The 71441-nt window shown below is 43.3% G+C and overlaps 4 long non-coding RNA genes and 1 pseudogene across 8 annotated transcripts; 4 read left to right on the top strand and 1 right to left on the bottom strand.

Moving 5' to 3' along the window:
• Nucleotides 1-10799: 10799 nt before the first annotated feature.
• Nucleotides 10800-25956, top strand: LOC309865907. 3 transcript variants are annotated; one of them, XR_014312315.1, is made up of 6 exons: nt 10800-10931; nt 12574-12689; nt 19346-19561; nt 21415-21560; nt 22193-22239; nt 25920-25956. It is a non-coding gene; the product is annotated as an uncharacterized lncRNA (long non-coding RNA). The 3 variants fall into 3 exon arrangements; XR_014312316.1 differs by lacking the exons at nt 22193-22239; nt 25920-25956 and adding an exon at nt 21695-21884 and having other exon boundaries at nt 10801-10931; XR_014312317.1 differs by lacking the exons at nt 21415-21560; nt 22193-22239; nt 25920-25956 and having other exon boundaries at nt 10804-10931; nt 19346-19907.
• Nucleotides 25957-26898: 942 nt separating this feature from the next.
• LOC309864163 (large ribosomal subunit protein eL6 pseudogene) lies at nt 26899-27696 on the top strand (annotated as a pseudogene). Its single transcript has one exon. The product of its transcript is annotated as a large ribosomal subunit protein eL6 pseudogene (transcript).
• Nucleotides 27697-36179: 8483 nt separating this feature from the next.
• Nucleotides 36180-38369, bottom strand: LOC309865912. Its single transcript, XR_014312327.1, has 2 exons — nt 38332-38369; nt 36180-36528 (listed from the first exon to the last, which is right to left on the bottom strand). It is a non-coding gene; the product is annotated as an uncharacterized lncRNA (long non-coding RNA).
• LOC309865910 lies at nt 37556-56013 on the top strand. 2 transcript variants are annotated; one of them, XR_014312324.1, is made up of 4 exons: nt 37581-37812; nt 45511-45605; nt 52495-52561; nt 55863-56013. It is a non-coding gene; the product is annotated as an uncharacterized lncRNA (long non-coding RNA). The 2 variants fall into 2 exon arrangements; XR_014312325.1 differs by lacking the exons at nt 52495-52561; nt 55863-56013 and having other exon boundaries at nt 37556-37812; nt 45511-45639.
• LOC309865911 lies at nt 48762-51750 on the top strand. Its single transcript, XR_014312326.1, has 2 exons — nt 48762-49214; nt 51339-51750. It is a non-coding gene; the product is annotated as an uncharacterized lncRNA (long non-coding RNA).
• Nucleotides 56014-71441: the final 15428 nt, after the last annotated feature.

Genomic DNA, 71441 nt, shown 5'->3' with positions numbered 1-71441 from the left:
TCCCTCTGCCACTCCCCCTGCTTATGCTTGCTCTCTCCCCATCTCTCTCTTTGTCAAATAAACAAGCAAAAATCTTAAGAAAAAAAAAAAGGAAAGAGGGACGCCTGGGTGGCTCAGTGGGTTGAGCAGCTGCCTTTGGCTCAGGTCGTGATCCCAGCGTCCTGGGATCGAGTCCCGCATCGGGCTCCTTGCTCAGCAGGGAGCCTGCTTCTCCCTCTGCCTCTGCCTGCCATTCTGTCTGCCTGTGCTCGCTCTCTCTCCCTCTCTCTCTCTGATAAATAAATAAAATCTTTAAAAAAGAAAAAAAAGGAAAGAAAGTGGTCCAGTTTGATTCTTTTGTATGTATGTATCCAGTTTTCCCAACACTATTTGTTGAAGAGACTTTTCCCCCAATGGATAGTCTTTCCTCCTTTGTTGAAGATTTATTGACCATATAATTGTGGGTTTATTTCTGGGGCTTCTCTTCTATTCCATTGATCTATATATTTTTTTAAAGATTTTATTTATTTATTTGACAGACAGAGATCACAAGTAGGCAGAGAGGCAGGCAGAGAGAGAGGAAGGGAAGCAGGCTCCCTGCTGAACAGAGAGCCCAACGCGGGGCTCGATCCCAGGACCCTGGGACCATGACCCGAGCCAAAGGCAGAGGTGTCAACCCACTGAGCCACCCAGGTGCCCCTCCATTGATCTATTTTTATGCCAATACCATACTGTTTTAATTACTACCACTTTGTAATATAACTTGACATCTGAAATTGTGATACCTCCAGTTTTGTTTTTCTTTCTCAAAATTGCTTTGGCTGTTTAGGGTCTTTTGTGCTTCCAAACAGATTTTGGGATTGCTTCTTCTAGACCTGTGAAAAATACTGTTGGTATTTCGATAAGGATTGCATTAAATCTGTAGGTTACTTTGGGTAGTATAGACAGTTTAAAATATATTGTATTTCATTTATTTGAGAGAGAGAGAAAGAAAGAGAGCAAGAGAGCTGGGAAAGGGACAGAGGAAGAGGGAGGAGAGGGAGAGAAACAGGCTCCCCACTGAGCAGGGAGACCAACTTGGGACTCAACACTGGGCTCAATCTCAAACCCTGAGATCATGACCTGAGCTGAAATCACAAATCGGATGCTTAACATACTGAGCCACCCAGGCACCCCTGGGTACTATTGATATTTTAACATTATTTGTTCTTCCAACACATGAGTCTTTCCATTTCTTTGCATTGTCTTGAATTTCTCTCATCAGTGTTTTATAATTTCAGAGTATAGGTCTTTCACCTATTTGGTTAAATTTATTCCTAGATATTTTATTGTTTTGTTGCAATTGTAAACCAGACTGTTTTGTTAATTTCACTTTCTGTTGCTTCATTCTTAATGTATAGGAATGCAACAGATTTCTGTACATTAATTATGTATCCTGCGACTTTACTGAATTCATCTATCAGTTCTAGTAGTTTTGTGGTGGAGTATTTAGGGTTTTCTATGTATAGTATCATGTCATCTGCAAATAGGGAGAATTTTACTTCTTCTTTACTATTTGGATGCCTTTTATTTATGTTGTATGATTGCTGACACTAAGACTTCTAGTACTATGTCAAATAACAGTAGTAAGAGTGGACATCCCTGTCTTGTTTCTGACTGCAAGGGAAAAGCTCTCAGTTTTCACCATTGAGTATGATTTCAGTTGTAGGTTTTTCATATAAGCCTTTACTTATTATGTTGAGGTATGTTCCCTCTAGATCTACTTTTCAGAGAAAATTTTTTTTATCATGAATGGATGTTGTATTTTGTTTAATGCTTTTCTTTTTTTGCATCTATTGAAATGGCCATATGGTTTTTGTCCTTTCTCTTATTGATATAATTTAATATGTTTGCAAATATTGAACCACCCTTACATCCTGGGAATAAATCCCACCTGATGGTGTATGATTTTTTAAAATGCATCGTTGGATTTAATTTGCTATTTTTTCCTTCATTTTTACATCTATATTCATGAGAGACATTGACCTGTAGTTCTCTTTTTCTGTGTGGTGTGTTTATCTGGTTTTGATATCAGGGTGATGCTGGTCTCATAGAATGAATTTGGAAGTTCTCCTTCCTCCTCTATTTCTTGGAATAGTTTGAGAAGAATAGAACTCTCTTTAAGACCTTGGTAGAATTCACCTGCGAAGCCATCTGGTCTTGGACATTGTTTTGGGGAAGTTTTTTGATTATTTATTCAATTTCATCGCTGGTAATTGGTCTGTTCAAAATTTTTATTTCTTCCTGCTTTAGTTTGGTAGATTATATGCTTCTAGGAATTTATACATTTCTGCTAAGTTGTCAAATTTGTTGGCATGTAGATTTTCATAATATTCTGTTACCATTGTTTATATTTCTGTCTTAGTTATTATTTGTTACTTATTATTATTTGTTAGTTAACTATTTGTCAATTATAATTTGTTAGTTATTAATATTATTTGTTAGTTGTTATTTCTCCTATTTCATCAGTGGTTTTCTTTATTTAGGTCCTCTCCCCCTACTCCCTCTTTTTTTCTTTTCTTTTCCTTTCTGTTTTGAATGAGTCTGGCTAGAAATTTACCAATGTTGTTCATCCCTTCAAAGAACCAGCTCCTGGTTTCATTGATCTGACCTATTATTTCTGTTTTTAAGTTTCTATATCATTTATTTCTGCTCTAATCTTTATTATTTCCTTCCTTTTGCTGGGTTTAGGTTTTGTTTGTTCTTCTTTTTCTAGCTCCTTTAGGTATAAGGATTTTTGTGTATTTTAGAAGGAAAGGAGAGAATCAGTCTGAGTGGGATTCTAAAGGAAATCCATCCCAAAGTAGGCTTTAGTTTTGCAAGGTACTGGATGTCTGGTCCGAGAGGGGAGGGTGTGGAGACAGTAGCCTACCCTTTGGTTGACTCTTAGACCTCTAGGAACTCAGAGAGAAGATAGGGGATGCAGCTTCTCTAGGACATGTGGAGGTAGGTCTAGGCTTCTTCTAAAGCAGCCCCTGTGATGGAACTGGCTGCCAAGGTCCATGAGAGCTGGGCTGGGGTGCTTCGGATAGGACATTTTCAGAGCCTCAGCAAATGTCCCCAGCCCCCAGGAAAGGCTGCAAGGAAGCACTAAATTTTTACAGTGCTCCCCCACATATAATTAAAAATAAGAGAGCTATATGAAACCAAAAATAACTTAAGGATGTACTGTAGATTTATGTGACTGCTTTCATGTTCTCCTTCTCTCTCCCCATCTGCTTCCCCTGCTTTTCTTCCTCCTTCTTCTCAAATATAAAATTATTTCCAAAGTTTTTATTTTTGTTTTTTCCCCCGTTCCTGGTTTGTGGGTGTCATGTATGGGTGATTAGGATCTGCCCAGGCTTAACTGAGAGACTGGATTTCTAATGGCCCCCACAGACCTGGACAAGGAGCAAGGCAGTGCTGACCACCATGGTCAGAGTAGGAGACTCGACTCTGTTTACTCAGGACAGCCAAGGGGGAAGTCTAAAAACTATTAGACTCTAGAATTCTAGTCTCTGTCAGTCAGGGCTAACGCCATACTTGATATAAGTGAGTCTATAAAGACATAAGATGTGGGCGCCTGGGTGGCTCAGTGGGTTAAGCCGCTGCCTTCGGCTCAGGTCATGATCTCAGGGTCCTGGGATCGAGTCCCACATCGGGCTCTCTGCTCAGCAGGGAGCCTGCTTCCTTCTCTCACTCTCTATCTGCCTGCCTCTCTGCCTACTTGTGATCTCTGTCTGTCAAATAAATAAATAAAATCTTAAAAAAAAAAAAAAGACGTAAGATGTTACCTGTGCCCCAAGAGCTGTGGTCAATTCATTCTTACCTGTTATGTGTATATAGACATACATACAAATGTTTCTAGATAGAGAAGGAACCAGTAACAGTGGTGACTTCTCAGAAGTAGGACTGAGTCTGCTTATTTGTTGTTTTTCTACTGAGTTTTTTAAAAAAAATTGAACAGATGTTACTTTTATAATAAAAATGTACTTCAAAAATTAAAATGACAACAACAATAAACTCTTCAGATTCCTAGTATCTTCAGATTTCAAACTACTGGGCAGATGGAGATTCCGCTTTCCAAGAAGGGTGCTTATGACCCAGGCCTGGGCGATGAGAGGGGGACCAGTGATGCCTTCCAGCTGTGGTGTATCCAGTGCAGCTGGAAAAGAGGCTAAATATAGACTAGGCTATGTGGTATACCAAGATGAATCAGAGCTAGTGCTAGAACATTCCTTCATTCTACCCACCTTATACCCAAGCTCTGGGGACGAGGATGTAGAAGTAAACTAAGCGAGGGTACCTGGAGGGCTCAGTTGGTAGAGCATATGACCCCTGATCTCAGGGTGGTAAGTTCAAGCCCCTCACTGGGTGTGGAGGCTATTTAAAAAAAAAAAAAGAAGAAGAAGAAGATAAAAGAAAAAAAGTAAGCAAAGCCAACTCAGTTCTTGACCCCTAGATTTGGAGTCTAAAGGAGGTGATGTGTGGATCACACTGTTATAGCAGGACAACAGGGAGGACGAATGTGAAGCATAGGCGGGATCCTGACCTGAGCCGAAGGCAGAGGCTTAACTGACTGAGCTACCCAGGCATCCCTCTATGAATCTTTTTTCTTTATTTAAGATTTTATTTATTTATTTATTTGACACAGAGAGAGAGAGAGAGATCATAAGTGGGCAGAGCAGCAGGTAGAAAGAGAGGGGGAAGCAGAGAGCCCCATGCAGGGCTTGATCCCAGGACCCTGAGATCACTACCTGAGGCAAAGGCAGAGACTTAACCCACAGAGCCACCCAGGTACCCCATCTTTGAATCTTTTTTTTTTTTTTAAGGTTTTATTTATTTATTTGACAGAGAGAGATCACAAGTAGGCAGAGAGGCAGGCAGAGAGAGAAAGAGGAAGAGACAGGCTCTCTGCTCAGCAGGGAGCTGAGATCAAGGTGGGGCTTGATCTCAGGACCATGGGATCATGACCTGAGCTGAAGGCAGAAGTTTTAACCGACTGAGCCACCCAGGTGCCCCTCTATGAATCTTTTTAAGAAAAGATTTTATTTGTTTATTTTTTAAAAGATTATTTATTTATTTATTTATCTGAGAGAGAGTGAGGGAAAGCATGAGCAGGAGGTGGGGCAGAGGGAAAGGGAGAAGCAGACACCTTGCTGAGCAGAGAGCCGGATGTTGGACTTGATCCCTGGAGTCTGGGATCATGACCTGAACCTAAGGCAGCTGTTTGAGGGACTGAGTCACCCAGGTGCCCCTTAAAAGATTTCATTTATTTATTTGAGAGAGTGAAAGAACAAGCTGGCAGAAGGGAGAAACAGAGGGAGAGGAAGAGAAATCCGAAGCCGACTCCACAATCAGCACGGAGCCTAGCATGGGTTAGTTCTAAAATGTGAGATCACGGGACGCCTGGGTGGCTCAGTTGGTTAAGCAGCTTCCTTCGGCTCAGGTCATGATCCCAGCGTCCTGGGATCGAGTCCCACATCGGGATCCTTGCTCCGCGGGGAGCCTGCTTCTCCCTCTGACTCTGCCTTCCACTCTGTCTGCCTGTGCTCGCTCTCGCTCGCTCTCTCTGACAAATAAATAAAATCTTTAAAAAAAAAAAATAAATAAAATGTGAGATCACAACCTAAGCCAAAACCAAGAGTCAGAGGCTTAACTGAGTTAATGCTGAAAGGCTTAACCAAGTTAAGAAAGCATCTAGGAACCTCATTTCTGTGAATCTTAATACATGTGAAAATTCATGTAATCAACACCACAATCAAGATATAGAACAGTTTTACTGCCCCTCAAAAATCCCTTATGTTATTGCATTGTAGTCACATCCTTCCTCCCATCTCCCACAAATCTCTTGCTAGTTTTAGTTATTCTCCATAACTATTGTTTGTCTTTTCAAAAATGTCACATAAATGGAACAATGTAGCATATAAACTTTTAAAAAAGATATTATTTATTTGAGAGAGAAAGCGCTCTAGAGAGGGCATCGATTGTAGGGGAGAAGAACAGAGGGAGAGGGAGAAGCAGGCTCCCCGCTGAGCAGGAAGTCTGTCATCATGGGGCTCTATCCCAGGACCCTGGGATCATGACTTGAGCTGAAGGAAGATGCTTAACTGACTGAGCTACCCAGGTGCCCCTAAAAGATTTTATTTTTAAGTAATCTCTACACTTTTCACAGGTGGGTAGCCTTGAGATCAAGAGTCCTATGCCCCAGTAACTGAACCAACCTGGTGTCGCAGCATATAACCTTTTGAGTTCAGATTGGACCCAGCATAATAATTTTGAGAGTCATTCAAGTTGCTGCATTTATCAATAATTTTGTTTCTGGGTAGTATTCTTTTTTTTTTTTTTAAGATTTTATTTATTTATTTGACAGAGAGAGAAGGAACAAAAGCAAGGGGAGTGGGAGAGGGAGAAGCAGGCTTCCCGCCAAGCAAGGAGCCCAACAAGGGCCTCAAACCCAGGACCCTGGGATCGTGACCTGAGCCAAAGCCAGATGCTTAATGACTGAGCCACCCAGGCACCCTGGATAGTATTCCATGGTGTGGACATGCCAAGTCATGCATTTACCCATTTTAACCCAGGTTTGGGTAATTATAAATAAAGCTGCTATGAACATCTCCTATACACGTTTTTGTATGAACATGTTTTTATTCTCTCAGGTAAATACATAGGGGATTGTTGAGTTATATGGTAAGTGTATCGACTTTGTAAGAAATTACCAATCCATGTTCTAGAGTAGACTTTGCATTCCATTGGTAATGAAGCAGAATTGCTCTGCAATATTTTTTGCTGTAGCTGCTCTAATAGATCTGTACTGGTGGTTTCAAATGTCGAGCTTATTTGCCTTCTTTATATTCTCTTAGTGAAGTGTCTATTTAAGACTTTTGCCTATTTTTAAATAGGGTTGTCTGAGTTTTGAGAGTTCTTTATATATTCTGGATAATGTCCTTTGTTGGATATGTGATTTGGAAATATTTTCTTCTACTTGATTTCTTGTCTTTCCATTTTCTTTTTTTAAAAGTTATTTTGATTATTTATATATTTTTTATTATTTTATTTTTTATATTGTCTTTTCATTTTATTTTCTTTTTTTTTTAAAATTTTTAAAAAGATTTTATTTATTTATTTGACAGAGAGAGATCACAAGTAGGCAGAGAGGCAGGCAGAGAGAGAGAGAGGAGGAAACGGGCTCCCTGCTGAGCAGAGAGCCCGATGCGGGACTCGATACCAGTACCCTGAGATCATGACCTGAGCCGAAGGCAGCGGCTTAACCCACTGAGCCACCCAGGTGCCCTCTTTTCATTTTCTTAATAGAATCTTTGGCACAATAAAATTTTTTAAATTTGATGAAAAGTACTCTTTTAAAAAAATATTTAATTTATTTATTTGAGAGAAAGAATGTGAGGGCAAGAGAGATTGAGAGAACGAATGGGAGGAGAGACAGAGGGAGAAGCAGACTCCCCATGGAGCAGGGATCCCGACTTGGGACTCAATTCGAGGAACCTGGGATCCTGACCTGGGCCGGAGGCAGATGCTAATCCACTGGGCCACCCAGGCACCAAAAAGTATTCTTTATCATTTACTTTTGTTGAGATGTGGCTGTTCAGCAACATGTACTAGTTTTAAGTGTACAGCTTGATTACTTTTTACATTTATACTCACTCATTTAGCCACAGTCTCCACATAACATCACCCCTATTATCCCAGAAGATTTCCTTAAGCCCCTGTCTAGTCAAAATGTAGCATTCCCCCTCATACCCTTCTTTGAAATAACTGCTATTCTGACTTCTGTAACCATAGATTAGTTTTGCCTTGAAGGTTTCAAATGACTGTGCTACAAGGTTTGTGACCTACTTGGTTTTGTCTTAGAAAATGGAAGTCTCTAAAAACCTCACTTTGGAGAGAGATACTGATGCTCTTAGCAGATGTGATGCAGAGATTGGCGAGCAAAGTGGGGTTTCTTATCATCCTGGTTCTGGCCTGCCAGCAAGCCACACTTCACAGCAGCATCCAAAATTTTGGTAGAAAGTGGCAGAAAAGTCTAAGCATGCTAAAAATCCAATGAAGTGAGGAGAGCAGAGTCTCAGGGTTCAGCCTCCCTCTCTGACATTTTCTGAATCTCCTTGAAGAGACCACATAAACTTCTGGAGCCTCAGCCACTTCCTGTGTAAAATGGGAACAGTAATATCCACTGTGTTTATCAGGCCTGTTCACAGACAGATGAATCTCTTTCTCCTTCCAGGTTCCTAGGAAGACTGTATTTTGCTGCCCCATAATCTTACTGATTAACCCGGGCATGGCTATGTAACTGACTGACCAATTAAGATGTGTCTCATCTATGTGGAAGTTTTTAAAAGATTTAATTTTTAAGTAATCTTTACATCTAATGTAGGGCTCAAATTTACAGCCCAGAGATGGAGATGCTCTTCCACCTGAGCCAGCCAGGCGACCCTTTTCTCTTTGGAAGTTTTAAAAGCTAGTGGGTGCTTTTTCACATTCTCTCCTCCTACTTATGGTAACTGGCAATGTTCTAGATAGTGGTTGCCCTGTCAGCCTGGGTCCTGGAGTTAGGACTATGATGACTCAAGAGTAGAGCCTTTGCTAACTCATACTCTAGGAGCAATAAATAAATTTTTGTTGCATAAAAGCCATTGAGATTTTGGGGGATGTTTATTTCAGAAGCATAACCTAGCTTCTTTGGGTGATATACCATATTATAGATGTTACAAAAAATAAATGAAATAAAGGGTATGAAACTTCTGGGGACACAAAAAGGTTTGGCTTCTTTCTTTCAAAATCTCTTTTCTTTCTTTCTGAAGAGTCATGGGAGTACTCTTACCAGCCCAGAACCCTTGATGAGCTGTAAGAGAACAGACATCCATTCAGCCACAAAGGAAAGAAGAGGAAAGGATACAAAGCAACAAAGGGTAAGAAACACGTCCATTCAAGGAAGAGAAACAGTGAAAAAAGTGAAACAAAGTATTTATATATTTGAGAGAAAGAGAGCATGAGGGCAAGAGAGATTGAAATAACAAATTATAAGAGTATAAGAACAGGGAGAAGAGGTACAGAGGATGCCCAAGACACAGACAGAGGTGATTCCAAGACAAAGGACGGATGAGGAGGATGGAAACTCTGAGACGTTCAGCCCAACCCTAGGCAAGCAATGCCATCTGTGATGGTAGCTGAACAAACAAGCTTTATTGGTTCATGGGCATCCATTCATCAGTCTTGGCACCCAGTGTTTACTGAGCACCTACTGTGTGCCTGGCACTGTGCTTGTGCTGAGTTTAGGGAGATAAATACAACCCAGTGCTAGCCGTAGATTTCAAGAATCCCCCAGGCAGTTGTGAAACAGTCACATGAAGAGTTGGGATAAAATCTGCCCTGTGCCATGATGGAAGTGCCTTCAAGGAATGAAGGGAGAAGGGGAACCAAGCCCTGTACAGGAAAATGAAGAAGGACTTTCTGGAAGACATGACATTAAGGGTCTTGAATAATAATTAGGAGTTAGCAAAGGCAGGGTGGGTGAGGGTGTGCTGCGCAGAGGGCAATGAGAGCCAGGGGGTGGAAGTGAGAAGCTGCAGGTAGTTTATGATTGTTAGAACCTTGATGAGAGGCCGTGAGTGTCAGGAGATGAGGCTGGAGAGGAACTCAAGGGCCTATCTCAAGGGCTTGATAACTTTCGCTGGGTTGGCTCTGGCAGATTTGGGTGGTTCAACAGAGAAGTGACACTGTCAGATTTTAGCTGCATTGCTCTGTGTATTGTGTGGACAGTGGATTGGGGGCAGAACCTCTTTTCATGAGATCTCTTGGAATTAGACTGAATGCCCAGCCCAGGTCCGGGAAGTGTACAAGATGGCATCCGGAGTAATCAGCCCTGCCAGGGCTTGATGAGGGCTGCTATGAGCTGGGCCATGTTCTGCGTGCCCATGTGCTCTATGTGGAGTGACTACTTCCCCCTCCTGAGAACCTTGTGATAAGGGTATTCTTACCATCCCCATTAAAAAAAATATTTTGTGTATTCATTTGAGAGAGAGTGAGCACGATCTGGGGGAGGGAGAGTCAGAGGGAGAAGCAGACTCCTCATTGAGCAGAGATCCTGATGCAGGGCTCAATCCTGGGACTCTGGTATCATGACCTGAACCAAAGGCAGATGCTTAACCAGAAGAGCCACCCAGGTGCCCTCTTATCATCCCATTCTGACCACCATGAAACTGGGTGCAGAGAAACTGTCCCAGAGCTGGTAAGCAGCACACTGGCATTCCAGTGCAGGCTGCCTGGCTCTGATCAGCCTGTACCCACTCTCCCTCCAGCCTCCTTGGGGTTTGCTGCTGTCAGGAAGGGTCTCATAAAAGTATACTTTGGTTTTGGCATCCTACTTCAAGTTTATGAAATCTTCCAGAGATGACTTCACATAAGCCTTGCAACAGTAACTTCTGTGAGGTAGGTAGTGTTATTCATAGCAAAGAAAATTGACCAAAGAAATTGAATGATTTGTCAAAGGTCAGAAGTTAGGTGGCAAAGTGCCGACTCAGACTTGCATCTTCTAGCCAAGTCCAGGGTCAGGTCTCATGCTCGTTTGTCAGTCAAGGCTTTGGCCAACCTCATGTTGTGTGGTTGTGTGGTTCAAAGGTCAGAACACTTTCCACTACTACTGCCTTCTGTCCAGGAAAATGCTTTTCTGAATGGAAGGAGGGAATCACAGAAATATGTGTTGTTGGCATCTACTTCCTATGGTTGGGCAATGGCTTCCGCCTTCCGGACCAGGTGACGTCAGTGGTCTGGATTTCTGCCAGTGTTCTCTTGCCCAGGAAACGGACTTCTGGCCAGGGCTCCCAGCTGTCTCTGTCTTCTTGGAACAGCAGACCTCTCAAGTTTCAGTGAGAGACTGAAAATCAGATCTCGGGGAAAGTTTCACCATGGAGAAGGAGGTAAAAATGGGAAGAGGAGTTAAGACACTGTCTAGGGATGAGCATAGTGCCCCCTCCCCACCCACTGCCTGATGTCTCGGGTTTCTCTTCCAGCATGAGGGCAGGAGCCAATGGTCAGACTGGGAGGTTTAAGAGTATGACTAAGAGGGGCGCCTGGGTGGCTCAGTCAGTTAAACGTCTGCCTGCAGCTTGGTCATGATCCCTAGGTCCTGGGATCAAGTTCAGCATCGGGATCCCTGCTCAGTGGGGAGCTTGCTTCTCCAACTCTGCTGGCTGTTCCCCCTGCTTGTGGTCTCTGACAAATAAATAAATAAAATCTTTTTTTTTTCTTTTTTTTTTAATATTTTATTTATTTATTTGACAGAGAGAAATCACAAGTAGATGTGGGGCAGGCAGAGAGAGAGAGAGAGAGGGAAGCAGGCCCCCCGCTGAGCAGAGAGCCCGACGCGGGACCGGATCCCAGGACCCTGAGATCATGACCCGAGCCGAAGGCAGCGGCCCAAACCACTGAGCCACCCAGGCGCCCAATAAATAAAATCTTAAAAAAAAAAAAAAAAGACTGTGACTAAGAGACTTAAGTAAGTTGGGGGTGGAGGGGAAGAAAGGCAAGCAAAGCTAAGGAAATCTGGAAAAAATTACACATAGAGATACAAATACAGAAGGTCAAACATAGGCCAAGCATGTTGATCCTAAATCTCATGCAATTTTCTGTGGATACTAAGTCTTGAACAAATCAGTAATGCAGTAATAAGCAGCCCTCATTCTTCTTCTTCTTTTTTAATTCTGAAAGTATACTAGTTACAAAAACTAGTTATAAACTAGTTATAAAAAAATCTGAAAAATAAACACATGAATTAAAGTAGAAAGTTGAAGTGTCCCCTCCACCATCCTGATCCTCATTCTCCAAACCTGGCTTGTAAATGATGTTAGGCACTTTAGCCATTCCTTCAGCCAATACTGATCTCGTTTAATCCTCAAAACAACACTGTGAGGAAAGAACTACTACTATACTTTTATTATTATTATTATTATTATTTTGAGAGAAAGAGAAAGAATTCATGCATGCAGTTGGGATGGGAAGGTCAGGTGGTGGGGGGGGGGGGGAGAGAATCCCAAACAGACTCCCTGCCCAGTGCAGAGCAGTATGTGGGGCTCCATCTCAACATCGAGATCAAGACCTGAGCTGAAATAGAGAGTCAGATGCTTAACTGACTGAACCACTTGGACACCCTGCCTTTGTTATTATCTTTAATTGTAGTAAAATATACATAACACACATTCGACCTATTTAGGGAGTCCTGGTAGCCACTGGAGGTGAGGGGCCACCATGGCTTTTTGCCTATCTGACCCACTGGTGCCATGAGTCGTGAGGCATTCACAGGGACAAATACCGGTCCTTTGCTTGTTTGAAAAGAAGCCAGCCTGGAGAGTGTAAGAATGGAAAGGATTTGGGAAAGGCTGCCCAGCTGCTGTGGCGGGGGGAGGAAGAATCCTGGTGCAGCCGGCCTCCACCACCCTGTGTCCTCCCTAAGCCTCCCATGGGCACCTCCTCTGAGAGATAGGAGGGCTGCAGGGCTCCTCATGGCACACAGGTGACTGGCATCCTTCTGAGAAAGCAACCTATTGTGATTTCTTTGCCAAGAGGGAGCAGCGGAAGACACTATGGAGAGAAAGCTGGGCACAAGGGCAAAGTAGCTGTGGGAGGACGACTGTCTGGTGGTCATAAGTCTGAAGCTTGGCCCCTTGTCTGAAAAGAAGGTATGTGTCTTTTCTAATTGTATATTCTCACCTCTCTTATTGTAGATTAATTGACTATATTTTTTCTTTTCTGGTTTATTTCTGAAGGCTCTATTCCATTCCATGAACTGAGTCTATTTTTCTGCCACTAATGTATGATTCTGACTACAGCTTTGTAGCGTATCTCGAAATGCAAGACTGGGATGCCTTCAGCTTTGCTCTCCTTTCCATAATTGCTTTCATTTGTGCTTTGTTTCTTTTCTTTTCTTTTTTTTTTTGCCAAATACTATTCCATGGTGGGGGTGTATGTACCACAGTTCATATAACCATTCGTCAATTGAGGAACTTTTGTGTTGTTTCTACATTTTGGCTATCATGAATAATACTGGCATGAACATTCATGTACCAGAGTGTCTGTGGATAGACATTTTCATTTCTCATGTGTACATACCCAGGAGTGGAATTCCTAGGTCATGCGGTACCTCTGTTTAATCTTTTGAGGAAATTTCAGATTATTTCTAAATTGACTGCACTGTTGGACATTCCCACTAGCAGTGTATGAAAGCTCCCATTTCTCCAATCTGTCTTTTTGATTCTAGCCATTTTAGTGGGTATAAAGTGGTGTCTCATTATGGTTTATTTTTGCATTTACCTGATGACTGACGATGTTGAGTGTCTTTTTATGTGCTTTTTGGCCATTTGTGTATCTTTGGAGAAATGTTTATTCAAATCATTTGCCCATTTTTTGAGTTGTAAGAGTTCTTTTTTAGTTAAGGTTTTATTTTATTAAAAAAATTTTTTTCCAAGATTTTATTTATTTGACAGAGATAGGGAGATCACAAGTAGGCAGAGAGGCAGACAGAGAGAGGAAGGGAAGCAGGCTCCCCACTGAGCAGAGAGCCCAATGTCCTGGGACCCTGGGATCATGACCTGAGCTGAAGGCAGACACTAACGGACTGAGCCACCCAGGTGTCCAGAGTTGTAAGAGTTCTTTATGTAGTCTAGATCTAAGCCACTTATCAGATATATGATTTATAAGCATTTGATATCATTCTGTGGGTCATTTTTTCATTTTATTGATTAGTGTCCTATGGTTAGTATCCCATTTTCTTGATAAGTGTTCTTGATTAGCATCCTATGTCCTATTAGTGTCCTATAGTTTCCTACACTTGATTAGTGTCCATTTTTTTGATTAGTGTCCTATTAAAGCTTAAATTTTGATGAAGTCCAATTTATCTTTTTTTTTTTCCTTTTGTTACTTGAGTACTTGGTGTCATATCCATGAAGCCATTACCTAATGCATGGTCACAAAGATTTATGGCTATGTTATATTCTAAGAATTTAATAGTTTTAGCTCTTACATTTAGGTCTTTGATCCATTTTGACTTAATTTTCATATATGACATGAGGTGGGGATCCAACTTTACTTTTTGCCTGTGGATATCTCGTTGTCCCAGCATTAGTATGACTTTTAGCAGATGAATACTTTGTAAATGCCATGAAAAAAAGGATAGTGCCTAGTTTTGCTCACCTTTGTCTCCTTGGGATTCATTTAGCCCCTGACGTATAAGATGTTCAATAAGTATGGGTGGCATGAGTGAATATAGGAGTGACTGAGATTTAGTGAGCTTAAATAACTTTAGTGAGCTTAAATAACTGGCCAGCCATTTGGAAAGTGACCATATGGGAATTAAATGCAAGGTTTCCCATTCATTTCTTTCTTTCTTTTTTTTTTTTTTAAGATTTTATTTATTTATTAGACAGAGATCACAAGTAGGCAGAGAGGCAGGCAGAGAGAGGGGGGGAAGCAGGATCCCTCCTCAGCAGAGAGCAGGTTGCGGGGCTCGATCCCAGGACCCTGGGGAACATGACCTGAGCCGAAGGCAGAGGCTTTAACCCACTGAGCCACCCAGGTGCTCTTACCATTCATTTCTAGTAAAGAATTTTTGTGCTTCCAGGTTTCCAAAACTGTCTCAGGTTACCAAAAGCTCTTTATCACAAGAAACCAGATTTCCTCAGAGTTTCGTTTGATGCCCCTTTCTGTATCATTCCGATAATTCCATTGTTTGTGAACAACTACACTTCTCTAAACTAGTGAGCCTCCTGTTCCTTCCACTTCTGACTCCCCTCCTCTCTCCACCCTTCCAGGCCACAGAGGCAAAGACTCCACTTCCTTCTTTGGTGGTTTTACAGTTGGAAAGCTCTTCTAGATATCTGGCCACAGCTTTCTGCTGCACAATTTTACCATAATCCCCAGGACTGTTAGGTGAAACTGTTTATTATGGCTGGTTTGGTGTGGGAGGTATTTAGGCTGTGCAGAAAGCTTTATGAGCTTTGTGCTGTGTGAAGTACTGTTTTGGTGAAGCTTGCTCTGGTCCTGATGTGGTATTCCCTTCATGGACCATGGTGTCTGACTGGGTTATAGTTTGCCATCTCAGAGGAGAATGAAGCCTGATGGCATGAACCCCAGTTCTAAAACATTTTGATGGACTCAGCTTTTTTGGGATGAGGACAAGGGAGAGCCTGGAAAAGAAAAATCTTTGCTCCTCAAAGCTTCCCCAGTTAAAGCAAAGACTGGTGAGAGAGTTTGGCTGAATGACCAGCCCCCACCCTGACAGTGTTGAGTTTGGGCTCCCCCTGTTGGACCCTTTGGAAAATAATTATGTGAACTACGGGAAAAATTAAGACAAGTGTGGGCACAAAAGAAAGAATATTTATGGAGAGCTTGCTCTATATTAGACATTTTATTTAGGCATCTCTTTCATTCTTAAAGTAATCCCACAGGTAGGTCTTATCAATCCTCTTCTGCAGAGTTGGAAGATGAAGCTTGCATAAGTTACACAGGGATTTGAACCCAGAGGTTTGACACCCTAAAGTCCATACCCTTTCCATACCTTTTGTGAGCCAAGAAACCCAGCAGGCAAAAATGGCACATGAGGGGCGCCTGGGTGGCTCAGTGGGTTAAAACCTCTGCCTTCGGCTCAGGTCATGATCCCAGGGTCCTGGGATCAAGCCCCACATCGGGCTCTCTGCTCGGCGGGGATCCTGCTTCCTCCTCTCTCTCTCTCTCTGCCTTCTTCTCTGCCTACTTGTGATCTCTGCCTGTCAAATAAATAAATAAAATCTTTTAAAAAAAATGGCACATGAGAGCTCTTTCCTCCCTTTGCTTCCCCTGGATTTATTGCTCATTTTGTTGAGACATTCTGGGGGCCCAAGAATGCTCTGGAGATCTCCTTGAACAGTGGTGTGCTTCAGTTAGTTCAGACCAACTGGTGAGATCAATTGTGAAATTGTTACAAGCTGGTTGTTAAACCGTTGTTAGTTGGAAAAGGGTCATGGTGAGAGGGAGTATTTACATCACGGAAACTGGTAACCTTTACAAATCAGGGATTCTACCCGGCTAACCCCTCAGGCTGGTTTATCAGCACACCATTGTAACCGAACTCTCCTCTGAGGTCACAAATGCCCTAACAGAGCATTGACTTTGAGGCCCTGAGAAAGAGCTGAGGATGACAGGGCCTGCCCCCAGTGGCCACAAACCTTCAACTGCAGGGTTAGGAAGGATAGATATGTCAGCTGGAAAAATGAAGATATGTGTACGCGTGGGAGAGAGAAAAAAGGCTGTAGAATATTGGTTATTCACATGTAAACAAAATACCAACGTTTTTAATCATGGGGATTTTTGGGGGAGGGGTGGCGATTTGTCATTCAGAGTTCTTTTCTTTCAGAACAGTGGAAGAGGAGATCCAATTCTTCTGGGAACTAGAAAAGTGCCCTGGATTGAGGTGGGGGTGGGGGTGGGGGCTCTGCAAAACACAGAAGAGGGGAGATCTCATTTGTGAAGGGAAGGCAACTGTGAGCCTCAAGGTCTTGAGGTGGGAGGCAGTTTGTAGACCACATTCCTGACTCTGAGACTACAGTTGGGATCCTTCTACCTGCCAGATGGTGACCTTCCTCCCTCAAGGCCCCCAGGTTACCCAGGGCTACAAGAGTCTGTGAAGAGCAAAACAACAGAAAGCATCAGGGGAACAAATCTTCAGAGCCAACTCTGGGTGCTTTTGGGTCATCTCCATTTGAGGACTGGAATCAGGGGCCTTCCTCGGCTGGTCTAGATGCTGCAAAGAAAGATCCACCTCCCATAATAAAAGAAGGGGAACATCCTAGAGGGTGCAGTTGGAGGGACATCTCCATGGGGAGAGAAAGGGACTTCCCAGCCCTGCCACGTTCCCAGAAGTTTCCCTCTCACTTTATGCTTGTGAGCAACCACAGTTGAAGCCATTAGCACTGCAGACTCAGATAGATAGTAATTAAAAAATACTTCCCTAAAGGCCCAGAGTTAAGAAAAGGAAACCAGAGAACTGAGTAACAGGCAACCAGATCATCTGATTCACAAGACACACCTGATTTATCTTCAGCCCACAGAAAACTTCAGGAATTGCTTCTCTGCTCCTAGCTTGCTGCCTCCATCTCAAAGCCACTCCCTGAGTCTAAGGGGAGAAGGATAGACACCTGCACATTCCCACCTCTGTCAGCTTAAGGCTCCCATTCTGAGTCCCAGGTCCCTGCCTGAGGACACACCTCACTTATCCTGCCTGATGCCAGAATGTGCCTCTCTCAGAGATCCTGCCTGCACGTGACATTCGCCTATAGGCCTACATTAGCCTATGAGACAGCCAGTCTCCATGAAACACCTTACAGTGAGGAGTGGGTGGAGTGTTGTCCTTTTTTCCAGGTGTTTGGAGATTGGGATCAAAGAGACACCCAGATCGGATGGGCCAGGGCTATGATACTGATGTGAGCCCTTTTGACAGGGCAAGTTTCTGCTCACTGGTATAACTCCCAGACTGGGTGGGCCTGGGCAGACCTCACTGTCAAGGCAGACACTGGACGGTGAGTGCAGTGGGAGGGAGCTTGAACTCAGAGGCTGCTGGTTTCTGGTAGGCAGAGATGAGCACCCTGTGGCACAGGTAATATAATCAGCTAACTACTGGCTGGTACAATACCTTCTCCAACCTTTGAGAGAGCCTGCTCCCTCTGTTGGTTCACATCCATTCCTTCCATAACTATTAAGTTTCTCTTAGGTGTCAGGTGCTCCACAAGACCCTAGACATAGCAGTGACCTGGGTAGCCATCTTGCCCCCAAGGAGGTCACAGGACAATGGGGTGAAAGACACTGAACAAGTAATTAATGGGTGATGCTGTGAAGGAAAAGTGTAGGGTGAAGTGAGGTTCCGAATTAGTAGGAGGCTCCAATAGGACAGGGGCCATGCCTGACTTGTGGACTAGTACTGGCATCCGGCATGGAGTAGGCATGGACACGTTTGGTGGAGAGGATGAAGGAGTCTAGCTGAATAAAGGGTGTGTGTGTATGTGTATCGTGTAGTTAGCCCTCCTTTAGTTCAGCTTGGTAAGCAGCTTTTATAAAATTGCTGATGCTCTGTGTAGTTAATGATAGGTAAGAGAGTAATGGTAATGAGATGTGCACCATTATAGGCAGCTTACTAAGTAAGAGAACAAGCCCTGACACAGAGTCCTTCCTACTTGAGTTTGAACTCTGAATGGACCACATACTAGCTATGAGAATCTGAGCAAGCTGCCCACAATTTCCTGTGCCTTGTTTCTTTACATTCTGTCTCTCAGCATTGTAAGCCTATAAGACAATGTATAGAAACTGGAATGTTATGGTATACTATAATGTTCATACTATAACTAATATAACTATCTATCTTAAGTAGTATAGTATTACATAAAGTATAACTATAGCTTATATTGTAACTGTTAATATAATTAATAGCTATAATACTTGGTAGTTGCTGTTTATTATTCATGTACAACAAGCTTATATCCAAAAGGACCTTGGTAGTTAAAAAGACATAAACATAATAAATCTGGATTTGATAGACAAAAGTAGAATAATAAATCAAGGAGGAAGCAAAGAGAGGGTGTGTATGCAGAGCTAGATAATATCTATGTAGAAAGAGGATGAGCTCTTGGAAGTAAATCAGAAGCCTTTCCTTTTGGGGAGGGGCCAAAATGCTTGGCATGCAGGCAGCTTTTACCGCAAGACAATCTTATTCCAGGAAGTTCAGAATTTTTTAACCTCCAAAACCTGTTTGTAGAAAGTTCTGGATGAAGGCTACTCTAATGAAAGGGAGATTGATGTATATTCACCCAGTGGCCATATTTGCAGAAAGGATAGCTGACCCTTTTGACCTTTATAAGAGGCACCAGAGAGCTTTGCATAGCTCCAAATTAGATGATACATAAATGCTTATCCAGATTTTCTGGACCTTTCTCAATTACATTTATGTTGAAAGTATGCTGTTTCCTGTTTATAGTCTCTTACCACGAGTTAACCGCTGTTCCTACTTTCACTTAAGTTTTGTCTCTTGCTCTGTGAGAAACTTTTGAGCTGCCTGAAAATATTTCCTGAAATTGTTTCTCAAGTCTCTTTTCAAATATCTGCATTTATTGAGGATTAATAAAGCCAAGCTGCTTTAATTAATAAAGCCAAGCTGACAAATGCTTGTCTTTATCCCACTTTATAATTCCTAAAAATGATTATTTTCTCAGAATTCTTCACATTTTCATTACTTCAGTTACCATTGTTAATGACCAGCTTTCTTCCAAGCAATTTTCGCAAAGAAATAAAGTTAAAAAAAAATTTTCCCCCATAGGTCTCTGCCTACTGGACGATCTGCTGAGAACACAAAGCTGCTTCTTGAAGCTGGGTGGTTGGCTTTCCTCACCCGACCAGACCCAGCTGGGAGGCATCCTTCTAGCTGTGTCACAGGAAGATCTGCACAGACAATTGAAACAACCTGAATGTAAGATTTATGGAGGTCATGTGTCCTGAGTATCCACATCAAGATACAAACAAGCAATGAAGCCAGGTACCCCATCACTGCTTCTCTGTTTTACTGCAATAATTCTAGCTACGATTAGTTGTAGCTACAGTGTTAAGCTCCATTGTTAATTATTTTTTGGTGATTTGGGGAGCCAGAGTCATGGGCATGTAATTCAAATGTTGTTCCTTTACTGGGCTCAGACAGATTCACATGACACCGTTTGCTTCTTTGCCTCGTGTGTCTGTTCCTCTCCCTTTTCTGTCATTATCATGAGGCCATTACTGAACTTTCAAGGCATGACCCTTGTTAGGAAATGATGGAAACAATGCAGTTGCTCTATAACCACCAATTACATTGTGAATTCTTATAAATAAATGCACTCAACTTTCAACATTACTCATTCATTGTAAAATGGTAAGAGGTCCAACATGTTTAGAGATGTGGTTCATGCTTTGCTGGCTGTACTTCCTGGAAAAGGATCCAGAATAGTGATGGCCGGGTGAGACATTGTGAGGGAGCAATGGCTGGTCAGGGGTCACATCACACACAAAACCCTGACTGGAGAAGCATGGCATCTTCTGACGTCTTTTGTAAAGAGGACAGTTTTCTTTAGATAGAAACATTAGATGGAAGAAGCTTTGTTGACTGTGCTGGGGGGGTCTTTGGCCCTCCAGTGACCTTAGACCTCCCACAGGTCTAGGCAAATCTGCTGCATATTATATGAAACTTCAGTTATTATGTATAACTAACTATAATATAAGAAATAGGCAAGAGATGCATTCTTGAGAAGAGGGAGTGAAGTTGCCTTTGAGAGGAGGTGGAGGGCATTACCTATTAGGTTATTGAAGGTATTAAATGGGATGATGCATGAAAAAGGACTTAAAGCCCCTGGCAGGTAGTAGGAGCTCAATAAATATGAAATTACTCCTCCCCCTCCTCCTATTATTATTATTATTACCTGCCTCTCAGCTTCAGCCCCCTTGGCTTTCCTGTCCGGCAACACTTCCCAACTTGTTCATTTCTTGCCCTTCCTTGGGTTCTTTTGTTTATCTTAAGTTCTACTTCTGTTTTCTGAAATAACCATATCTTGTATCTACGGTTGAAGAGCAAAGACCACTGAGGGACCTCAGGAGTATGTGTAGTCATAGATGGGGATAATAACTAATTCCCAGGTCTTCTGACTTAAGAGTATTCAGGCCCTAGGGACAGGGTTTTTACCCTTTTCAAGATGGAGTCCTGTATTACATAGTTTATAGTTATTCCAGTCCGTAGGGTTGCTGATAGTAGTATTGGTGGAGTACCCCAACCCCCTTCCCTTTCTAGATCAGGCCCAGTTGTGATCAAGCCTATCAGCTCATGTCATACAATCAGAACTTGCTCATTTGGGGCATCCTGGATGATGCCAAAACTTGCAGTCCAGGTGGGCAAGAGCCTGAATGAGAACCACCTCAAGAGAACCTCCTGCCTGGAGCCTCATACTGAATTGTTGGTTGTTTTCATATGGGAGGAGGGGCAGGTGGGGGGCTGAGAGGGAATGAGAGAGGTGGCCTTGTTATTTAAATAGGCTCTTCAACTGATAGTAAATGGCCAGCTCAGGGCAGCTGTTCCAACTCTAGTTCTGGGCTCTCAAGTGGTTTTTACTTACAACAATGCCTAAGCTCAGGCCAGTGGGAAAACAGCCTGGAAATTAGGAGCCTCAGATTTTCTTTTTCAGATTCCCCCAAATGTCTCTCTCTTTTTTTTTTTTTTTTTTTTTTTACAAAAAATGAGTTTATGTTTTTGTGAGTCAGGATTGAAATAATATAGGCCATACATTATTATATACATTATTATATTGGTTGATATTTTTATGTTTCTTTTAAAAATATTTTATTTTATTTTATTTATTTATTTGTCAGTGAGCACAGGCAGACAGAGTGGCAGGCAGAGGCAGACAGAGAAGCAGGCTCCCGCTGAGCAAGAAGCCCGATGTGGGACTCGATCCCAGGACGCTGGAATCATGACCTGAGCCGAAGGCAGCGGCTTAACCAACTGAACCTCCCAGGTGTCCCTCTTTTTAAAATTTTTAAAAATTATTATTTTTATGTTTTAAAAATTTTTAATAAATAAATTTTTATTTTATTATAATTTATTAAAAATTTATTAAAATTAAAAAAAAATTATTTATTTATATGACAGAGAGGGATCACAAGTGGGCAGAGAGGCAGAGAGAGAGAGAGAGGAGGAAGCAGGCTCCCTGCTGAGCAGAGAGCCTGATGCGGGGCTTGATCCCAGGACCGAGACCATGACCTGAGCCGAAGGCAGAGGCTTTAACCCACCCAGGCACCCCTTATTAAAATATTTTTATTAAATTTTGTTTTTGTGTATATTTTAATGTGTAAGTTCTCTCATTCATTCTATTTTCCCCCTTGTAATGTATTTGTTGATGAAAGTGTGTTCTTATCGTTTGTTTGTTGTTTGGTTGTTGGTTTTTTGTCCTATAGAATTTCCCTCAGTCTGTGTTTGACTTATTTTGTAGGACTCCTCAGAGAATGTTGTGAACTTCCAAAAGAATGTGCATAATGTCAGCTTATCTCTCTTTTGGTTATGTTATCAGGTACTGACTAATCCATGATATTCTTAGGAGTTGCGAAATGGTGATAATGGAATTCTACCATTCTGTTCTTCTTTTACTAGCTGGACTACTTCTGTAAGAGAAATTCCCTCTTCAACCATGTGATCAGGTATGGTTCCTATAGGAAAGGCAGGATAAATGTTGATTTCTCTTTATGACCAGTTTTCGAGTTATTAAGTTGGCTACCTACAACTCTCCAAATGTGATCAATTAAAAAAATCATTATGAAGTCATGGGTTTAAATATATTTGATGTATTTTAATTTATTGCAGCCCATTGCAATTGTTATTCTTATGAATGCTTGAATTGTCCCATCTTTGGCAAGTGGGGGTCTCCTCACCTACCTTTTACTTACTTATTTTAAGATTTTATTTATTTATTTGATGGAGAGAGAGATCACAAGTAGGCAGAGAGGCAGGCAGAGAGAGAGGGGGAAGGCTCCACGCTAAGCAGAGAGCCTGATGTGGGGCTCAACTCAGTACCTGAGACCATGACCTGAGCCGAAGGCAGAGGCTCAACCCACTGTGCCACCCAGGCACCCCTCCTCATGTACCTTTGATGTAGTCCCAAGATACTCTGATAGCTTCTTGAGTTTTTTGTTATGATGAGATATCCAAGCACATCTTGTGTATTCCCTTCTCCAAGCAGATAACCAAACATTTCTTTAAGGTTTCCTTCGATGGGAAATTGCAAATCGAGACCACAGTCTGGGTGGTAGGGATGTTCATTGCTAGTGGGTCGATCCTTGTTTTCAAGGGCCTTCTGGTGGACAGAAAATACAAATATTTATGCTTCTACATAAAGTCATTCTTTGTTTATACTAACACCCTTGACTCAAATAGAGACTCCCATTGTTTCACAAGACTTATCTTAGAGCTGCTCTTTCTCCCAACCAAATATCTCGACCAAACACATCAACATTTGTGTTATCTCTCCATATTATCACCATTAATTGACTAATCAATCAATCAATTGATTAACGATTAGTAATTTAATATAAAAATGAAAACCACTTTTCAATTCTTTTTATCCCTAGGATATATCTCACTAGGTATATACAGTTAGGTTAGTGTTTAGGGTTAAAGTTGTTTGAAATAGTCTTTTTCTTTGTCATTATATCACTAACTTATTAAGCAGTTAGATTTTATTTTGCTTTTTAGAAAAAGCTTTTTTTAAAAAAGGATTTTATTTATTTATTTGAGACAGAGAGAGAGAGAGAGAGGATGAACAGGGCTGGGGAAGAGGGGCAGAGGTGGAGGGAGAAGCAGACTCCCTGCTGAGCAAGGAGCCTGGGGCTCAATCTCAGGCCCCCAGGATCATGACATGAGCCAAAGACAGACACTTAAGCAACTGAGCCACCCAGACACCCCTATAGAAAGCTTTCTAAAATTAATATTTTGGAAATTATTTAAAATATTTACAGAGCTTCAAAGTCAGGTCTATGAAACAAAATATGTCAGAAAAACCAAGTTTCTATCCCTATATCCTCTACTCAATTTTCTCCTTCTCCATAGACTTTTTTTTTTAATATAATTTTTTATTTTTTATAAACATATATTTTTATCCCCAGAGGTACAGGTCTGTGAATCACCAGGTTTACACACTTCACAGCACTCACCAAAACACATACCCTCCCCAATGTCCATAATACCACCCCCTTCTCCCAAACCCCCTCCCCCCAGCAACCCTCAGTTTTTTTTTTTTTTTTTTTTTTGTCAGAGGGAGAGCGAGAAAGCAAGCACAGGCAGGCAGAGGCAGAGGGAGAAGCAGGCTCCCCGCTGAGCAAGGAACCCGATGTGGGACTCGATCCCAGGACGCTGGGATCATGACCTGAGCCGAAGGCAGCTGCTTAACCAACTGAGCCACCCAGGCGTCCCCCCTCAGTTTGTTTTGTGAGATTAAGAGTCACTTATGGTTTGTCTCCCTCCCAATCCCATCTTCTTTCATTTATTCTTCTCGTACCCACTTAAGCCCCCATGTTGCATCACCACTTCCTCATATCAGGGAGATCATATGATAGTTGTCTTTCTCCGCTTGACTTATTTCGCTAAGCATGATACGCTCTAGCTCCATCCATGTTGTCGCAAATGGCAAGATTTCATTTCTTTTGATGGCTGCATAGTATTCCATTGTGTATATATACCACATCTTCTTGATCCATTCATCTGTTGATGGACATCTAGGTTCTTTTTCCATAGACGTTTTAAAAAGTTTTTGTCCTAGTCTTCCATTGTTAAAAAGAAATATATATATATGTGTATACATGTATTCATTTGTTCTTTTTTTTTAAAATTTTATTTATTTATTTGACAGAGAGAGATCACAAGCAGGCAGAGAGGCAGGCAGAGAGAGAGAGAAGGAAGCAGGCTCCCCGCTGAGTGGAGAGCCCGATGCAGGGCTTGATCCCAGGACCCTGAGATCATGACCTGAGCTGAAGGCAGAGGCTTTAACCCACTGAGCCACCCAGACGCCCCATTTGTTCTTATATATAGTAGCATTCTATGTGATTTCCCCCACTTTTCATTTAAAATATTATTATACTTATTTTATTGAGATATTTACATACAGTTCTAGACAATATGGTAGTGGTCTCTCCATGGCAATCTATACAGACTTATTTTATTTTTTTTTTTATTTTTTTTTTTTTAAAGATTTTATTTATTTATTTGAGAGAGAGAGACAGTGAGAGAGAGCATGAGCAAGGAGAAGGTCAGAGGGAGAAGCAGACTCCCCATGGAGCTGGGAGCCTGATGTGGGATTTGATCCTGCGATTCCGGGATCATGACCTGAGCCGAAGGCAGTCGTCCAACCAACTGAGCCACCCAGGCATCCCTATACAGACTTATTTTAAAAGAAGATTTATTTATTTATTTGAGAGAGAGAGAGAGAGAATAGAGGGAGAGTGAGAGAAAGAAGCAGACTCCCTGCTGGCGTCACTCCTGGGGCCATTTTGATCCTTTTCACTGGGCACCACAGAGGGCACCACAAAGGCAAGAGGTGGTTTTCCTGAGGCAGCTGAGTGGTGGCTTGCTACTTGTGATCAGGGGGAGCGGCTGAGGGAGAAGGAGAAGCAGGCTCCCCACTGAGCTGGGACCTCAATGTGGGGCTAGATTCTGGGGATCTAGGATCCTGGATCCAGGATCCCATCATGACCTGAGCTGAAGGCAGATGCTTAACTGACTGAGCCACCCAGGTGCCCTGCTTTTAAATTTTTATGTAGTTAAGTTGATCAATCTTTCTCTTTAGAAACTTGGTTTTTCTGACATACTTTGTTTCATAGACCTGACTTTGAAGCTCTGTAAATATTTTAAATAATTTCCAAAATATTAATTTTAAAAAGCTGGATTTTTGGCTGTAGTTACGAAAGTCTTCTCTACTCTCACGTCACAGAGAAATTCTGCCATTTCCCCCCCCTTGGTACTTCTATAGTTTCAATTTTTTAAAAAAATATTTACTTATTTGAGAGAGAGACAGAGAGAGCACTTGCAAGCAGTGGGGAGGAGCAGAGAGGGAGGGAGAGGGGAGCCCGAGCAGGGCTCCATCTCACAACCCTGAGATAATGACCTGAGCCAAAACCAAGAGTCAGACGTTTAATTGATAGAGCCACCCAGGTGCCCTGCTACAGGTTCAATTAAAAAAAAAAAAATCCTATGTAGAAGTTATTCTTTGTGTGCGATGATAAATGGATCAAATTTATTTTTTTATGTAGAGTCTCAAAGTTGATATTATTAGCTCCCTTCCCTCCCTCCCTTCCACTTGCTTTTTCCTGGACATTGTATTCCTTTCTAGGTTTGTCAAAACTGGACATGGATCAAAATAAACATCTGTTCAACTCCCTGAACTTGTTCCATTTTGTTGCCTGTTTTTCTTTCCTGGACTCTGTGATTTCTGTAGTGTTTTTCCAGCAGCTCAAGGGAGTAATGACCTTTTGGGCTTTAGGAAGAGTGGGCTAAAGATCTGTCCAGAGAGTGAATCAAGCTGGAGCAGGTCCTACAGGGGCCACTCTGCTAAGGGTGGGGAGCAGGGGGGAGTGAGGGGGTTGGAGAGGGTGGGAGGGTGGGGGTGGGAGTGGTGGGGGGGTAGGAGTGGGAGGTGTGGGGGGTGTGTGAGGGTGGAGGTAGGTAGAAAACTGGCTTCCTGGGCGCAGAGTGAAGGTTCTCACTTAGGAGCACTCCAGAGGGACCTCAGTCCTTGTTAATGATCCATGTTTCCTGTCCCCATGCACTTACTGCTCTTGTTTTTATGTTAGGAAATTCCAATTTTCTAACTGGAGCAGACTGGAGACCGAGGGAAGAGAAGTGGACACCAAAGGGAGGAATGGGACACAGAAATTGGAACCTGTCTTCCTCTATGTTCACCTGCATCTCTGTATCATTAATACCAGTTGCTATTGTTTGGAAGCACAGAAAAGATGTCACCTCAATTTTTTAACAACTTGATCATGAGGAAATGATCTAGAATCTGGGCCCAGGAGTAAAGAGAGCTCCCCTCAGGGCAGGAGAATATGCACCACTTCTTCCATCCTTCAGATCCTAAGCATTTCCATTCCATGTTCAAACACCCTCCACTTTCACCCTCAACCTTCTGACTGAGAAACAAAACACACAAACACAAACCCTGACTGTGTTCTACAAACAAGCTAAGGTGAAGAAGGTATTCAGCTCTTCAGATGGAAAGAACAGAGAGACACCCAAACTACCTTCAGGGAGGTGCTTTTTCCAAGGCTACACAGGTAAGAAAAATAGGAAATGGCTCTCCATCTTGCAAGATGGTCAGTGGAAAAGCTGAGAAGTGGGACACTAAGAAGAAACCTGAAGCCAAGCAGCCAATGCTGGTGGCAAGGTTAAGAACAGTAACCCCAAGGCTAAAATGCCAAAGAAGGGGAAAGCCTACTGCAGCCAATAGATACCCTATCCTAGTCAGAGGGTGTGTGTTCCAGAAGGGCTCTGTGCAATAGGACATATTCAGCAGCTAGATCCAGGGTGGAAAAGAAAAAAGAGAAGGTTCTTGCTACAGCCATGAACTGGTTGGTGGTGACCAGAATGGTGGTACCCACGTAGTTCAACTTGGCCCCTGGCCTAAGAATCATCCTGCTGAAGATGTGTCTTGAAAGCAGTTGAACCTCGCAAAACCCCTTTCAGTCAGCACACGAGAAAACCAAGCTGGCATCACTCCTGGGGCCATATTGATCCTCTTCACTGGGCACCACAGAGCACACCACAAAGGCAAGAGGTGGTTTTCCCGAGGCAGCTGAGCAGTGGCTTGCTACTTGTGACTAGACCCCTGGCCCTTAGTCCTCTGTGTAGAACACACCAGAAATTTGTCATTGCCACCTCCACCCAGACATCTCATGGAGGTGTACTTCAAGAAGAAGAAGCTGCATAAACCCAGACACCAGCAAGGTGAGTTCTTTGATACGGAGAAGGACAAATTAGAAATCACAGGGCAGTACCAGGTTGGTCAGAAAGCTGTGGACTGACAAATTCTGCCAAAAATCAAAGATTTTCCTCAGCTTCAGGGCTTTTTCTGCCCTGTTTTCTCTTACAAATGGAGTTTATTCTCATAAACTGGGGTTCTTACAAATTTCTTACAAAGAATCTTATTAAATAACAGATCCATAGGAAAAAAAAAAGAGGGGCACCTGGGTGGCAGAGTCGGTTGAGCATCTGACTCTTGGTTTCAGCACAGGTTGGGATGTCAGGGTCATGAGATTGAGCCTCACATTGGGCTCCACACTCAGTGCAGAGTCTGCTTGGGATCCTCTCTCCCTCTGCCCCTGTTGCAAGGCTCACATGTGCATGTACTCTCTTGTTCTCTCAAAATAAATAAGTCGAAGAAGAAGAAGAAGAAGAAGAAGAAGAAATGATCTGCGAGGCCTTGAGGAACCTGGAATGCCATTCAGGATATAACAGTCATGGGATGTTGCCACCTGGCTGAGAGGAGGAAACCACTCTCTATCCTTGAGGACTATGGCAGAAAATCCTTCCTTCCCTCCCTTCCACCCTTCTTCCTCCCCTCCTTCCCTCCCACCTTCTTCCATTCCTTCCTTCCTTTTATCCCTTCCTCCTTCCTTCTCTCCTTCCCTCCCATTTTCCTCTTCCCCTCCTTCCCTCATTCCTTCCCTTGTTTTTGCTTTAAGGTATGATAGTATCCTTAATTTGGGGGAGTATTGCTCTTTAGTTAAGACAACACTCTGCAATGTATCCTTTGAATACATGAAATTAAGGCAAAATCTGAACTGAGAGGCTCACCAAGAGAGGTGTTGCATTGCTGAGCACAGTGAGAAGAAAGGGTGTCTTCCATGAGCAGAGAGATGAGAAATGTCCAGAGGGGTCCCCTGAGACAGAAATCATTTTAGGAACAGTCACCTTTGATATGGAATTCTACTGTGTCCCTGTTCTGGGCTGTCTTTTTAAAATTTAATTTAAAGATTTTATTTAGGGGGAGTGGGAGAGGGAGAAGCAGGCCTCCCACTGAGCAGGGGGTCTGATGCAGGGCCTGATCCTAGGACCCTGAGATCATGACCTGGGTAGAAGGCAGATGCTTAATGACTGAGCACCCAGGTGCCCCCCCTTTTTTGAGAGACAGAGTGCACACACAAGGGATGGTGGGGAGGGGCAGAGAGAGCAAGGGAGAGAATCTTAAGCAGACTCCATACTGAGTGTGGAGACTGATGTGGAGCTTGATCCCATAGCCCTGAGATCATGACCTGAGCCAAAATCAAGAGTCGGATGCTTAACAGACCAAGCCCTCCAGGTGGCCCTGTAATTCCCCTTCTTGACTGTGCTATCCACGGTTCAAGCCTCTGCTGAAGCTGAGTTGACCCCTAGCTCAGTGTTAGTTTGTAAAAGAAGGGAGAGGATGAAGAGGCTGGATACCCACAGGGAAATAGTGAGAGGGAGAAACAAGAGTTGATATCGACCTTGGGTATTAACTGGGGATACAGACTGACCCAGGTGGCACTTCCTGGGTCAGGGTCCTAGACTTCCTGCAACTGTAGAAAAGTGGGGCTCTGAGTCATTTTGTAACTCGAGCCCATGGGTATAAGAGCACCCAGCTCCAGGGGTCCCAAATAGACCAGGTTCAGACACTTACCACTCAAAAAATCCAAAGGCAGAGACACAAGTGGTCGTGAAACAAGAAAGCAGTTCATTTCAGAGAGGTCAACACTAGGACAGCAGAGGACTGACTAACATCTCAAAGATTGTCTCCAAAGTGCTGAAAATCTTCTAGGTTTATAGAGGGAAAATGTGGGGCACCTGGGTGGCTCAGTGGGTTAAAGCCTCTGCCTTCAGCTCGGGTCATGATCCCGGGGTCCTGGGATTGAGCCCCACATCGGGCTCTCTGCTCAGCAGGGAGCCTGCTTCCTCCTCTCTCTGACTGCCTCTCTGCCTACTTGTGATTTCTGTCTGTCATATAAATAAATAAATAAATCTTTATAGAGGGAAAATGTGGAACAAAGGTTGGTAGGGACGCACAGGCGGCAGCAGAGGTCAGGTGACTCATTGCCTTGGGGTCACCCTTGTGTGGGGGGCCTTGCTGGCTCTAGGCAGTCTTTATTGCTTGAGGGGATAGTGTCAGTCTCCAGCTCTGCCCTCGGGGTCTTTTGCCTGAGTTAAGAGAGAAGCTGGAAAGAATAACTGATTTACTTGGAAAAGAGACTGAGAGGTCCAGAAGGAAATAGTTGAAGTCCTTCCTCAGTTTGACTCTTAGAAGACAGCGATGGCCAGAGGCTGAGAAGCTGGACTTCCCTTTCACTGTGCGGAGCTCTTGTCCCTAGTAGTGCCGGCATATTCCCGTGTCTCTGGGGGATTATTCCAAAGACACCCCCCCCCCCACTGCCGAACAGCTTTGCTGTTTCAAATCTCTTCCCCTTTCACACATTCTTCCCCACCTTTTGTACCTTCTTCCTTGCTCCTTCACTCTCTCCCAATCCCTTCTTATTTTTAAAAAATATATATATTTCATTTTTTCAATGTTCCAACCCACACTGAGTGCGCCATGCAATACGTGCCCTCCTTAGTACCCACCACCAGGCTCACAAAACCCCTCATCTCCTTCTCTCCAAAACCCTGTTTGTTTCTTAGAGTCCACAGTCTCTCATGGTTCATCTTCCCCTCAATCTCTTCTTGATCACATTCTTCAACATTGTTTTCTTTCTACTTATTATTATTATTTTTTAATCTTTCCATCCGACAATCTTTGGTCTTTTCTTCTATTTCTCCCTTCTTTCCCATCTCCTCACCTTACCTACTACCAGATAACTCCTTGCCTTTCTCCCAGTTTTCATTGCAGCAGCTTTTTATTTTGTCCCTTCACATACCAGAGGGCATAAACTTATGGTCCAGTGCTTGATAATCGCAGAAACATAATTTGCTAGCAGAATGTTTACCAAAAATATCGAATCATTCCCAACATTAAAAAATGGCAGATTTCACCTTAAAAAAATCCATATTTCTAGCTTTTAAAAATTAAAACTATCTAGCATGAGGCCTGCATTGATTGCTGGTAACAATTGATGGAGCTGGGTAGGAGCTGCTCATGTCAGGTCACCAGGGTCCCTTGACCTGTCCCGTGACCTCCCTCGCACTGCGGGGAAAATGTCAATCAGCACTTGTCATTAGCTATAGCAGTTTTTTTTCGTTTAGCAGAAAAGTTTCTGTTCCTACCCACATCTTTACTCAAAAGTGGGAGAACAGAGACCAGGAGAGCCTTTTTTTCTCATTTGCATTTCCCTATTTCCCTCAGCAGGGGGCGACGTCCGCAGCCTCTGTTATTAAAGACTCATCCCTCCCTTCCCCCCATTCCCTCCCCCCCTTTTTCCATAGTATATCCTCTGCTCACCTTTTGTTCTCATGAAGGTTAGTATTTAATGCAGCACTGAAAGGCTAAGTAACTTCTGGACCACTACTGAAACTTTAAATCTTCAATTTACAGAAAAGTTCTGTGAAAAATCCTTGTATTTGTACAGCGGTGTTTTGGGGATGTTCATAGATGGAAGTAGTTCTTGACAGTCTATTACTTGCCTTGCTATTTGTATCATCTGGCTAACAACCTAGTCATGGGGCTGAGAGCTGACTTACGGTCACAGAGTACGCCAAGTCAGTCTTCTTTTAGGGTCATCACCGGGCGGGGTGGGGTCATGGCATTCAGCTGGTAGCAACAGAAACTGGAAAAATAATGGAATACACAATTTAGTGCTTTAATTTTTCTGCATTTAAAATCAATCTTGGGGTGGGACCTAGGTGGTTCAGCTGGTTAAGCGTCGCTTCGATTTTGGCTCAGGTTATGATGTCAGGGTCTTGAGAATGATTCCTGTGTTCGGCTCTGCACTGGGCATGGAGCCTGCTTAAGATTCTCTCTTTCTCCTCCCTTAACCCCTGCTTCCTTGCAAGTGTGTGTGCGTGTGCACTCTCTCTCTAAAAAGAAAATCAGTCTCACTGTGAGAACAGGGCTCCTGACAGCACAGCAGGAACTGGCTCCCTCAACCTCCTGAGCCGTCATCTCTAGGACTGGCTGTGTCTTCCTTCATTTTTTTTTTTTAAATATTTTATTTATTTACTTGAGAGAGAGACAGTGAGAGAGAGCATGAACGAGGAGAAGGTCAGAGAGAGAAGCAGACTCCCCATGGAGCTGGGAGCCCGATGCGGGACTCGATCCTCGGACTCCAGGATCATGACCTGAGCCGAAGGCAGTCGTCCAACCAACTGAGCCACCCAGGCGTCCCGTCTTCCTTCATTTCTTCATTTATTTTCCTCTTTAACCTTTACCACATTCAGACATACTATCCAGCAGTTTATTTATGATTTGTCTCCTCCCACTAGACTGTAAGCTTACACGGATTTTTGTCTGTTTTCTTCATGCAGAGTCCCCAGTGCTGAAACCTCCTTGTGTTTGTGGAGTGAGTGAAAAAATGCTGTTGAGATGCCCGTGGGAGCCCCGTCTGCCATGCTTCTGCTCCAGGCAGGGAGAAGTGGGAGGGTGAACTGCCAAGGGGACACGAGCCTGTAGAGTCAGCCCCAAGAAAGGATTTCTGGAGAAGTCCCATTTAGTAACTTAGAAGGACACCCATTCAACTGTGTCACACACCTGCTTCTACCTCCATGGGAAACTGAGAAAAAACATTTTTTTAGGCAAAGGAACATTTCTTTTTTTTTTTTTTTTAAATTTTTTTTTTTTTAATTTATTTATCAGAGAGAGCAGGAGAGAGAGCGAGCACAGGCAGACAGAATGGCAGGCAGAGGCAGAGGAAGAAGCAGGCTCCCTGCTGAGCAAGGAGCCCGATGTGGGACTCGGATCCCAGGACGCTGGGATCATGACCTGAGCCAAAGGCAGCTGCTTAACCAACTGAGCCACCCAGGCGTCCCCAAAGGAACATTTCTAAACAAAGTAAAATTGGGCTTCTGTCAATAGGAGAAATAGAGAATGGGCATCGGGTCTCTGCAAGATGACTGAGTGCTTGAGCTCCACCACGGCCCTATGCCCTGGCCTCCTACTTTATTTACTCTTGTGAGTAATATCAGCCTCCTTGCACTTCACTACACTGTGAGTCTTTAATTCCATATTTACCTTTCACCTGTTGGGTTTCTAAAGGCTTTTTTTTTTAAGATTTTATTTATTTATTTGACAGACAGATCACAAGTAGGCAGAGAGGCAGGCAGAGAGAGAGAGGGAGGCAGACTTCCCGCTGAGCAGAGAGCCCAATGTGGGACTTGATCCCAGAACCCTTGGCTGTGGGCAGAGGCTCTAACCCACTGAGCCACCCAGGGTCCCCTAACCTGTTGGGTTTCTAAAAGATACTGGCCTATAAAACCAAGAACTATGAATAGTAAGATAACCCCCACCTTTATTACACCATTCAATTTTAGGTATCACTTTTCTTTCTGAAACATTCAGTGGCTTAAGCTCAGTGGCAACAAGCCCCTGACTGTGTGTGTGCTGGCACACGTGTATGTGCAAGTGTGTGTGCGCACATGTCTTCACACGTGCACGAACCTGTGTCCACATAGGACAGAAAAGGGGAAGAGGAAAGAAGCTTCTCCATGCCTCTTCCTCTTCCCTTCCAAGGCAGATGTTGTCTGGAGCTGAGAATGCTTTATTTATTTTTATTTATTTATTTTTAAAAATATTTTTATTTATTTGACAGAGAGAGATAGCAAGAGAGGGAACATAAGCAGGGGGAGTAGGAGAGAGAGAAGCATCTTCTCTTCGAGCAGGAAGCCCAGTTCAGGGCTTGATCTCATGATCCTGGGATTATGACCTGAGCTGAAGGCAGATGCTCAATGACACCCAGGTGCCCTGAGAATGCTTTAATATGTAGAATGCAAGGCTGTGCACCCCAGCAGATAACCCGAGGCACAGGGAGAATTGGGTAATCCAGCCTCGCCTATGAACTCAGGAAGGTGGTGAGTGTGGCTGAATTCTCGCCCCTGCTTGGCTCCCTTGGCCTTAGGCCCTCCGAAGGAAGGGGCTTTTTTTTTTTTTCTAACTTGCACAAAAGGGGCTCTTTGTTGCCCAGCTGGTATGCCTCTGGGCTACCAGTGCCTATTTAACTTGCCCTGAGGGGAAGTCTTTTATTTTTTTTCTTAAAATTTTTTAAAAGATCTTATTTATTTGACAGAGAGAGAGAGAGATCACAAGTAGGCATAGAGGCAGGCAGAAAGAGAGGAGGAAGCAGGCTCCCCACCAAGCAGAAAGCCCAATTCGGCACTTGATCCCACCACCCTGACTGAGATCATGACTTGGGCCTGAGGCAGAGGCTTAACCCACTGAGCCATCCAGAAGCCCCTAGTGGGAGAATCTTTTAAAAATGCACACTAAGGGGGCGCCTGGGTGGCTCAGTGGGTTAAGCCGCTGCCTTCGGCTCAGGTCATGATCCCAGAGTCCTGGGATCGAGTCCTGAATCGGGCTCTCTGCTCAGCAGGGAGCCTGCTTCCCCACCCCCTCTCTCTGTCTGCCTCTCTGCCTGCTTGTGATTTCTCTCTGTCAAACAAATAAATAAAATCTTAAAAAAAAATGCACACGAAGATCCGTTCCTGATTAAAACGCTTCAGAGTATAGGGATAGAGGGAACATTCCTGAACTTCATCAAATCTATCTATGAAAGACCCACAGCAAATATCATCCTCAATGGGAAAAAGCTTGCAGCCTTCCAGTTGAGATCAGGAACATGACAAGGATGCCCACTCTCACCACTCTTGTTCAACATAGTATTAGAAGTCCTAGCAACAGCAATCAGACAACAAAGAGAAATAAAAGGTATCCAAATTGGCAATGAAGAAGTCAAACTCTCTCTCTTCGCAGATAACATAATTCTTTATATGGAAAACCCAAAAGACGCCACTCCCAAACTACTAGAACTCATACAGCAATTCAGCAACGTGGCAGGATACAAAGTCAATGTACAGAAATCAGTGGCTTTCTTATACACTAACAATGAAAATACAGAAAGGGAAATTAGAGAATCGATTCCATTTACTATAGCACCAAGAACCATAAGATTCCTGGGAATAAACCGAACCAAAGAGGTAAAGGATCTGTACTCGAGGAACTACAGAGCACTCATGAAAGAAACTGAAGAAGATACCAAAAGATGGAAGACCATTCCATGCTCTTGGATCGGAAGAATAAACATTGTTAAAATGTCTATACTGCCTAGAGCAATATATACTTTTAATGCCATTCCGATCAAAATTCCACTGGTATTCTTCAAAGAGCTGGAGCAAATAATCCAAAAATTTGTATGGAATCAGAAGAGACCCCGAATCGCTAAGGAAATGCTGAAAAACAAAAATAAAAGGGGGGGCATCATGTTACCTGATTTCAAGCTTTACTACAAAGCTGTGATCACCAAGACAGCATGGTACTGGCATAAAAACAGACACAGAGACCAATGGAACAGAGTAGAGAGCCCAGATATGGACCCTCAACTCTATGGTCAAATAATCTTCGACAAAACAGGAAAAAATATACAGTGGAAAAAGGACAGTCTCTTCAATAAATGGTGCTGGGAAAACTGGACAGCTATATGTAGAAGAATGAAACTCGACCATTTTCTTACACTGTACACAAAGATAAACTCAAAATGGATAACAGACCTCAATGTGAGACAGGAATCCATCAGAATCCTAGAGGAGAACATAGGCAGTAATCTCTTTGATATCAGCCACAGATTGGCAATGAAGTCAAACTCTCTCTCTTCGCAGATGACATGATTCTTTATATGGAAAACCCAAAAGATGCCACCCCCAAACTACTAGAACTCATACAGCCATTCAGCAACGTGGCAGGATACAAAGTCAACTTTGTATCTTTCAAGATATGTCTCCAAAGGCAAAGGAAACAAAAGCAAAAATGAACTTTTGGGACTTCATCAAAATCAAAAGCTTCCGCACAGCAAAGGAAATAGTCAAGAAAACAAAGAGGCAACCCATGGAATGGGAGAAGATATTTGCAAATGACAGTTCAGACAAAAGGTTAATATCCAGGATCTACAAAGAACTCCTCAAACTCAACACACACAAAACAGACAATCATATCAAAAAATGGGCAGAAGATATGAAGATATACAAATGAAGACATTCCAATGAAGACATACAAATGGCTATCAGACACATGAAAAAATGTTCATCATCACTAGCCATCAGGGAGATTCTAAATAAAACTACATTGAGATATCACCTTACACCAGTAAGAATGGCCAAAATAAGCAAGACAGGAAACAACATGTGTTGGAGAGGATGTGGAGAAAGGGGAACCCTCTTACACTGTTGGTGGGAATGCAAGTTGGTACAGCCTCTTTGGAGAACAGTGTGGAGATTCCTCAAGAAATTAAAAATAGAACTTCCCTATGACCCTGCCATTGCACTCCTGGGTATTTACCCCAAAGATACAGATGTCGTGAAAAGAAGGGCCATCTGTACCCCAGTGTTTATAGCAGCAATGGCCACGATCGCCAAACTGTGGAAAGAACCAAGATGCCCTTCAATGGACGAATGGATAAGGAAGATGTGTTGCCCTCAGCCCGCAAGGACGACAATGAGCCTGGTATGGTGTTAATGCTTCATTTCCGTTTATTTAATCAACTTCCTTAGCTTATATACAACAGGGTGACCAATAAGGGGCCAAGCAATAGGGAGAGCCAATGAGGGTCCTGTTACTATGCTGATTAAATTTGATACAGCCAATAACTATGTCCTCCTTTAGGCGGGCTTCACCAGAAAGTTCATTGTATACTTGCAGCGTATTTTGCTAGCAGTGAGCCAAGCGCCTTCTTGTAATGGTGGGGACTTTCCCCGCCGGAGGCAGTCCCCGACAGATGTGGTCCATATACACTATGGAGTATTATGCCTCCATTAGAAAGGACGAATACCCAACTTTTGCAGCAACATGGACGGGACTGGAAGAGATTATGCTGAGTGAAATAAGTCAAGCAGAGAGAGTCAATTTTCATATGGTTTCACTTATTTGTGGAGCATAACAAATAGCATGGAGGACATGGGGAGATAGAGAGGAGAAGGAAGTTGAGGGAAATTGGAAGGGGAGGTGAACTATGAGAGACTATGGACTCTGAAAAACAATCTGAGGGTTTTGAAGGGGCGCGGGGGTGGGAGGTTGGGGTACCAGGTGGTAGGTATTATAGAGGGCACGGATTGCATGGAGCACTGGATGTGGTGCAAAAATAATGAATACTGTTATGCTGAAAATAAATAAAAAATAAATTTAAAAAAAATGCACACGGGGCGCCTGGGTGGCTCAATGGGTTGAGCCGCTGCCTTTGGCTCAGGTCATGATCTCAGGGTCCTAGGATCGAGTCCCGCATTGGGCTCTCTGCTCAGCAGGGAGCCTGCTTCCTCCTCTCTCTTTCTGCCTGCCTCTCTGCCTACTTGTGATCTCTCTCTGTCAAATAAATAAATAAAATCTTAAAAAAAAAATGCACACGAAGTCTCCCTGCAGCCAGCTGCAGCCAGCTCCCCTGTATGGAAGTCAGTGGATTTCTCTTCTTCCGGATCTGAGAGTCAGCTATCTGCGTGTGAGTCCTCACTGAAACCCCTACTCCTCTTCCTTCTTTCCTCCATCCTGTCAACGTGTGACTATGGAATGAAAATAAGATGAAAACATACACATTGCACTCTTCAATTCACACCAGCGGCTTCTGCTAAGACACCCTCTCCCCCCGCTAAGCGTCCTGCTGCAGGAGAGACGGAGACAAGCTCGCCGCGCTTCGCGTCTGATCACTCCGGGCCCGCTAAGTCCGCGGTGAGAGAAGTCACCCAAGGCGGGACTCAGGAGATGGACGGTTACTGAACGCATGGCGAGTAGCAGCGGGCAGGACAGCAAAGGAGAGACTGTCCGCCAGGAGGCAGTCGTGGGGGCTACAGTGAAGTCGGGGAGTGAGGAGGGGTGGGAACTTATGGAATTTTCCTTTTTTGGTACCTGTGTCCATTTTTAACTAGCGGATTGGTCAGCTAGGGCTTCTGGCTGTTTCGAGGTGGGTCACCTGAGGGCCTGTTTGTACTCAGTCTGGCTGTCACCGCGGGCCATTCTTCCTCACTCAGGGTTCCAGGGCTCAAGCCTGTTGCCAACTAGCAGCCTCTGCAGACCTCACAGAGGGTACCACCCATACTGTACTCCCCTGAGGGATGCTTGGGATATCCTGGCTCCTTCTAGATTGCTTCTGCAGGTATGTGACCCCATCCTCTCTCGATTTAATTCCATTTTAGGAAGTGCTGTCTTCTGATACTGGCACCAAGCAGGTATGAACTGTTTCTGGAACCTCTTGTGCACTGACCACACTTTTGAACGTAGAGGACCTATGAATGTATGAAATAATAGATCTGCCCCCCACCTCTTTTTAAATTAAAAGTAGGCTCCACGCCCAGTGTGGAGCTCAGGATAACGCTTTAACTTATGATCCTGAGATCGAGACCTGAGTTGAGATCAAGAGTTGGAGGCTTAGCTGACTGAGCCACCCCAGGTGCCCCATAATTAGATCTATCTTAAAATGCTCACCAAGTAATGAATGTACACAACAGTTATACAGCAGAAAGGTTTTTTAAATAATGGTTCAGCCTTTTTATCAAGTTAAACCTCATAGAGAAAGAAGCTCACTATATAAGAAAAACACAGAGGTGGAAGTTCTCTGGGTGAAGAGGGCCAAGGAGTTGAGCCCTACCCACTGCATACCCATCTGGATACTCACCAGAGTCCTGAGAGGCCCTTCTATGTGATGAAGTTCTGGGGGGGGGGGGTACAAGGCGCCAGCTTTTGCTTTGTCCTCAGCCAGCCTCGTGCTCCCTCATCATACGGATCTCCATGTGATGAGGGAGCAGGAGGCTGGCTGAGAACAGAGCAGGGGCTGGCACCTTGCACCCCCTCTCCACCCACTCCCCTTGGTAATATGTGTGACATTTCACAGGCACCCCTGACTGCCCTAAAAGAAGAGCAAATGGTTATCTTGCAGAGATCACAGTCCTGCAATGCAGGAGTCTCTCTTGATTTACAAATGTCCTTGAGATTTACAACAAAGAAGTTACCTTATCAATAGCCCAATTTCCAAAGACACATAACTCAGTTCCTCAAGCCTTAACGTCACCCTCCCCTCCATAAAAAACCAAAGGAGACGGAGGTAGAAGGAAAAGTATATAAAGTTAAATTTCTTTTAAGACCTAAATCTCACTAACAAGGACGTTTGATAGCAGGAATGTAACATTCCACCAGGAGACTCCCAATTGTCTTTATGTTAGTGCCTCATTAGAGGGAAAGTGGCCTTGGCTTGATAGTAACCAGGCCTTCCATATCCTGACAGTCTTCTTTATCCCAATAGCCCTTCTGAACAACCCTTTGTCCTCACCTACCCAACTCCTGTGTATATAATCAGCCACTCCTCACAACCCGGGGCAGCAGCATCTCCGTCTGCCCACGGGTCCTGTCCCCGTGCTTTAATAAACCACCATTTTGCACCAAAGATGTCTTAAGAATTCTTTCTTTAGTCGTCGGCTCCGAACCTCACCCCACCGAACCTGACTTAGGTTCTGGGACTTCATCACATGGGTCCTTTGAACATGGTTTGCAAATGTATAGGGTGGTGAAAAGAACTCAGGCTCTAGGTTGGGACACGGGGTGCGTTCCTGCTTTGCTGTTAGCTATCTGAGTGACCCAGGGCAAGTGAAACAATCCACTCACTTCCTGTCAGCCTCATGTCCACATCCACAGGAACAGGAGACCCAGCCATGCAGGTGCCTGCACCTCTGATGGAGAATTACTCAGATATCCCTTCCTCCTCATCTACTCAGAATGTCCTTTCCCCGCAGGCTCCTCCATCTTGTGGTTTGCTGTTTATCTGGACCGTCATCTATCTCCCACATCAGCGGAGCTGATTGCTGCCCCAAACTCCATCATTCTCTTTGCTGGAATCCCAGTCTTGTCTGGGTGACCACATACTACCTCAGAACACTTCCTTCCCCAGACTCCATTGCATCTAGGGCTGGCCACATGACTCTGTGGCTAATGAGTCATCCGCAGAAGTCAGTTTGGCATGGCTTTCGGCAATTCAATTGTTTTCCTGATTTAAAAAAGAAAAGACAGCTTCTGTTGCAACACGCCTTATGCTCTTTCCTCTTCCTTTCTGCCTGAAATGTGGATGTGGAGGCTGCAGGCAGAATGGCAACTTTGCACCCATGAGGTTGAAGGATGGACACGTATAGGTGGGAGGCAGCCACTCAAGCAGCACTGGGGACGGTATTTTACCAAACTCCAAGGACTGGACCAATGTAGCAGTGGTGTCTTTCGTAGTGAGCACTGTCCTGCTTGGAGAGCTGGATAGAGGTGGGGTCTTGGAGCCATTAATACCCATCCTTCCTGGGACACCTGGGTGGCTCAGTTGGTTGGATGACTGCCTTCGGCTCAGGTCATGATCCTGGAGTCCCGGGATCGAGTCCCGCATCGGGCTCCCAGCTCCACGGGGAGTCTGCTTCTCTCTCTGACCTTCTCCTCGCTCATGCTCTCTCTCACTGTCTCTCTCTCAAATAAATAAAAATAAAAAATCTTTAAAAAAAATTATAAAAAAAAAAAACCAAAAACCCATCCTGCCTGTGATGGTGAGAAAGGGAAATCCAAAGAGGCTGGGTCTCAGCTGGGCCGTATGAAAGGCTAACGGGCTAGTGAGCTTTATGAAAGGCTAATGGGCTAGTGAGCTTGCGTCTTACCCACCTCCTTGTAATAATATTATCCTAATAATCTTTCTCCCATGATCTTGACTCTGTCTCCCCGGCTATCTGTATAGTCTCAGTATTTGGCTGTAGCTTTGAGAAAATTTTCTTACTACTATTCTTTGTTTATTTTGCATTTCTCTGAAGATATTCTTCTGAAAGCTTTTAGTCATTTGTCGTTCTTTTTTCTCTATTACTTGTGTGTCATCATTATTTCTTGCTTATTTCTGCCATATGCTCAGTCCTTAAAATTTGATCTACCCTTCAAGGTCCTTCTCAGATGCTTTTATGAAACCAACCTGGATGGAGACCTTTCCCTTCTCTGGAACCCCACAGCACTTAGTTTCTGTGGCTTCTGTGATCATCAGCAAACTGGCAGGTGCTTGACTAGATTTATTCCTTTTACTATCCTTTAGGTTCCTCATGGCAGGGATTGTCTTGTACTGCCTTTGGCATATACTTACTTGATAAGTGTTCATTGAATTCAACTGGGAATTCCAACTTTGGAAAAGAAGCAGACACACTAAACATGATGCATTTAAACACAGTGGAGATCATTTTCCTCAAGAAATGACTCCTATACAGGCCTTTGCCACATAGATATAGGACTGGGGGAAAAAAGGCATGGCTGAAAATCACCTGCTCAGAGAACTTTTCTTCAGGAGAAACACAAGCTACAAAAGAAATCACCATCACCTCTCATCACCTGTAATAAGGAAATTCTGAATAACTCTTTCCTGGGGGCCCACTGAGTCAGAGATCCATACCTGGTTAGGTAGGTAGCGGGTGTGATCAGGGAAGAAGTGATGAATATCCTTTAGGCTTCAGCACCCAACATCAGCTGCTTATACAGCAGTGATGCAAGTTTCCATAGGCAGAGTCCTTGCTGTCGTTCTGAGTGCTTTCATACACATGCCCAAACAGGACAGAGCAAGGGTAGCTGCCTAAAAAGGAACTTGATGGAACAGGTTCAGAGGATCCCTCAATTTTTGCCCCAGAAGAAGAGCCTACTTCATGGTGGGAACATGGCCTGAAAGGAAAAGCAGAACTTCCCTGCGTTGACAGTTTCAGCATTGACATGTCTAGCAACCAATTAGATGTGAGAATTAGAAGCTCAGGAAGTAGGAAGTGGGCTGAAGAGTAGATTTTGGAGTCACTGGCATGTCAGTGGGGATGATGATGGACAAGGTCCCCCTGGGAGGGTATGGAGGAAGGCGAGGATGGAGTCCCAACACTTAGGTGGTGAATAGACAACAAGACCCCTGAGAAGGACAGCCAGAGAGGTTAAGACTAGGTAGAGAGGCAGTTATGGAAATCAAGAGCTGAGACTTCTGAGAGGAGAGAGAGAGGGAATGAATCATCACCAATGAATGCAACAGAGTTTCTGGGAAGGTAAGAATCACAAAGTACCCATTGGATTTGGAGTGGGACACAGGGAGTGGATACATGGGACAGAGTGGAGACAGAAGGTGGATTTCCAAGGTGCCACAAAGGAAGGAGAAGCAAGGGGAGAGTGGTAGACACAGAGGTAGGGTGACAGTCACCAGCTGTCAGCTCCTTCAAGGTCCTTCCTGTTTCTGGGCAGCCCCACTTAGTGACTGAGCAGGACTTGGGTTGGAAAGGCCTGGCAGGTTCAGCCCAACTTGATTTGCTCTGGGGGTGCTCACCATAGCTATCTGAGATCTGCAGGCCTCCCTCTGCCCTGCCATGCCTGCTTCCTCCCTTTACTGTCAGGTTGACTCCTAATCAACATCTTGCATTTCGGATTCTATCTATCTATCTATCTATCTATCTATCTATCTATCTATGCTTCCGGAGAACCCAATCTCTGACAGAGGGGTGGAAACAAGTCTTTTGAAGAGTTTATTGGGAAGGAGAAAAGGGTCTCTAAATTTTTCTTTTTGTTTTAAGAGCAGGAAGGAGGAGGAGTCTGAGAGGGTGTGCTTGAAGATACGGGAGGGGGACAGGATGGTTAATAGACAAGGCCTGGGGAGAAGAGAGAAGATGGATGTTAAGGTCATCCTTGATTGGCCTGGAAAAAGAAGGATATTTTGCCCACTCTGAGATTGAGGCTGAAGGCATATTGATCTGGTGAATTTAGATTGTTTTCTGGGGTAGTCGAGGAAATGAACATTCTGTTCAGTGACTTCAAAGATCAGTTGCTAGAGAGAGGAAAGGAGGAATCCTTGAGGTTAAAGTGGATAAAATGCTTTTACCCACAGTGAGGATTTGGGGGAAGCAGGGCAAGTTTTAGCTGAGCTGTATGCAGAACAAAATCTTTGGGCAAAACCCATAGAACAAGAGAATGGGATCTGGAATGGAGAAAAGAAAGACCCACTTCTTTCTGTTAGAATCTGTTTGGTGACTAGATGCGTTTTGGGTAGATTTCTATCCTTCAAACTCTGTGCCATCCTCATATTTGCTAAACATATCCTTTATATAACACAAGTCATGATATCAATACTGAGCAGGGCAGGACTGAGAACCCCAGCACCTTGGAATTCTACTATTTAACCAGTTCCGGGTTTTCCTAACTGTATAGTTACGAATTCCAGATTTCTCCATTTGTTCCAGAAGTGTATAATTTGAGATGTCACGAAATACCTTAATCACATGCAGACCCTTGGTCTACTAGAGTGTCTCAGAAATTTCTATCAGTCTTAACCCTAACAAGACAACATGAATCAAGACTGGCATGACCTGCCTTTGTTGAGTCCCGTGAGCCCCTGGGGCCACAGTGACTTCTCCTAAGGCCTAACAAGACTCTTTTTTGTGTCTCTGAGGATTTTTGCCTATGGTCATTGTCAAAGTCACTGATTTGTAATTTTCAACATTCACCTTTGTTCCACCTTTGGAAGTCAAAGCTACCTCTGGTCTTGCAACAACTGTCATGATTCCTCAAAGATCATTCATTGATGGTGACTTGGTGATGCTAGGAATATCCAAGTGATGTTTTTTGTGTACTCTGACTTGTAATCCTTTCATAGTAGGAAGTTTTAACACATTTAGTGCAGCTACAGTTTTTTTTTTTTTTTTTTAGGTGTTGGGTTCTGATCCCTGCTTACCAATAGTCATTCTACCCTTCCCACTCAAAGGCATGCTTCGACTTCTTTTTTTTTTTTTTTAAGATTTTATTTATTTGGCAGAGATCACAAGTAGGCAGAGAGGCAGTCAGAGAGAGAGGGGGAAGCAGGCTCCCTGCTGAGCAGAGAGCCCAATGCCATGCAGGGCTCCATCCCATGATCCTGAGATCATGACCCAACTGGAAGGCAGAGGCCCAACCCCCTGAGCCACCCAGGGCCCCCAAAGGGCCATGCTTCTTATTGAGAAGCTATAAGCAGACCCCGTATGAGTGGCCATGAATGAGGGGATGTATCCCTTTGTCCTTTTTCCTTTTGTCATAATCAGTTGCACATCATCTGAGACCAAACTTCCTTATCCTTCACTGTAGGGATCCAGATACTATCAAGCTCAATGCCCTTATGCGGGGATGGATGTATTCTCATGGAAAAATGAGGGTGGGGATTATAAAGGAAGGAAAATAATTCTGAAAGGACCCATTCACACGTTCTCCAACTGTGAAGGCCGTGCTCAAGCCGGGTACTTGCATATTTCCAATTTACATGGCCACCAGATGGCATAATTGAGTCAGTTTAAGAAAGAAAAGAGGAAGAGGGCCCTGCGAAAACAACAAAGCACACTCTAGATACAGATACCCCTGCTTTTTCAAAGTTTGACTTATGCCATTTTACTTTTACAAAAGACCTACATGAGTACCTGCTTTCCCTAACTGAAAGTAATCTGAAGAGGATTTTTGCTTCTACGGAAAAGAAGCGAAAAATGAAAGTAGCTGTCAGGGCTGATTTCCCGGGAGCCCTTAACGGAAGCAGCAGGCACCACGAGCTGCGGGAGTGGCGCCACCAAGCGCCTTCCCAGGGAATTACACACAGCATCGCAGCATCTCCCCGTGAAACTACGTCTGTGAGCATCTGTGCTTTACCTGGATTTTTTCGTGCATCCGTTAGCAGGATGTGTCCTAAGGCATCAAAAAACCGGAGAGGGGTGGGACGCCTGGGTGGCTCAGTGGGTTAAAGCCTCTGCCTTCGGCTCAGGTTATGATCCCAAGGTCCTGGGATTGAGCCCCAAATCGGGCTCTCTGCTCAGCAGGGAGCCTGCTTCCTCCTCTCTCTCTGCCTGCCTCTCTGCCTCCTTGTGATTTCTGTCTATCAAATAAATAAATAAATCTTTTAAAAAAAACCTGAGAAAGGTTATTTTTGGGGTCTTTGGTAAAAATTTTTCCATATAAATTAATTTTAGCTTCTTCATTTTTGCCATTTTGGCTTCCAAAACTTTTCATAGGAATGCTCAATTTTTGGAGGGGAGCAATCTGTAATCAATGCTGAAAATGCCCACAAGAAAGCATATTTCACTTGTCCGTTCTAAGTGTCAGTTGATATTTTGATGTTGTTTTCTTGCCATCAAGGTACAAATTCCTTTCTTAACCTTAAAATGACAGATAAGGGCCTCCTGACCCTGTTTAGTCTATATTTTCCTTCCCTGCCTTGTGTATAGCAAGCTACCTGGGAGTAAGAACTGGAAGTGGGCTTATGTTTATCTGTAGCTAACATGGACTTCCCTTGGCTATAGACTGCTCGCCAGTAAGCCAGTGAATACCAGAGTAGAATAAGAGGTCAGTGAGGAATTACTGCTAATGTTGGCATTATTGGACTAAAATATGTATCCCATTTTGTGAAGAGAAGTTCTGTCTGTCCTGTGCTGTCTGAAGATCAGTACAGTTGTCCCCTGTATTTTAGCCCGTCTCTTTTGGTTACATCTGGATTGGATTTGGCACATGTGGAATCTAGAGTCCAAGGTAAGGAGTGCCTGAGAGTCCACCACAGGTCTTTGGGACTGAGAAGATGGGAGTAGGAGGCACAAGGCAAGAGGAACTGAGAAAAGTAAAGACATTCAGCACTGGTTTTTATGCTTATGTACATTTTTGACCCTGGGGAATTTTAAAGGACTATTTCTAATATTTATCTTAGATGGATGGATTCATTCTTTCATTCAGTAAAAACACCAGGCATACTGTAGGAGAGGAGGTTAAATAGTAAATAAGGCAGAGTTCTGGGCTTCAAGACACTTTCTAATTTTGGTCTTTAATCCCACAGGGAGATGGAAATCCCAGGAGAGGTTCTTGACTGAAGCCCCAGGAAACCCCCAATGCCCAGAAGTGTGGATGGAGACAGAGCTCCCAGTGTTGATTGTAAGGAATAAATTAAAATGGCAAACCTTCATGAAAACAACTCGGCTCATTTTTTTTAGATTTTATTATTAAGTTAACTCTATACCCAATATGGGGCTCGAGCTCATGACCTGGAGAAAATCAAGAGTCTCAGGTAACCCTTGCACATTTCTTATTTAAGGGAAGATACTGAGGGTTTGCTGAAGAAAGAAGGAGAAAGCAGCATAATGGAAACTATGTTGCAAAAGTATAAATTGCTCCCTGATCATTACCAGGATCTTGATGATTTGATAAAATAACGTGTATAAAGCAGAGCAAATATGCCCTTGTTATAAGCCAGAAATTTCAACCACAGAGAAAGAAAGGTGCATACCAAAAGGCAGCACAGGGGTGCAGAAGTCAAGACTAGTATCAGGAAAACTAGTTGGAGTCTACTAAAACTGTCTCAATGAGAGGTGATGAAAGTTTGAATTAAGACAACCACGAAAGGGCAGGCGGGATCAGAAGGGAGACAGACTTCAGGGTAGGAAGGACAGACATAAGGTTGAGGAGAGTAAGAATGACTGGAGATAACATCACTGCCAGTTGGCCTGACTCCAAGGCCTATGTCCTTTTCTGAGATATCATGTTGCCCGGTTGTAGAATGACGACCCCACTTTTAGTCCAACTCTTTCATTTTGTAGCAAAAAGAGGAAATTAAAACCCAGGAAATGGAAACTCTCGTCTATGGCAGAACTGCAAGAGTGTGGAAGAGCATGCGCAGAAGCCATGTTTCTTCCCAGATCCAAACTCCTCCCACGGGTTCACCTGAGAACTTGCTGCTAGAACCACCTGAGGGGCCTTTCCAAACACACGCAATGTATATGATTGCAGCCATCCTAAAGGGTGTGCTGTGCCATAAAGCCTTTCCAGAGCATAGGCTTATTAACGATTTTGATCTCCCCTACGCCAAACTTGGCATAAAATCCCAAGTTCCTTAATCACGATGCTTTCATCCAAAGAGAATTTTAGAATGGTTACAGAAGGAATACTCTGTCATTTTAACAATTTCGCCAACTAATAAGGTAAAAATTAAATTTTATTTTAATTTTTTTATTATTGGTGAAGTTGGAGTTTTTTTACTGTGATTTTTAATTAGTTATGGCTTCCCTGCTCTGAACTGTTTGTGTCCAAATTTCTCACACAGTACAGTAAAAAAATAAGAGTTATTGAGTGCTTTCTATGTGTTGGTTACAGTCTAAGAGCTTCCCATGTAGTAAGTCAGTTAGTCCTGACCCACCAGGAAGCAGGTGCAAATGTCTCAGTTTATGAAGGACACAGAAACAAGAAGAAATCAAGTATCTTGTCCCAGTTCATACACAGAAAGTCTGGATTCAAAGCCTGTGCAAATTAGAAAGTGACCTGGGTGCCTGGGTGGCTCAGTGGTTAAGCCGCTGCCTTCGGCTCAGGTCATGATCTCAGGGTCCTGGGATCGAGTCCTGCATCGGGCTCTCTGCTCGGCAGGGAGCCTGCTTCCTCCTCTCTCTCTCTGCCTGCCCCTCTACCTACTTGTGATTTCTCTCTGTCAAATAAATAAATAAAATCTTTAAAAAAAAAATTAGAAAGTGACCAGTATTTCCCTAATTTATTTGTTTGCCTTTTTCCTCTATTAATACAATCATTTTTATGGTTAAATCTATCAGTCCACTCCTTTGTTTTGTTGGCCTTTTTTCTTTTCCAGTCAGCTTAGATCATCCTCTTCTTTTCAGAGATTAGAAAATACTTGGATTTTTTTTCTGTATCAAATGATATTTTTGTTTCCACTGTCTTATAATGGCACCTTTCTGCTATGCTTTATTTCATAATTGCTTGTTTTTTAATGAACATTATATGTTCAGTCAGCTCTCTGAGGATACTGAAGTCTCTTTCTGGTCACTCTTTTCACTTCATTTGGCACGAATCTGTCTCTAGAGTGTTGGTGCTGTTGGCTGTCTTTCTCAGTGTGAGTTTCTGTGTAGTTCGGAACTCAGCCTCCAGGTTCATTTCCTGTTTTTTTTTTTTTTTTTTTTTTTTTTCCTCTCTCTGTCTCCCTTCTCTATTCCTCAGTTCTTCCCATCCAGTGACTGAGTAGTTGCCTTCCCTGGGGCACTGGGGCCCATCCAGAGTAAGGTCTTTTAGGTAGCCAGGACTCCCGCCCTGGTATGATCCCGGCATGACTCAGGGCAAGAGGAGGCTGCATTAGGTCTCTGTGCAGACTCATTTGGGTATCCAGGGACCTCCTTATCTGTCTATTTTCTTGAAGAGTGTTGGGAGTGGCCAGACAGGGCTCCTGGAGTTTTGATCAGTGAATGTGGACTCTGGTCCCTCACCTCAAGTGGGCAGTTAAATTCCTTCTCATTGCTTGGCAGGTCTTGAATTCCTAGTTGACCTTGAGTGTTCTAGACTCAGAGCTCAACGGACCACAGCTTCAGCTCTGTTCGTTTTTTGTGTGTACATTCCATCTCTGACAATATCTATGGGGACGTTCTCCCCTTGTTGAACATGGGTTTTTAAAATTTTCTCCAATATTTTATCCATCATTGCTCTGCATTGGAAGCCTCTGGGCTAAATCTTCTGTTTCCCTCATGTCTTTTGTACACTCGTTAATTGTGGCTTTATTCTACACGGTGGGGGCTACTCTAACAAGTTCCTCCAAGCATATTCTGCTAACTTCCTCAAGGCTGGCTCAGGTAGGAGGTGCTATAGCAGTCACCTGAGATGGGGCTGGGGGAGGTGGGGCTCTCCCCCACCCAACTCCAGGATGCACGAATGGAGCCCTGGGATGGCAGCTTTAGGACAGGAGAAAAGTTTCTGCTTGGGGTTCCATGCTAACATTTCATTCAGGGTCTCAAGCCAGGCTGGATCCAGTACCAGGGTGTGTATGAGAGCAAGCACTGGAAGCTGAAGACGGTCCCTGGATGGACAACCGGAGGTGTCATATGTCACGGGTGTGTGTGTGATGGTAGGGTACATCAGGATATTATGTAGCTGTGCCCTTGGGGCCCAGGGAATAAATCATCCAGTATTCCAGATCAACCCTGGTCTGGGTGAGCAGGGGATTTCCAGTTGCTTCCAGATGAAGGCAGGATTTACGTAGTTTTCCTTTTCCTGCTGCCCCCGTTTTGTCCGTGACAGGGAATGGGACCTAAACATAGAACCGCATCAGCCTCCTCTGCAGTATAAACAGACCCAGGGTCCTGCTCCAGTCCCTTCTTGGCTGTGAATTGAGGGGCAGTAAGGAGCAGCGTCTGCCCCACCCCGAGGCCCTGGCTGCCCTTGCCACTAGCAGTCTGCGCTCAGGACGGGTGGGGCTGAGGAGCAGACGAGGATTCGTCTGCTCAGCCCAGCACCAGACACACTGGGCTACCTGCGTGGCCAGACTGGGCAGCAGTGCAAGTTTGTCTCAGAAATCCAGTTCTTCCTGGAACTGAGTGTCACTTTAGGACAGTGGATGCCTGGAGTCAACTTGGCCCTGGAGCAACTGAAACTCTTCCAGTCCTGCCTGAGACTGCAGATCGCTCGGCTTGGGCTGTGGGCCTGAGCGGAGATTGCAGTTGCGTGAGGAGCTGCTGGAAGCCCCACCAGGGGGCGCCCTCCCCGCGTCTTGAGGTGGTGGGTATCCGCGAAGCCGCCCGGGGATCTGTGTGCTTGCGAATCAGATTTCCTTTTTCTAGAACACACACTGAACCATGCCTCCATTTTCCTAGTCTATGGATTCGACTTGACCTGCCGCCGTGGTTCAGGTTTTGCCGTGCTTTGGATGGAGCTCTTTTTTTTGTTTTTTTGTAAGATTTTATTTATTTGAAAGTGTGGGAGCAGGAGAGGGGAGGAGGTCAGAGGGAGAAGTAGACTCCCTATGGAGGTGGGAGCCCAATGCAGGACTGGATGTGGGACTTGATGCGGGATTCAGTGCGGGACTGGATCCCGCAACTCCAGGATCATGACCAGGGCCGAAGGCGGTCACTTAACCAACTGAGCCCCCCAGGAGCTCCGGATGGAGTGGTTCTAATGTACTACACTGCAGGTGCGTAGGGAGAGAAACCAGGGTGCTGTGTCTTCATTCCCACTGCACTCTGTAACCAAGGTCCTGACGATGTCCTGGAGCTCACGGCCCCGGTGGAGGGAGGAGGACCCCATGGTGTCCACTGGTCTCAGGCAGACATTCCCACTAGCATGGAGAGTGCTAGCCACCACCAACTCTCCCCTTCTGCTCTTTCTCTGTGCTCTAGAGACCTGGGAGAGGGGTGATACAGTGCCAGGAGTACTCAGGGAAGACACTGCCTGAATGAGGAGGCTGTGGCCACATCCGAGGAAGGGAGGTGGCTCACGGGGCCTCAGGTTTGCAGGAGAGGGACTGGGGCAGAGAGTGGGGTGAGGCATGGCAGAGAGGCTGAGTAGGCAAGGCAGGGACCACCTTTCCAGCTTTAACTGCAGGAATACCTGTGTGCTCTCGCTCCTGTAAAGCCCCACAAACTCTCCTGCCTGGATCAAAACATGGGAGTTGTACTATTAGAAGCAGTGAAGTAAGTCAGAGGGAATTTCAGGGTCACAGGCTTGTCATTCTCTGGTGCAGGCTGAGAAAATGCCAAGCTCTGCCAGGAAACGTACCATGTTCCTCCTAGTGCAGCCCCCATTGCAGGTAAGAGACCGGAGGAAGGAGGGATCTAAATGAAGAAAGGGTGAGAGACAGGGACTGCTGATCCCTCTGTGGCTCATGAGTTTTAAATAGTAGACCTCTGAGGGAAATGAAAGGCAAAAGCCCAGGACTTAGGAGAAGGGGGCACTAAGAGCGGCACTAAGTCCCCCTCAGACTGGAGGGGCAGATGGAACTGAGGGATGTGATGAGGCTGGGGACACTTGTGGGTCCTGGAGGAATGGGTCCTTGGGCTAAGACCTGGGAAGGTGGTAGAAGTGCCGGAAAGGATTGTGGGACATGAGGGAGGCTCCGGTCTGGCTTCTTTGAGCCCTGGCAGGCTGAAGCCCTTGGGAAGGAAGCACTGTGCAGGGCTGCCAGCTGGGCTGGCTCTCAAATGCCTCAGACTGGTGCCCTGGCCTCAGCCAGAGGTAAGAGGACCAGAGACTGGCCTACTAGGGAACATGCTGCAGCCCAAACCCGAAACAGCCCAAATATCCTTCCACAAGAAAAAAGAAAAATTATATCAGCTTCATGCAGTAGGATGCTTCTCAGGGATGAAGGTGAATCATCTCACAGCTCCCTGTGACAGCACAGGTGTCTCCATACAGCTTAGTGAGAGAAGCTGGCCATAATAGGGCCCCTATGGTCAGGTTCCATTTATATAAAGCTCAAGTCCAGGCAGGACTATAGAAGTCAGGAGAGTGGTTACTCTTTGGGGAGGGTAGTGACTAAAAGGGGACATGAGGGAGGCCCCTGGCATCCTGGGAATGTTCTGTTCCTTAATCTCAGTGCTGGTTGCATGATGTGCTCAGTGTGTGAAAGTTCACTGTGCTGGACACTTACAATTGTGTGCTTTTCTGTATGTATCTTATATTTCTGTAAATCATTTTTTAAAAAGATGTGTAAGTATTAGAAACGAATCTGCAGAATAGAGTGAGGGAAGTGAGAGTAGGCTTTTGTCATCTCTGGGCTTACCATGCCCTCCTCCTAGGATCTTTGCTCTTGTCTCCTCGAGAGGAGAGGTGGCGGAGCAGAATTTAAATCATGAAGGACTTTCCTTTTTGCTTTGGCTTCCTGTATTGATCTCATGCATTTTTCAGCTCCTGCAAAAACTGAAATGAACTAGATGGGTCTATGTTGTTGAGAGCTCCCAGTTTGCTTCCTCCTTCATCGAACACCAACTGGATACTTGGGTGTGAGCATCAGCACTGGTAAATCCAGCAGTGAGGCCTGTGTGCTGTTCACAGCAGCTCGGCAGACACTGTTAATCAAGTTTGAGGTCTTCTTGGTAACATCTCTACAGAGCCATCAAGTTTCATAGGTGCTGTTGCTTTAAGCAGGACTCACCTCACCTGGAATCACCTGGATGAAGGGGACTACTTCTATGCAGTGCAGGAGGTTAAATATGGCCATAAAGCCTTTGCTCCTAGTCCCATTAAGAGGGGGGATTCCCTTGAATCTGGATGGGTTGTATGGCTTTTTGATCAATAAAAATCAGTAAAGTTGTGTTGAGCCAGTTTCCAGACCTGGGTAACTTCCACCTCCTGTCTCTTGGAACATTCTGGGAACACCGACCTGCCATGCAAAGAGTCCAGATTCCCCAAGACCGGATGCTGGAATGGCCTTGTGCCGCAGTCCTGTGGACTACCAGTGGGGTCCAGCTGTCCCCACTAAGGAGACAGAAACTGGGAGGGGGGATGTCTTCAATGTTCTAGACCAAGCCCATCTGCATCTGACGGCAGTGATTTCAGTCAATATCCCGAGTAGAAGAGGGGTGCCTGACTGGCTTAGGCAGTAAAGCATGTGACTCTTGAACTTGGGGTTGTGAGTTCAAATCCCATGTGGGGTATAGGGCTTATTTAAAAGTAAATAAATGAGCTGTAACTCTTAAACTAAAAAAAAAAAAAAAAAAAAAAAAAAGAGAGAGAGAGATAGAGAGAGAAAGAAAGCAGAAGAATTGCCAAACTGACAGACAAAATAGGATATGAGGCAGTGGTGGTGGTTCTAAGCCACTAGTTTTGGCATAGTTATTTCTCAGGAACAGGTCACTAGAACAGTCGTATCTTTACCTAGACCAGAGCCTTCATGCCCATGACAAGCAGCTCCTTGGCTCTGTAAGAATTCATCTCCTTAACTCACTTTGCCAAATTGTGGCTATGGTATTTACTAGCTCTCCATTCCATCTAAATTGCCAGGCTCATGGCAGGATAATTCACTGTGGAATTATTTCTTATTTTGTTCTTGTTTTCTTCACAGTTTCTTCACTGAGAAAGTTATGAAGCTTTTGTTCTCAATTCTGAGCTTCTTTTTGGGTATGCAGCAGGTGGGTGGTTGCTGGCATCTGGATTATGTGCTAACACCTAGGCTGACAGGGACAGAAGTGGACTGTGGGTGTGCGCTGAGCAAAGGATGAGATTCTCTGGGATCTGGAGATTTGAGGCTTTCTCCCTATGAACAGTGGACACCCAGTCCCCTAATTTGGCCCAGAGCATTCCTAGGCTGAGGGATCGTTGGAGAATGCCTAGGAAGCCTGGGCACATTATCTGCCAGTAGGAGCACCTAGGCCAGGATCGCCCAGGGAGACCCTGCTGTCAGTGACATGGACATGTAGGAGGGCCAGGACTGCAGGACCTGACAAGCCTCTGAAAGCAGAGGGAGCAACAGAAACGGTGACTGCCACAATGGACTGCATTTGTGTGCCTCCTGAAAATTCCTGTGTTGAAGCCCTCACCCCCAGTGTGATGGTATTTGGAACTGGGGCCTTTGGGAGATAATTCGGTTTGGATGAGGTCATGAAGTTGGAGCCCACCTGATAAAATTCATGCCCCCCCCTTAAAAAATTTCATTTATTTACATGACAGAGAGACACAGCGAGAAAGGGAACACAAGCAGGGGGAGTGAGAGAGGGAGAAGCAGGCTCCCCACGGAGCAGAGAGCCTGATGGGGGGGGAGGGGGTGCTTAAGCAGGGCTCAATCTCCTAGAATCATGACCTGAGCCTAAGGCAGACGCTTAACGACTGAGCCACCCAGGTGTCCCAGAATTCATCCTTTATAAGAAGAGGAAGAGACCAGAGTCCCCCCACCACTGCCATGTGAGAGTACAGTAAGAAGACAGCCATCTGCAAGCCAGGAAGAGAGAGCTCACCAGACACGGAACCTGCCAGCGCCGCGCACTTGGACTTCCCAGCCTCCAGAACTGAGAGAAATGTCTGTTGTCTAAATCACCCAGACTGTAACATTTCATTATAGCAGCCTGAGCTAACACAGCTACCACTGAGGGCCTGGGCTTGCTTTCAATTTTTCTGGCACTGCCTGAGCCCCTGATATTTTGTAACCTTGTGGAGGGAGGCCGGAGCCCCACTAGTGACTACAGTTGAAATTTCTTCCCAGCATGGCAGTTTGGGGCAGAGTAAATCCCATTTGATTGGGAAAAAATAAGGAATGTGTCATTTGGTATACATTTTGTAACAAAAAACTGATAAACAACATAATTCTCAAGTTATTAGAATATTTTGTGGCCTTCTCTTTTTTGCATTTATGGCTCCTCTGTCTATTGAATTCTAGGCATTTTCCTTGTCAGGTTTCTCAATGTCTCCAGGCTTGGAATTTTTTTTTTTAAGATCTTGTTTATTTATTTGACAAAGAGAGACAGAGATCACAAGTAGGCAGAGCAGCAGGCAGAGAGAGAAGGGGAAGCAGTCTCCCTGCTAAGCAGAGGGCCCAATGTGGGGCTTGATTCCAGGACCCTGGGATCATACTTGAGCCAAAGGCAGAGATTTAACCCACTGAGCCATCCAGGTGCCCCAACCATAGTTCTTTTAAAGCCCTTGCTTGTTAAAGCAATATTGGGATCACTTGTGTGTCTATTTTTACTGCCTATTTTTCTCTTGGTTTTCATTTTCTTTCTTTTGTTTACTGATTTTGATTTGATATTAAGCACTGCTTGTAAAACCTGTGGCTTGTCCAAATGATGATGTCTTCTACTACAGAGTGTTCACCTTTTTTCTGCAAGGCAGAGAGAATGGAAGCTGAGCACCTTGACCTAGTTGGTGACTTAGCTATCCTAAGGCTGAATTGCAGTTATTTATTTAGTTAATGTTTAAGGCTGTAGCCCATCTTTTATTTGTTCTTGTTCCTAGGGTATAGTTCCCAAGACTTTGAACTAATAGCTGGTAAGTTCACTGCAATCCTTCCCTTGGAGGGTCCTTAACTCTAATCTGTAGTGTCCAAAACTTTGAAAGGCTGTGGAAAACATTATTCATTTTAGAGGCTTTGGCCTGCAGCCTTATGTGCCTTCAAAATTTGGTAAATGTCTTGAAGGGATACTGTAGTTTTGAGACCTCTTTTTTTTTTTTTTTAAGATTTATTTTATTTATTTATTTGACAGAGATCACAAGTAGGCAGAGAGGCAGGCAGAGAGAGAGGGGAGAGCAGGATCCCCGCTGAGCAGAGAGCCCGATGCGGGGCTCGATCCCAGGGGCTCAATCCCAGGACCCTGAGATCATGACCTAAACTGAAGCCTGAGTCTTTAACCCACTGGTGCCCCATTTTGAGACCTCTTAAGTCTCCAGTTTTGTCACCCTAATTCTATAGCATTCTGCCTGAGCCAAGCTCAGATTCTTAGCCTTTTGCCTGAGCCCAGGGTCAACAAATGCTTCTGGAAAAAAAGCAGCTTCAGATCATAAGATCACTTTCTTATGTTCTCCCTTTAGAATTTTAACTAAATTAGCTCCATGGTATGAGTTGCTTCCTCAGATCTCCAATGATTATAAACATTGATTCATCTGTTTTTTCTAGTTATTATTATTTTTTTTTGAGTAAAATCTACACCAAACATGGGGCTTGAACTCATGACCTGGAGATCAAGAGTCATACACTCTACTGATTGAACCAGCCAGGCACCCCTCTAGTTGTTTTTTGTGGCCACTTAAGTTTGCCACAAATTACTCTAGTCTACCCAAACTGGAAGTCTTTTTGTTTAGGTTTTAAACAATCTTTTGAAGAAACATTCTGTTTTAAAATTTATTTTTAAAATTATTTATTTTATTGAGCTATAGCTGACATATAACATTACATTAGTTTTAAGGTCTTTTAAAAATTTTTATTTACCTATATTTATTTTTTTTAAAAGACTATTTAAGAAAAAGAGAGACAGCCTTTTTAAAGATTTTATTTATCTAAGAAAAAGAGAGAGAGCATGAGTGGAGAGGAGGGTCAGAGGGGAGAAGCAGAACCCCACCCTGAACAGGTAGCCTGACACAGGGCTCAGTCTCAGAACCCCGAGATCAGGGACACCTGGGTGGCTCGGTTGGTTGGACGACTGCTTTCGGCTCAGGCCATGATCCCCGAGTCCTGGGATCGAGTCCCGCATCGGGATCCCAGCTCCATGGGGAGTCTTCTTCTCCCTCTGACCTTCTCCTCGCTCATGCTCTCTCTCACTGCCTCTCTTTCAAATAAATAAATAAAATCTTAAAAAACAAAACAAAACAAAAAAAACAAACCCCGAGATCACAGCCTGAGCCAGAGGCAAATGCTTAACTGACTGAGCCACCCAGGAACCCCTTAAGAAGTCTTTTTAATAGATACTATATTTATGTCACTCAAAATGAAAATTATATCAACAGGTACACCTTGATGCCAAGATTCTTGACTTCAGGGAATGAATGACTTATGAAGAACACCTGGACCCTGTCCTTCTCTGACCAGTTCCTGGATGCCTAAGAGGAAACATACACCAGATCACAGTTGTCAGTAAAAATACCACACCCAAGCAAAGATGAGACTCATGCTTTTTCCTTTCCAAGTCTCCTAGACCTTCTTCCCTCTCTCTCTCCATATCTATCTATCTATCTATCTATCTATCTATCTATCTATATATATATATATCTTCAGTAAGCTCTGCTTTCACTTCTTGCTGGCTCCCATTAGATTTCCATCCTTCTTGATGCCTAAGAACCTACTTGGTTAGTCCTGCAGGAACCCTCTAAATCCTCAGACCTGGACTGCTGGCATCACCTTCATCCATTTAGGACTGGGATTTAAAACATCAGTCTGGAATGTCCTGATCAACACTGGTGAGGTAATCTGTATGGTAAAATCCCCCACCTTCCCTTAAGAGAAGGTAACTTTGCTTGAAACAATCCAGTCTTTTGACTTCCTGTCTCACTCTCTTGCCTATAAAAATCTTCCATCTTGTATAAAATCATATATATATATATATATATATGTATATATATGTGTGTGTATTTATTTATTTCACAATTATGGGGATCTAGAAGTCTCAATTTGCTCTGCTGTCTACAGCTGGAGAACCAGAAAAGCTGGTGATGTGATTCAGTGTGAGTTGAGTCTGAAGGCACCAGAACCAGGAATGTGACTGCTAAGGGCAGGAAGAGACAGATATTCCAGCTAAAGCAAAGAGCTTCCTTCTCTTTTTTGTTCCATTCAGGCCCTCACAGATTGGATGATGCCCACCCACAATGGGGAGGGCAGTCTACTTCACTATGTCCACTGATTCTAATGCTAATCTCTCCCAGAACCACTTTTGCAGAAAGACTCACCCAAAAATAATGTTTTCACAGTTATCTGGACATCTCTTACCCTGTCAAACTGACTTATCAAATAGACCATCACAAGGAGTAATAGCTAAGTTATAAAAACCCCATCGAGTGAAGGACTCAGGTGAGAATTTCTCGGTCAGCCTCTCTTGCTGATACATGAGACCTAGGGTCCTACTTAGGTGTAATTATTACTGCCTCACAATTAACAACTATTTTAAAAACTTATCTTACATTCAAGATAGCATTTTCATTTTGGTCTGATTTTCAACATCTTTGGGATAATTGCTAAGTCCAGGAGGAAGAAGATGGCTAAGGTCACACCAGGGAACAGGAGAAATGCTGGAGGCATGGGACTGCTGATGAAGCCACATGCCAATGACTAGGGTACTTGGTGTCAGCACCCTATCCTCTGTCATCCTGGGAGAGTGGCATTACTCAGCAAGTTTCCATCAGAGGAATCGCTTCAAAGTGATGTTCCAGGCTGTAAACAGATTGTTTCCTTCTTTGTGCAGAACAAGTGGGTGGCCTTCAATTCAGCTCAAAGGACGTAGATAAAATATGGCTCCTCTTCATGAAAGTTACATAAAATTAAATGAGGTAGCTAAAATCCTCCTCCAAGAGCTAGAGGTAGTGATTGCTTTGCTCTTTTTTTTTTTTTTTTAAGATTTTTTATTTATTTATCAGGTGGGGGGGGGCGTGGAGAGAGCGAGCACAGGCAGACAGAGTGGCAGCAGAGGCAGAGGGAAAAGCAGGCTCCCTGCTGAGCAAGGAGACCGATGTGGGACTCCATCCCAGGACGCTGGGATCATGACCTGAGCCGAAGGCAGCTGCTTAACCAACTGAGCCACCCAGGCATCCCGATTGCTTTGCTCTTGAAGAAACTAAAATAACATTGGAAATGTGGAGGATAAATGTACCATTTTTACCACCCTGGCTGGCAGGTGACAAATAGCTTCATTAACATGATCTGTTTGGTCCCAGAAACCAGCAGTCAACGAAAGCCACTATGAGAATCAGCTAAAAGAAGTCTATGAGGTGAGAAAGGAGGCCACTGAGAAAGGAAATATCTCAGCCTGTGACCGTTGCTGAGACCATTCCACAGTATGTGGAAAAGACAGCTTAATAAAAAGACAGTAGGCCTTTATAGCTCAGTTCAGTCTATCTTAGGATAGGAGCAGCTTTTCTCAGCACAGAATAAAAATAGGAAAATAAAATGCCCCCTCCAATCCAGAGAGTTTAAGCAATTTATATCAGCTTTTGTGGCAGTGACCAGTACTGTATAATAATCACTCACTTATTTGTTCTGTGGAATTCATTCATTGCTTTGTTCATGGTAAAAAAAAATGTCAAGATGCATACCTCTTTGATGAATATGCAGGCTAATGAATATCATACACTGTTAAAAAACAAAATTCAACTCAGTAAATTTGAGATTTTATTGGCTTTATCTGATGATTGATGAATTGTGCTAGCATCCCATCCAGAAGATGAAAAAGGGCACCAAGGAGCTGTATAAAATGAAAGATGTTTATAGGCAGATAGGAGCCAGAACCAGGAGGTAGAAAGTGGATTGGTTATGGCAAGGTCACTTTCCTTTAGGGGATGGCAAACTATGAGACAGATTCCCAACTACTGCTAATTAGGTGATTTCTGATTGATTTAAGATTCTATTTCTGGGAAGGGCTGAAACTATAACTAAATTAGGTCTTGGTTTGGTGATTTGGGGCTTAGCATAAGCAAATCTGTTTTGGGCCTGTTGTCTTGTTTTTAATCACACACACACACACACACACACACACACACACACACACACACTCACACTCACAGACACATACACGCCCGAGGAAGTTCTGGGAGAAAAATGGAGAAAGTAAGAGAATGTATCCTGAAGGCTTATAGGTTAAATTTATGTAAATATATTGTTAGTGTTGCCAAAATCTGGGTAATCTAGTAAAATCAGAAAAATGAAAGGCAGAGCAGAGAATTGATAACAAGAAATTGTAAAACTTCAGGAATGCATATCAAAAGGCATTGGAATTTGTTTTCCTGGATTAATCTGCTCTCCCTTGGCCTCCCACCTTTATGAAATCATGCAGATAGAGACAGCCCAGCAAGGCCATACAAGGAAATGACATCAATGTAGGTGGATAAGGGACTGGAATAATGCAGCACAATTCTGACATGAGCCTTCTGGAGTTAGTATCAGACTCCCAGGTTAAGGGTACAGTCTCCAATAAGACTGCCCTCACTTCAGATGTCAGCCACAAGTTTGGGGTCCCCATTTGCTCCTCTGACCAACTGGATTTAAATCTGGAGGATTCCCTTCACCCCTTTCAGGTTTGATAGTTTGTTAGAATGACTCACAGAACTCAGGAAAATGGCATACTCAGAATCACAGTTTATTATAAAGGATACAAATAAAGAGTATAACTTGAACTCCAGGGGTTCAGCATTTGAGGTGCATCCAATTGAACATAACCCAAGGAAGTGTTGAAAACAAAAAACTTTTGGGTGCCTGGATGGCTCAGTTGGTTAAGTGTCTGCATTCAACTCAGGTCCTGATCTCAGGAAGCCTGCTTCTCCCTCTGCCTGTCACTCCCCCGGCTTGTGTGCTCTCTCTCTCTGACAAATGAATAAATAAAATCTTTTAAAAAAGGCAGGGGGGGAGGGGAGCCTGAGTGGGTCAGTGGGTTAAGCCTCTGCCTTTGCTCAGATCATGATCTCAGGGTCCTGGGATTGAGCCCTCATGGGGCTCTCTGCTTGGCAGGGAGCCTGCTCCCCCCCTCTGCCCCGCCTACCTCTCTGCCTACTTGTGATCTCAGTCTGTCAAATAAATAAATAAAATCTTTTTTAAAAAAGATTTAAAATATTTTTAAAATATATTGTTAGTGTTGCCAAAATCTGGGTAATCTAGTAAAATCAGAAAAATGAAAGGCAGAGCAGAGAATTGATAACAAGAAATTGTAAATTTTTTTTTTTAAAAAAAGATTTTATTTATTCATTTATTTGAGGGAGAGAGAACACAAGCAAGCAGAGAGAGAGAGAGGAGAAAGCAAGTTCCCCGCTGAGCAGAGAGCCCGATGCGGGGCTTGACCCAGGACCCTGAGATCATGACCTAAGCCGAAGGCAGAGGCTTTAACCCACTGAGCCACCCAGGCGCCCAATAAATAAAATCTTAATAAGAAAAAGAAAAAAGAAAGCAAAGAACTTTTTAAAATTTTATTTTATTATTTCTTAAAGATTTTATTTATTTATTTGAGAGAGAGACAGTGAGAGAGAGCATGAGAAAGGAGAAGGTCAGAGCGAGAAGCAGACTCCCCAAGGAGCTGGGAGCCAGATGTGGGTCTTGATTGTGGTACTCCAGGATCATGACCTGAGCCAAAGGCAGTTGCTTAACCAACTGAGCCACCCAGGTACCCTGCAAAGAACTTTTTATTATTTGCTACAAAGTAAGGAAACTGAGAGTTCTCAAAGCACTGTGTCCTTGTGGAGTTAGTCATAGGCAACTTTTATTCGGCATATTAGAGGGCAGGGAGCTTGCATATACATTTTTGGGGAGAAAGAATTTCCTCTGCCCTTTATGGTTTTTCTAGCTAGACTAAGAATTAAATTGAAGTGAGACTGATTAACAAGAGAAAGTCAAATTTAATAGGTGTACCGATGGAGATTCCACACAGACATGGAAATTCCAAAGACAATGAGGCAACAGGAAGGAGAGGAATAGTGTCTGAGGATACAAAGAGGAGGAAGGCCATTAGTAGGAAGGTGAAGAGATGTTTGCAAAAATAAGATTGCCCTATTATGTAGATAAATTTCTAAGGTAAAAAGGAATCTCTGTTAATAGCTCTCTTTGATGAAAAGTCAGGCTAATGAATATTAAGTAGGTCATTAAGTGGAAGGTAAAGAGCTTCTTAAAAATTGGCTGGGTTTTGATTGCTTTTAACTCAAAATAATGTTCATGTCAATGTGGTCTATCTTGAGGAACTCAACATGAGGTCCACATTAGGGAACTCATACATCTTCTATTATTTACACACTTCAGTTCTATTGCACATGCCTAACATGTCAGCATGCTAGTGCATATATCAAATTTCAAAAATGGTGAAAAATTCCCCCCATAGGAGAAGATCTTAGTATTATAAGGAGCTAAAGACATCTTCAGGACAACTCGGAGCGGGGGGGGTCTGTGCAGGTCCTCAGTAAGAGGCTACAGGGTGAGACACACCTAGCAAGGGGTTATCAGATCAAATACCTAGCTGGGTGTCTTCTTGGCTGAAACTGTTGATTCTGCAAAAATAAAACACATTCCTTCCCTGCTTTTGTCCCTTGCCCTCTTCCCTTCCGATAGCTTTTAGCCCTCTGATTTGAATGACTTCCTACTGCATCCTGGCTAAGAGTGCCAGTCAAATGAAATGACATGTAGGGTGAAATCTAGGAGGGTCCCAAACACAGAGCTTCCGCATCCTCTTCCCACAGAATCAGGGCGCCTCACCTTTCAGGCACATGGACATGTTCACCAACCTGGAAGCTCTACCAAACTTCATTTCATTATGTAGGCATAATTGATAGAATCTTGGCCATATGATCGAATTCCATTTCCAGCCACTTACCCCTATTGGGAGGTTGGCCTGATTCAAAGCCCCAGTGTTAAATCACACAGTTGGACTTTCTGGTGACTAGCCCCTCATCCTGCTATCTCATTAGCATAAATTTAGGTGTGAAGTACAAAGATACTCCTATTATTCAGGAAATGTTAAGGATGTGGAGTCCCCTTCCCAGGAACCAGGGACAAAGAGCAATCTTTATTGTACAACAGGGACACATAATACAACATAAAAGAGAGTTGAGAAATGTTGACTTGTCCTGAGAAGCCTACCATAGGAGTTTTAAGGAATTCACCCTTAAATATTTAACAAGTGCATTAGGAAATAAATCAGCCAGGTAAAGTCTCTTTTTGCAAAGGAATCATAGGAATCAAGCTCTTAGTTATTGCAGGAATTGAAATGTGGTTGTAATAAAGGCCAGGGTGTTGTAAAGGAATTGGTGCTCCAGAAGATGAGAGAGATTGAGGAGTAGGCCAATACAAACATGGAAGATCTGTCACAGCTTCTGTACTCTTTGCTTTCTTTTAGGAATAGAACAAAATTAAAGGTTAACCTGGGGAGTTTTATAGAATGATTTATCACAGTTGCTAACTCAGGAAATGAAGGAGTAGCATCTGGTGCAGTGCCATGACCAACTGCCCCTCCTTGTGCCCAGAATCCCGAGGGAGCAGGTAAAAGCAAAACCATAGCTCTTGGCTGGGTTTGCCAACAATATTGCTGAACAAACTCAGACAGACTCAATTGCAAAAGGAGCCAATAAATCTAAAAATTCAAGGGTTTGGAAAAGAGTAAAGGAGAAATTTATTTTGGGTGCCAGCAGTCAGTGAGGTGGCAGTCTCACACCGTAACAACTGACTTCTCCACAGGCAGGATGGGCATCTAGAGTCTTCTAGGGAGACGTTGGGAGGTGAATCTGTACAAGAGAGCAGGCAGAGAGTGCGTGAGGATGGTGGTTGTGCCGTGTGCGTTCAGCACAGGTTGATGGACAGGGAAGGGGACCTATGGGTGTGGTCTCCTAGGCGTTCCATTGCAATCAGGATTTTTCTCGTTTGGTTCATACTGGAAGGTCATTGGCAATGGCTCAAGAAAGTGTGATGAGAAATAACTATTGGGTCCATAGCTGAGCCAGAGGACTCGCTGACAGAATCATATAGAAGAGCTGACTTCTTCCCTAATTCAATCCCATACTTTCATCTTCCATATTAATAGGTTTCCATGTTTATATTCATATAGAATTGATTTTGCATATAGAGGGACAATTCTAATTATTATTGTGTTTCAAATGGTTAGAACCAATACTATTCTTTCCCTACTGGCCTGAAATGCATGTCTTACCATATCAATTTATATACACTTAGGTTTCTTTTCTTTCTTTCTTTTTTTTTTTTTTTAAAGATTTTATTTATTTATTTGACAGAGGAGACACAGTGAGAGAGGGAACACAAGCAGGGGGAGTGGGAGAGGGAGAAGCAGGTTTCCCGCCGAGTGGTAACCTGATGGAGGGCTCAGTTCCAGGACCCTGGGATCATGACCTGAGTGGAAGGCAGATGCTTAAGGACTGAGCCACCCAGGCACCTCTACACTTAAGTTTCTTTGAAGGCTTTGCATTTTGTTTCTCTGATTTAAGTCATTCTTGTACCAGCAACACTTCATTTTAACTACTGGGACTTCTTTATTCTTATTTTTCAAAAATTTCTTAAAAATTTATTATATTAAAAATATTATTATTGTAATTAATGTAGGATTGTTGAGCACAACAGCCAAGAAAGAATTCTTGAGATGTTTACAGTGCAACTTAGCAAGTTTATTTATGTAGCATGGAGGGAGATAGGACCCACCAGCAGAAAGAACTGCACTGTTTGCTGTGTGAGGCTGGTGGTTACATACTTAGTAATCAAGGGAAGGGAGCATGCAGGGAATATCGGATTATAAAAGTTTCTTTCAATTTCTTTGAATTCCTACTCCCAAAACAACTTTTTTTTTTTAATTTTTTTTTTAAATTTATTTATTTGACAGAGAGAGAGATCACAAGCAGGCAGAGAGGCAGGCAGAGAGAGAGAGAGGAGGAAGCAGGCTCCCTGCTGAGAGAGAGCCCGATGTGGGACTCGATCCCAGGACCCTGAGATCATGACCTGAGCCGAAGGCAGCGGCTTAACCCACTGAGCCACCCAGGCGCCCCCAAAACAACTTTTATAAGACCCTTCTGGTGCTTATCATTCAGTTCATTATTAACTATTGGTGAGATATACAAGTGGTCATGAGACTGTTAAAGAATGTAGCAACTAGCACATATTTGATCCTTATTGAAACTATGTAGGCCTTGGGGTCAGCCTTCCAGACTAGGGTAAACATTTTCCTGCTTCTGTCCCTCATCATTCCCCACCTCCTCTACCTCCAACCAATTTTTGGTCCTTAAATCTTTAAGTTTGTCGAAGGGCAAAGGGTTCATCTTCTGTAACTTCTTCAAGCTGATGGGGGTAAATGTCTCTACTTATGGACAGAAATTGTCCCCTATGTGTTTCTAAGAATTATAGTTATGGAAGGCCACTGCTGCAGTGTCCAGAGTGGTCACTGAGGAAGGACTGTTTCATGTAAGGATCAACTGTTGCCTGGACAGAGGAGTCAAGAATTGTTTACATGTACTTCAACAATAGGAGCGAACAAAGTGAAAGAGGCAACACAGTAGGATTACTATTATAATAAAAATAAGAAGTGTGATAAGAAGACCCTTTAAGGTAGACCATAGTCCACTCCCCAAACAAGAATTTAACCAATCGACAAGTGATAATGTAGGGTCTCTAAGATTACCAATGTGGTTATTTGTATCGATAAGTAATCTTGTCACATTTTTGCCATAATCAGGAATGTAGACGCCACACTGCATTTTAATAATGGTACATGTTCCTCCTTGTGTTGCTGTTAAGACATGTGATGTCATTCTATTTTGTAGGACTACTTTACGTATTTGAGTTATTGCCATGTTTAATAATGTAATGCTATTTTGAGAGTAATTTAAGGCCTTAATTGTATAGCAGGTGGTGTCAGCCATCATATAGATTCTGTTTTGTTTACCAAGCAATCAGGTAATTAATAAGAGGCACTTTAATGGAAACAAAAGAAAAATACAGGTTAATGTTTGCAGCAAATAACAAACCCAGAGTCTGAGTCTCGAGTGCTGCCAATGAGAAGATTTTCAGATGTCAGGCCTGAAGCATCCTCAGATGGAGTGGGAACAGGCAGCAGGAATCAGATGGCTTTTCTGGTTTGTAATTCACATGTCTCTAGTGATCCTTTTGAATGTCCCATAGAGCAGCAGGCACACAGATTGTCTATACATGGATTTTGTAGCAATTTCTCTGAAGCTGACTTCAAGTTGTCCAGTATCAGTTTTTAGGGCTTTAGGAAAAACGGCAGTTTTTTGTTTTTAATGGCTTTAAGTTAAGGGAATGAAAGAATATTGGAAACTTTTGTTTGGAGATCCACAGCCAGATACTTCAGGAAACCAGGAGAATTCAGGATCTAGTCCAGTTTATAATAAATAATATTAAAATCTAGTATCTACAGGGGCACCTGGCTGGTTCAGTCAGTAGAGCATGCAACTTCTGATCTCAGGGTTGGTAAGTTTGAGCCCATGTTGGCTGTAGAGATTATTTTAAAATCTTTAAAGAAAAATCTAATATCTACAAAGATGAGTTGTCGAAACATTTTTCTCTATAATTACTTCTCATTTTTATCAAAGATAGCTAAATCAAGACTAATTTGTTTGTAAAATAAGTCCAGTTTTAACAAACTTGGCCAAATTATTTACATAAGCTCAGCAAGAATAGTGATTGATCATATAGATGCTTTAAAATTTGCTTTGTTGAAACTTATTTTAAGGAATCTCTAGATTGAGCTGTTCATAACGTCTGGAGGGCTAAGTCAAATACTTGTCATCAGACTTGCCTGCAATACCTCTAGATTTGGGTGAATTCCTCTTTTCAAGATTCCCTAAATATCCTGAGGTTCCTGCACCTGTCAGGAAGTAATATTCTTTCCTCACCTGGTGAGGCTTCTGGGACTCTGGAAGCAAGGTATCAGCCAACAGTTCCAGGGGGCTTTCTTTGCTCCAAAAGCAACCTTAGTTCCTTAAAGCTCTCTGGTCATATCTGAGTCGGTGCATGTCTCTCTCAAATATGACATTCCAGTCAAAGCCTTGGTAAAATAACCAATGTTTCCAATGGTGTCCCATCAAAAGGAGAATAGATTCTTATTGAGTCTACACAAATAATTATAATTGCCATGAAAGAAAGAATATTCACTGAGAGTTTCCGAACTCTAGAGGATTTAGGTAAGGAGAAAAGTTAAATGTTTCAATTTGTCCAAAAGGAATAGTTTGTCATGTTTTTGTAAGTCATAGATATCTTAAGAGATGGGGTGCCTGGGTGGCTCAGTCAGTTAAGTGTCTACCTTCAGCTCAGGTCATGATCCCAGGAGACTGAGCCCCGCATCGGGCTCCCTGCTCAGTGGAGAGCCTTCTTCTCCCTCTCCCTCTGCTTCTTCCCCTGCTTATGTTCACTTGCTCTCTGTCAAATTAATAATAAAATCCTTTTTTTAAATAATAAATTAAATCTTAAAGAGTAAAAAAGAGAAAACTTCTTTTTTTTAAGTTCATTTATTTAGTAATCTCTACACCCAATGTGGGGCTCAAACTTATAACCCTCAAGAGTCACATGTTTTCTGACTGACCCAGTCAGCTACCCCAAGAGAAAACTTTAAATCTGGAAGAGCAAAGGTTAGAGAATAGGCAATGTTTCAAACAAGTCATGAAAACTGTAATTATCTTCCTCAATTCCTTCAGTCCCATGTTATTAATTCCTTTTTAAAAAAGGATTTTATTTATTTATTTGATGGATAGAGATCACAAGAAAGCAGAGAGGCAGGCAGAGAGAGAGGGGGAAGCAGGCTCCCTGCTGAGCAGAGTCTGATGTGGGGCTCAATCCCAGGACCCTGGGATCATGACCCCAGCCAAAGGCAGAGGCTTTAACCTACTGAGCCACCCAGGTGCCCTTCCAATCTGTCTTTTTGATTCTAGCCATTTTAGTGGGTATAAAGTAGTGTCTCATTATGGTTTATTTTTGCATTTACCTGATGACTGACGATGTTGAGTGTCTTTTTATGTGCTTTTTGGCCATTTGTGTATCTTTGGAGAAATGTTTATTCAGATCATTTGCCCATTTTTTGAGTTGTAAGAGTTCTTTTTACTTAAGGTTTTATTTTATTTAAAAAGTTCCTTTTTATTTAAAGATTTTATTTATTTATTTATTTGATGGATAGAGATCACAAGTAAGCCGAGAGGCAGGCAGAGAGAGAGAGGGAAGCAGGCTCCCTGCTGAGCACAGAGTCTGATGTGGGGCTTGATCCCAGAACCCTGAGATTATGATCTGAGCCGAAAGCAAAGGCTTAGCCCACTGAGCCACCCAGGCGCTCCCCCCCGCCCATGTTATTAATTCTTGCTCTGTTTGAATGCAGCTTTCCCATTAGTTCTGGAAGTTCTTATGTAGCTTAGTTTTATGATCTTAAAGATATCAAGTATCTGTACTTGTCAAAAGTCCTTTCTATGTATCTCCTTGAAGATGAAACACGTTTTGCAAAACAAAAAGACTAATAACTACAGGGGCGCCTGGGTGGCTCTGTCGTTATGCATCTGCCTTTGGCTCAGGTCATGCATGATCCCAGGGTCCTAGGACTGAACCCTGCCTCAGGCTCCCTGCTTAGCTGGGAGTCTGCTTCTCCCTCTCCCTTTGCCCCTCCCTCTTCTTGTGTGCCCTCTCTCCTGTCTCTCTCTGTGAAATAAATAAATAAATAAAATCTTTCAAAAAAAGACAAAAAACTCAAAAATATACATGGTTAAAGATCTGATGACAGTTCATTAGAAGAATGTAATTAAAGGGGTGCCTGGGTGGCTCAGTCGTTAAGCCTCTGCCTTGGTTCAGGTCATGGTCTCAGGGTCCTGGGATGGAGCCCCACATTCTCTGCTCAGCAGGGAACCTGCTTACCCCCGTCTCTCTGCCTGCCTCTCAGCTCTCTCTTTGTCAAATAAATAAATAAAATCTTAAAAAAAAAAAAGAATGCAGCTAATAAAGAAATTCAGTTATCTGTGACACTCACTTTAGTAATTAGAAGGCCAGTAGATGACCTTATACCAGAACATATTAAAACTTTAGGAATTTCGTATAATTTCTAGAACAGTTATAGCATTTACTCAAAGTGACCTGAGAAGTTTTTTTGTTTTTGTTTTTTTGTTTTTAGATTTATTTATTGGGGTGCCCGGGTGACTTTGTTAAGTGGTTCAGCCTCTGCCTTTGACTCAGGTCATGATCCCAGGGTTCTGGGATCCAGCCCCACGTCTGGCTCACTGCTCAGTGGGGTCTGCTTCTTCCTTTGCCCCTCCCTCCCACTCATGCTTTCTCCATCTCTTTCTCTCTCAAATAAATAAATAAAATCTTAAAAAAGATTTATTTATTTGAGAGAGGGAGAAAGCGCAGTATACCAGGGCAGGGTGGGGGTGGGCAGGGAAGTAGGAGGAAGAGGATCTCAAGGAGACTCCCCACTGAGCACAGAACCCAACATGGGGCTTGATCTCACAGCCTCTGAGATCCTGACCTGAGCCAAAACCAAGAGTCAGATGCTCAACTGAGCCACCCAGGAGCCCTGTAACTTAAGAATTTTTATCATTTTTGTTGAACTGTGCTTCCCATATAACTTAACATACCAAATAAACAAGCCTAATTGTCAAAAAGACTTCATTTACAATTCAAATCTTGGGGAAGTTTCAAAGTACATGTCTAAATGGGATAAGATGATTATAATTTTAATATTTATATTTAACCAAGGTGTCAATAGGGATTATATAAATTATATAGTTGTTAGCAAAATTTAGCTCCTTTAACGTTGAGAAGTTTCAGTTCTCTTAAGTAATCAAAGACTGGATAAAGACAAAACAGAAAACTTTGGTTTCTGGGCTGATAAAGAAGAAAACTTGACGATTTCTTATCAAGGGCAGACCAAAAGTCCAAGAAAACTTTGTTTTTTTATAACGGAGAGAAAAACAGAATTTTAATTTTATATTGGTGTACTCTAAAAAATGTATTTATTTCTCTATCTATCTATTTATTTTGGGGTGTTGGTGGAGAAGCAGAGGGAGAGAGAGTCTTAAGCAGACTCAGTGCTAAGCAGGGAGCCGGAAGCAGGGCTCAGTCCCACAACCCTGAGATCATGACCTGAGCTGAAACCAAGAATTGGAGGCTTAACTGACTGAACCACTCAGGTGACCCCAGTGTACTTTTAAAATCCATTTATTTCAGTTTTAGTCTTGACCACATATAAAAATCACTTTCCAAAGATTTCCCTTCATAACCTTCTGCAGCTTTCTTTTCCCTCAATAAAATGTATTCTTATTTCTTACACATTCTTTACACATTTTGTATTTCCTTGCATACAGAGTTGCTTTCCTTATTTCTAGCAGTCTTCATTACATTTAGCAGAATTTTAACTCTTAAAAATTTTAGTCTCCAGTAAAAAGTAGTAATCAATCATGAACTGTTACACTGGAATTCTTTTTTTAAAGACTTTATTTATTTGACAGAGGCAGAGAGAGCACAAGCAGGGGGAGTGGGAGAGGAAGAAGCAGGCTCCCCACTGAGCAGGGAGCCCGATGTGGGGCTTGATCCCAGGACCCAAGGATCATGACCTGAACCAAGGCAGATGCCCAACCACTGAGCCACCCAGGAGCTTCCACTGGAATTCTTTAGATTGGCAAATTTATAAATACATTTCATAATTTCTAAAAACATATGTTTTCTTATAGTACAATCTTTCAGTAAAGCATAAAGCATGTTTAGAAACAGATTCAAGTATCCTTAGTTTTTCAATGGTGAGAAGCTAAAAGCATAAACCTATGTTTAGTAATCAATGCTTTAGTATTTTATCTTATTAGGAGGAGATTTAGCTATACAATGAGGTATTAATCCAATTTACTTTTGTTTAACTTAGCAAAATTTTAAAGTTTTAAAAGTTACCAAAGATTTTGAAAGCTATTTAAAAGTTTTACTTATAAACCTTTTTATTTATTCAACATACTTTTTCTATTTATTTATTTATTTATTATTTTTATTAACATATAATGTATTATTTGCCCCAGGGGTACAGGCCTGTGAATATGAAAATGGCTCCAATTATCAGAGCCATTAACCCGGAAATGAATAAGGGAGAAACTGCCACGTGCAAGTGTCAGGCAACGTTCATCCTGACCTCTCCAGATACATTTCAGATCTGACACACACAAAAGAAGACCCAAACAAAGAGGAGATGAGTAACTCAGGAAGAAAAGGAGGCACCTACAGGATCTTGGCAGGAACTTGTTTACAAGAGAGACAAAAGGAGGGCACATAGAGAATATGACAGAACACAGGCAACGTGGTGGATTAATGGAAGTGCAAGGGCCTGAGGAAGCTGAGCTGATAGTGGGTTGAGGAGCAGAGGATGAGGAGATGGGTGTTCTCAGGCCCCCTAAAGGGGTACAGATCAAAATTTTGGCACAGGGCCATAACTATATGGGATTTCGGTCTATTTTTTCTGGTCAGACTTCATCCTCTAGTTTATAAGGAGGTCAACAGTGTTACAAAAGAAGCCAATTCTGGAAGGAAGCCTATGAGGTGCCGGTCAAACCAGCTCCAGTTTCTCAAGGGAGTGTTGGATGGGATTAAGGATTTAGAGGAAAGATAGACAGTGACTGTCTCCTGGGCTACAGGCATTCCTGCTGAACCCCAAGAGCATCGCCTTGGAGAGTCTGGGCCCCAGGGACATCTCACTGGATCCATCCAACTATTATCTCTGGTATCATCCTCCTGACCTGCTGACCTCATTGGCTGGCCTAGCGTGCATCCTGAAGAGGGAACTCCTGCCCATCCTTCCTTTTTATCAACATGAGTTTCCCCAGGGAGCGGCCACTTAATGGCAAGGATGGCCATCCTGTACCTCAGAAGAATACAAATACTAAAAGAACGGGTAGGGACGCCTGGGTGGCTCAGTTGGTTGGACGACTGCCTTCGGCTCAGGTCATGATCCTGGAGTCCCGGGATCGAGTCCCGCATCGGACTCCCAGCTCCATGGGGAGTCTGCTTCTCTCTCTGACCTTCTCCTCATTCATGCTCTCTCTCACTGTCTCTCTCTCAAGTAAATAAATAAAATCTTAAAAAAAAAAAAAAAAAGAACGGGTAAAACAGGGAAATTTCTGAGCCCAAATGCCATTATGGCCATTATGGCCAGGTGGCAGGAGTTCATCTCTTCCTGTAGTAGAGCCATGGGCAAGAGGTTCTTTCCTGAGCAGTTGGACAAGGCATGTTCTGAAGGGTTGTATTATTCAGGACTGGGGAAGAAGCAAAGACTAAGGGTAAAGAAGACTTACCAAGCTGCTCTTGGATTCACTTGGTCACTGTCATCATATGGGTCACCAAAACTCAGGTCATCAAGGACAATAGTCAAGAAAGAAGTCTTGAGATGTTTATGATGAAACTTAGTGAGTTTATTTATGTAGCATGGAGACAGGACCCACGAGCAGAAAGAGCTTCACTGTTCGCTGTGTGAGGCTGGTGGTTACATACTTGGTAATCAAGGGAAGGTGGGCATGGGGGGAATATCAGATTACAAACATTTCTTTGAATATCTACTTGCAAAAATACTTTTGCAAGATTTTTCTGGTTCTTATCATTCAGTTCAATATTAACTATTGGTCAGATATACAGGCAGTCACAAGACCCTTAAAAAAATGTAGTAACCGGCACGCATTTGATCCTTATTGAAACTATGTAGGCCTTAATGTCAGCCTTCCAGACTAAGGGTAAACATTTTCCTGCTTCTGTCCCTCATGTAATGACCTTGTATTCATAAATAACTTGGGGGAAATTGATGTACAATATTGAGGATTCACATTAAAGTACTTGGGGTATTTGCTTTAATGTTTATGGGCCATCAAAAACATTTGTAACCTTTTGTGGAT

This window comes from Mustela nivalis, assembly GCF_964662115.1.
Source record: "Mustela nivalis genome assembly, chromosome: 5".
Lineage (NCBI taxonomy): Eukaryota > Metazoa > Chordata > Mammalia > Carnivora > Mustelidae > Mustela > Mustela nivalis.
The sequence above is the reverse complement of the archived record's forward strand: the minus strand, read 5'-3'. Positions and strand labels throughout refer to the sequence as shown.